This window comes from Bos taurus, chromosome 25 (assembly GCF_002263795.3).
Source record: "Bos taurus isolate L1 Dominette 01449 registration number 42190680 breed Hereford chromosome 25, ARS-UCD2.0, whole genome shotgun sequence".
NCBI lineage: Eukaryota > Metazoa > Chordata > Mammalia > Artiodactyla > Bovidae > Bos > Bos taurus.
The window spans coordinates 41,623,372-41,674,801 of NC_037352.1; the positions used below are offsets into that span (position 1 = coordinate 41,623,372).

Consider the following 51,430-nt stretch of genomic DNA (forward strand, 5'->3'; position numbering starts at 1 on the left):
CCGCTGACCCCGCGGCCCCCAGCCTGGCCCGGCCGGCCCGACGGGGCGGGGACGGGGTCGGCCTTGCAGATAAACACAGAAGGCGTCCTGCCCGGGCCGCGCTCCGCCCTCAGTGAACGGGACGGGACAGGACGGCCGCCTTGGCAAGGCCGGCGAGCAGCTGCCGCCGCGGGAACCGCGGGCCTGCCCGCCGGGCAGCTAATCCGCCGCAGGCCCCTTTGTCCCTCGCTGGACGTGAAGCTGGCAGAGAGAGCGGCTGGAGAGAGAGCAGGCCCGCCGCCTGGCGTGCCTGGTAAACAAAGAGAAGTGTTGCTGAGCGGGGCTGCCGTCCTCCGGTTCCGGTTCCCGGTCCTGCCCGGGGAAGGAGAGCAGGCCCCGCCGACCTGGCACAGGGACTCCTCCCGGTGCGGCTGCAGCACAACCCTGAGCCGCGGCCCGAGGCTACAGCAAATGGTCGCTCCCATCCACTGGGCCTTGTGGGGGTTGGGGGCGGGGGCTGCGTCCAGGAGGTGCTGCACAGAGCCAGGAGCTTTCTCTGGAATCTACGGGCTGCTCCTGGGCGGTGGCTGGGCTGTGCCGCCGGTGGATCCGCAGCTGTGGTCTCTCTTCACTCTTCTGGAGACCCCTGTCTGGCCCAGGGCTCCTTCTTTGACCAGTGAGGCAGGAGGAAGGTGGCGTGTGGCCCAAGGGCATCAGAAGGTCACCTTTTTCTGCAGCGGGTGTGGTGCCAGCAGGAGGTGGATGGGCCCAGGCAGAGCAGAGCTGTGGGAGGACGCCAATAAGCAGTGTGGTCTTGGCGACATCTCTGTAGTCCTGGAGACCCCACTTTTTACACCCAGATTCTGCCTGCTTTCATTTTCTATCCCGCAAGTGCCACTCCCTGGGCCTAGTGGTGGCCCTCTGCAAGCCAGTCCTCAAGACACCAATGTGTCCCCTGGAGACATCCCATGTCGAGGCTAGGAGAAGGAAGTTCCTGTTTCTAAGCCTGTCTAGACTACTAGTTTTTTTAATTCATTAAACATTTAAAATAAAGGGATGGCAAGAGAAAGAAGAGCGAACACGGTAGGGCTGCCCAAGGCACCTGCGGCGCCCCAGCAGGAACTTGCTGACGGGGCTGTCACTGTCCATGCCCCAGCCCCGGTGCTGGGGGACCCGAGGCCTGATTCTGGGCAGCTCTGCCGTCTCCCTGCTGACCTAATGACGGGTAACCATGAATCTTTTCAGAGGGTCCGGTCGTTGCCAAGAGTCCAGAAAGAAAAGGCCCCTTGTCTCCTTCCACCCCGTTGCCTGGATCCCACGGCGCACTCTGGTTTTCCTCCTACAGGGACTTTACACATCAGTGTCACGCTGCAGCACAAGTCCAGGCCCTCTATGCTTCAGGTGCAGCTCAGAATTCTGACCCCAGCTTGGTCCTCAAGCGCTCTGCACGTGACAACTTCTGCAAGTGTTTGGGCAGAAGCAAAGGCTGACGACAGAGTCCAGTACAGCCGGCAGGACTGGCAGAGTCACCTCCTGGGAGCCTGCCACCATAGCTGGAGACCAGAGGTCCAGAAGCTGGAGTCGGGCCAGCAACGAGCGGCACGGGTACTTCTTAAATAGCTTTATTGAGATGTCACTGCCACACCACCCAATGCACCCTTTTAGACTGTACAGTGCCACGTTTTCAGCACGTTCAAGAGCCGAGCAGCCATCGCCACTAATTCCAGAACACTGTCATCGCCCCCCAAAGAATCCCACACCCATTAGCAGTCACTCCCCATCTCCTGCCCCTCCCCCCTCAGCCCCTGGCAACCACTAATCCACTTTCGTCTCTATGGATTAGACAGGGATAATTTTGCAAAAAGAAATTCTACCAGTCTGGGAAGGACTGTATAAATGAGGAGTGTGGGGGTCAGGCCTGAAAACTCTGTGGATCAGCATGGCCACTTGTCCCCACCTGGGACATCTGTTTTAAACATCAGCACTGTTTGTTTGTTTTTTAATTTTGTTGAAGTATAGTCAATTTACAACGTTGTGTTCATTTCTACCGTACAGCAAAGTTACTGAGTTACACATATATACGTATGTTCTTTCCCATTATGGTCCCATTATTGTCTATCACAAGATACTGAGTAGAGTTCCCTGTGCTCTACAGGAGGACTTGGTTGTTAATCCATCCTATTTTACCAGTTCACATCTGCTAACCCCAAACTCCCAATACTTCCCTGGCAATACCCCCATCCCTGGCAACCTCACGACTGTGAGTTATCGACATGGTCTTAAGATCACTTCTGGCCCTCTCTGTTTTCTATCTGCTTCTGTGGGTGCCATCTGGCTCCAGCCTGGTGGAAACCACACCTTTCCGTCCCGTCAGTGAGATGCCAACACCAGCGGAGCAGTCTGGGCACCCAGAGTGGCCATGGGGAGGCTCCTCACAGCCATCCGTAACTCCATCCTCCCCAGCCCTGAGGCCAGTGTGATCCTCAATGTCCATGGAGCTTCGTCAACTATGATTTGGATCTCAAAGCAATTAAGATGTTGTTCACTTCAGAAAAGGCCATTTAGTTTTCCCTAAACAAAAACAAAGAAAAAATTTTTTAATGTAGCTCATTTTTAGCACCAAATCTTGTCATCATCCCATTCTTTATGAGCCCAAACTCCTAGCAATCACAGCACTGGGTTTCTAATGAGCATTTTCTTGATTTACAGCAGAAATGAGCAGTTATCTGCTAATAACCCCTGAGTCTGAAATTAAAAGGGCTGAGAAAATAAACCAAATTGCCAAGATCAACTCTCGTTAAATAAAGGCGTTGTGAAAAGACACAGCACAACATTTTCATGCATCGGATCGACAACACAATAGCTCCTCATTTGAGGTTGTAATTATTTAATACCACTTAGCAGCTGCAGAGCACTCACCCTACAAACGTTTAATGGACATTTGTTAATTAATTCTCAGCAGAGCCCATCCAGCGACTCGCACACGAGAAACTGAGGCAGGCACTGGAGGCGACAGAACGGAAGTCTGCAGGAGAGCATAGACTCAGGTGGCCGCCCCCCTCAGCCCCCCTGCCCACCTCAGTCTGAGCTCATTGCTGCCCAGAAGTTTCTGATTCATGGCAGCAGCCAGGGGGGGCGGGGAATGTCTAAATGGCTCTGAAGAAATTCATAAACAAAGGCAGAGTTTATGAGTCTCTGACTTGGCTAGAGAGTCAGACGTCAGTTTTATTCCACCCACCAGGAGAAAATGAACTATTTGACAGCCTGAATTAACTCGAAGTTAAAAGCTGCAGATACCCTGAGTTGCAAGCTGCCAGAGGAGAAATCCAGGCAGAGAGGCCGCGGGTCCACGAGAAGGAACCACATGCCCACTGGGGCACGGGCACCAGCTATGCCCACTGGGGCACGGGCACCAGCTAGGACTCAGCCCTGTCCCAGCGGATGGCAGCTGAGACGACAGAGAGACGCCCAGGTTTACAACTCAAGTCATCGTGGGCTTTCTGCTCCTGCCTTCCCACGTGGCCACCGTGCTTATCCCCAGGCTCCTGCGGGAACAAGAGGCTGCTCTCAGTGGCTTGCTGCTGTCCTCCTTAGAAGAAAGCCTTCCATCCCAGGGACACAGCGGTGGCAAGCAAAGAGAGAGCCTGGGAGACCTTGGGAAGAGGATTTTGGTCCCAGAAGCCGGTGGGGGTAGAGGCGCCCCTCCTCGGGCTCACTCAGGCCCTCATTATGCTTCCTGGCCCCGAGAATGACTGGCACACGCTCCCCTGCAGGCTACTCCGGGGCGGGGAGGCAGGAGGCCAAGTCCTGGACGCTTTACCTCGGCCAGTCTGATTCCAGGACACATGACTTGTTTGATTGTTGGACCTACGGACGAGGGCAAGCAGGGGAGGGGGGTCAGAACCAGTCACCCCTCCTCCTCTGACCAGTCAGATGGGCCCAAGGTCCAGGCTCAGGTGTCCAGTGTGTTCTGTGTAGCGGCTGAACCACGCCCACTCTCAAGGCGTCTTCATTACTAAAGAGCTCGCCTTTGCTTTCAAAAACTCGACCAAATTAAAGCTCGGGCCTGAGCGAGTTTGGGGGGGTAGGGAGTGTCCAGCTGACCCCCACCCCCCAGCCATGGGGAACTTCACATGGATTATGAAGCTTCCCCTCGAAGTCACTGAGAACGGCCTTGTGGGGCCGGGGAGGCTGTGTGTGACGGGTGACGAGCGACAGGCCTTGAGACGGAGATGATTGCGACCCGACACCTACAACAGACCAGACACAGAGGAGGAACCGGAAGTCCAGGGGCGCCCAACCGGAAGGGGCGGGGCCGCCGCCTGGAGACTTGGGAAGGCCTGTGGGTGCGCTTGGCCTAGGCTGGCGTGCGGGGCTCCAGGCAGTGACCTGTCCCAGCCGGCCTGCTCGTGGATGAGACCTCCAGGACCCAGCTTGCAGGTGGGGTGCAGAGCTCGTGGCAGGAGGGAGAGGGTGCGCCTGGGAGCCGAGGGGTGAGGGGTGGGAGGCCGGGCCCGAAAGTGGGCTGCGGGCCTCGAGGGGCTGAGGCCTGGCCCTGAGCCGGGGTTGTCGGCAGCAGGGTCCTCCTGTACCGGGGTGACCTGGTGAACCCTCAGAGTGGGAGGCGCCTCCGAGTGTCTTCGCCCGGAGAGGAGGCCTCTCCCCTGTGGTACCGTCTCGTCTGTGGTGGACGCGGTGAGGCGTGTCCCCCCCGTCGCTCCCCAGATGGTGGCTTTGTTGGGGCTGCTGCTCTGGGACAGCGCGGGGCTCCTGGGGGGCCGTCCTGGATGGTGGGGGCTTGTCTTCGTTGACTCTGCAGAGAAGAAAGCCCCCTGGACTCAGTGTCTCCCAATGTCAGTCACTGAAGTCTTGCTGTAGTGTGCCCACACACCACGGTGCATTTTCTGTTTCTCTTTAAATGTACTTCAAGCAGAATTGCTTTTTTAAAAAGTTAATTAAACTTTTTGGCTGCACCTTGAAGCTTGCAGGATCTCAGTTCCCCAACCAGGAATTGAACCCAGGTCCTAACCGTCGGACCACCAGGGAATAGCCCAGAATTGCTTTTTTAAAAAATATTTTTATTTGACTGCCCAGGCCTCGGTTGTGGCATGTGGGGTTTTCAGTCGTGGCGTATGAACTCTAGTTGCCACATGTAGAATCTAGTTCCCTCACCAGGCGTTGAGCCCGGGTCCCTCGCAGTAGAAGTGGTGAGTCCCAACAGCTAGACCGCAGGGGAGTTCCCCAGAATTGCTTTTTAATTCAGCCTCATCCTCAACCAAGTCTGTGAAATCCCAAGTTCAACGCGCCCGCTGCTTTCTCTCACACAGAGATAAGTGACGCTTGAGATAAGTGACGCTTATTGAAGACTGCCTGTTTGTGTGCCCCCTGTGGTCGTCTTGCAGGCCCCAGGAGCCCGCTGTCCGCGTGGGAAAGTCCTCGACCAGATGACCTAATGACGGATTCTGCAGAAGTGAAACCGTCCTTCGGTGGGAGGCGACAAGGGCCCTGGGACAGAGCCCACACAGGAGCCCTCCGCGTCCAGCCGCCGCTGTCTGAGCGATGCTGGAGGAGCCTCTGGGCCTCCCTGAGCCCCACGTGCCCGGCTCAGCTGCAGGGTAAGCTGGCTGTGAGGGCCGAGTGAATTTATACTGGGGGAGAGTTGGGGAATGTGTCATCATTGTTGTTAAGGAAAGGAAAGGCAGTGCAGCTTGAACTGAGGATTGTGTTTCTCTGGGATTCAGAATTTCTTGAGCCTAAAAAACAGTGGAGGGGTTGATAACGCTTGAGGACGTGATGCTCAGAGAGATCAGCCAGACACAGAAGGACAGGCACTGTGTGACCCCACTTCTGTGAGGTCCCCAGAGGAGTCAGGGTCATGGAGACAGGAAGTAGGAGGTGGGGACCAGGGGCTGGGGGAGTGGGGCTCAGTGTCAAACGGGACAGTCTCAGTTTGGGAAGATGAGAAAGTTCTGGAGATGATGGTAGTGATGGCTGCATGACAGCATGAGTATACTTAATGCTCCTGAACTGCACCCTGGAAAAATACTAAGATGGTAAATTTTATGCTGTGTATATTTTCCCTGCGATAGAGAAAAGAGGAGAGAGGAGAGAGGAGTGCACTTCTGGTGGGTACACGGGGATTCATGCTATTAAGTCTCTGCACTTGCGTTCATAGTTGAAATTTTCCATAATTTTAAAAAGATTTCTCAGGTTTTCTCCAGGAGGGCTGGCCCCCAGGCTTGGGGTCTCAGAGCTTTTGCAGGTACGGAAGCCCGTGGAGGCTTTTTTATGGCTTTCTCTGTTCCTCCAAATGTGCTTATTTCTAAAGGAGCCCCTCTGGTTCTCTGGCCCCCTCTCTGGGGAGGGAGTAAAGGTGGCCCAGGAGGGGCCCAGGGATCCCCTTTCAGCAATCCCTCTGCGGCAGAGGACAGTCCCACTCACCTTCCTGGAGGGTGCTGGGCGGGCCGGGGGCAGCCCTGCAGGTGTGGACGCTCCCTTGGGAGGCCTCGGTTGCTGCCCTCTGCCCCTTCGTGGGCCTTGAGGTGACACCACTCCTCTCAGTGTGCTCAGCACAGCGAACACCCCTATGTTTAATCATTTAAATTCACTTAAGTTCTGGTGCTGGCATTTAGCAAGGAAAAGCTGTCTCCATTAAAACCAACTGACAAAGGTTTTCCTCTTCCCTACAGCTTTCATTTCCACTCTTCCTCACCTTTTAAAACATTCCACCCCAGTAGAAACATTCCCGTTTGATTTTGCACCCAGAGGCCCCTGTCCCGGAAAACGAGGCCTGTTTTTGTTTCCCTGGGGTCAGTGGTTTCCCCCACCCTTAAGTTCCGGTCACAGTGCTGGAAAGAAAAAGCGGTCAAACACCCTTTCCTACCTCCTAGGAAACCACACAGAGACTTGGCCTCCCGGGCATTTAGAACCCAGTTTTCCCGATGTTCGTGGCTGAGAGTCTGGGTTTTCCTAAAGAACTCTCCCTGCCTACTTTCTCTGTGAATATATCACCACAGTGTGGACGCTCAGCTGCTAAAGTTGCCACCAAGCCTCTTTGGTATTGGGTAAACGTCTCTGAATAATTCAAAATAAGCCACCAAACAAGGCACATTCGTTAAACGTTGGGGAACATTTCCAATACGCAGCACGAAACGAGAGCTGCACGTGGAGGGCGCCCCTCAGCGCTCTGACTGGAGGGGCTGAGCAGAGGCTGCGTCCCATTATTTGAGCTTCGTGGTCCCGAGTCTCCGCTGTTTTATTAATTTTTTTATCTACAGTTCTAAACTACTATTTCATTTATTAGAACAATAGGGAAGCTTATTGAGGTGGTATTTTTATTAAAATTTCTATTAACTTTTGCTATCAGTACAGTTGTAGATTAATTAATTTTTACTACTTTTTAAAGCAAAAAATATTAGAGCTGATCCCAAGTTGCTTCAAATGTGAAACAAGCCAAGTCAGAAAAAGAGCAGTTGGGCGAGAGAGACGTCGCTGGTTCAGACCAGGAAGAAGTTTACGGTCGACAGGCAGCTTGCCAGGTAGGTTATCTTCATCTGGGGGGTTCAGGCAAAGTTCTGCTTTGTTCTGTCTGAGGTGATCTCACAGAGAGACACACAGATCTGCTCTTTCACATAGTGGGGGAATTGTTTTGTCTTTGGAGTAGATGCATAATTCTGTGAAGTGGTTTCTTTGATTTTTTTGGCCCTGATACTTGGCATGTGGGATCTTAGTTCCCCGACCAGGGATCAAACTCATGCACTCTGCATTGAAAGTTTGGAGTCTTAACCGCTGGCCACCAGGGAAGTCCCTGCAGTGGCTTTCTCAAGGTGAAATTTACATAATATGAAATTCACCATCTTACAGCGAACATGGTTAATACTGTCACAATGTCCTGCAACCACCACCTCTGCCCAGACCTCTTTCCTCGTCCCCAAGGAGCCCTGGGCCCATTAGTGGTCACTCTTGGTTGCCCTTCTCCCAGCCCCTGGCGGCCGCTGATCTTTCTGTCTCTGGATTGGCCTGTTCTGGGTGTTTCACATAACGGAATCGCTCACCATGCGGCCCTGTGTTTTTGATTTCTTTCACGGAGCATCGTGTTTTCAGGGCTCGTGGCCGTGTGTCAGGGCTGTGCTCCTTTTTCTGGCCGAGTCACCACCCAGTGTGTGTACGGCTAGCCCGTTTGTCCCTCACCTGCTGTGGACATTTCTTTGCACCTCTGACGGTTCTGTGCACAGCTGCTGTGAGCGTGTGGGTGTGTGTGTGTGTCTGTGGCCTGGTTTTCCGTTCTTTGGGTGCAGAGCTGGGAGTGGAGCTGCTGGGTCAGGTGGTCACTCTCTGTGTTTTCTGCTCTCTCGCTTGTACATAGTGAATTAGCTCCTCCCTGTCCCAGGTCAGGGCCGTGGGCGTGATGTGCCAGGGGGATGATGGGAACAGCAGCCGCCTGCCTTGGCGGGCTGCTCGCCTGTGGAGCTCCTTCAGGGAGGAGTTGGGAGACTCCTGTGGGCCAAGTGTGCCTCCACTCTCCTGACACGCACGTCCCGGGGGGCACCAGGCCCCTGCGGTGCTTTCTGGCAGAGTATGGACATTACTGTCAGCCACGTCCATTTTCCACCCTAAACTTGCTCATTTTAAACTGAAGTACATTAAAATCTTCCAACACTTCAACCAGAGAGAAAACCCCTGCAAGGGGACAGGCCCCGGGGACCCTGGAGGTGAGGACAGGCGAGGGGGTGTGCTGGACCTTGCTTTCCCAATGCCCTGGGTCCTGGAAAGCCTGGGTTGCTGTCTGTCATCCTCACAGATAGAGATGAGAGGACATGCCCAGCGCCAGCGAAGGCAAAATAGCAGGCACGAGCTCAGGCTGCCTTTCCTCCAAGCCTGTTACCCCAGGAGGGGGCAGCCAGGCACGGACCCCGCCAGGAGGAGGGCAGAACCTGCCCCGCTTGCACGGAGCCAACCGCTCCCTGAGCCAGAGCAGAGCTGCGGTGGCTTTCACATTCTGTGTCGCCCTGGCCTGGCAGCTCCAGCACAGCAGACACTACCGCGCACGCCTGGCTGTCCGGAAGTGGCCGTGGTCAGGGCGGCGTGGCCCACTGGTGGCTTCTCGCCTCACGTCTACGCGGCTGTGGCGCGGCCCACCTTCCTGGTAGATTCAGCAGCGCGTCTCCCTCCAGTGAAATTCCACAGAAACAGGAGGTGAGTCAGCACAACGAGCACCGAGCTCCGGTGTTGGGCGTCCAGGCTGAAGTCCGCCGTGGTCAGCAGGCGAGCCGGGAGCCGCAGCCTTGAGGTGGGAGAAAAGGGGGATGGCAGGAAGGTGCTGGCTTCCGGCGCCCGTCCTCAGCATCCCGGCCCAGCAGCTCAGCTCTGGGTGGAAAGTGCAGCCGCCGGTCAACAGTGGGCCTCAAGCCCAAGGCACATCTGGTGCCCAGGTGTTTGGGCTTCACTCTGGCATCCGGCCAGCCAGCAAGGATTCCCACTCCCCTCCCCTGACCTCCCCACCCTCAGCGTTATCCCAGGAACACTCTGGGGTCGTTTCCTTCGGAGGAGGAAGCCCAGGGACAAATGGACTTCTGTCTGCACCGAGGCTTGGTTCTCAGTCCTTGACCTGCCCTCCACTGGCCACCCTCTGTTCCGACTGGAATCTTCAGGACGAAGGGCTGGGAGGCTCAGAGCTGACGCTCCCAGTGCTTTGAAAGCCAGCGTGTTGCCTAATTAGACCATCTGGACGTGAGAGGTGTCCAGACTCATGGAAATCCAAACCCAGTGAAGGTGGGGGCTTCCTGGGAGTGCTATGTAGAGCAGCTTCTCCCAGCTCTGGGCGCGTTCCCACAGCTGGGACAGAAGCCCCCCTTTGGCCGCAGACAAAGCCACAGAGGAGGGGCCTGCCGGCTGGTGTGGAAGCTGGAAGCCGGGGTCCCACCCCGGACACATGCAGAGGCCGAGGACAGCCTGCCGTCCCGCTTAGAGGGGAGCATGGGGTTTAGGAAGGGTGTTCACACATTGCTCATGAAGATTTTTTCTCTGGAGGGAACCATCCTGAGAGGCTCAACTGCCAGAGAACTGATCGCAGAGAACAGACCCGAGCCCATGGGCAGCGAGGTCCACCTTCTCGCAGGAGGTGATGGACGCTGGTGACCACTAGGGAGCTGGGGTGATGACGACTCACCTGTCAGAGTGTGGGAGCGTTAGTGCACTTATCAAAATAAGCTCGTGTGTGTGGGACCGAAATAAACGAGGCCAGGCCTGGACGAGGTGGGGCTCCTGCCAGGAGAACACAGGACGTCTAAGAGAGAGTCTATAAACAGGACTGTGTTTGTTTTATGAGGTTCCCGGGGGAAACTTTTTTTTTCTTTCAGAATTCTGGGTGTTTGTTCCTGATGTTTCTGAAAACTCAGATCCCCAAGTGTTTACTGTGCCTCTGTGATGAGTGAGGTGTTCTGAGAGCAGCAAAGGAACAGAGGGAACTGGGAGTAGAAACGAAGTTCCAGTGATTTCTGTGCGTGGAGCCCAAATGGAGCCCGGGAGGGTGGCAGGAGGGCAGAGGGACCAGGAGGCTGGTGACAGGATTGCATGGAAAAGATAAAGAATGGAGGCCACCTAGGTGACCCCCACCCACCCGACAGGCCTCCCAGGAGAGGGTGGGGAGTGGAACAGAGGGAGCGCCTGTGGATTTCACAGAAGCGATGAAGGAAATACCTTCGTGTGTTCACAAGACTTACATCCCAAGTAGGATACTTAAAAAGAAGTCTGTATCCCAATCTCTGCTGCGAAATCACGGTTACCAAAGGCAGAGGGTCAATCTTACAGGGGGCGAGCAGGGGAAACCAGCTTTCCTGCAGACGAGTGGTGTAGACAGCAGACTTCTCAACTGCAGGATGGAGTCCAAGGTCCGACGGAACGACATCTTCAAAATGCTGGGAGAACGTGGCCCTCAGTGCGGGACTGTTCACTCCTCCTGAGCCATCGTAGGTGAAATAATGACAAAAAGACGTGTGCACGGAGCCTGGCTGAACGAGCTGCTGAGGAAGTGAGGAGGCTGGGGGGGAGAGCGGCGTGCAAGACGCCCCAGTGGGGTTTCTCTAAAAGGCAGACCGGAGCGAACCTCGGTAAACTGCCTCGACTGCGCAACATAAAATAACAAAGGGCTCGTCGGGTTTAAACACAAGATGAAAACCGGTTCTGGGTGCTGGTCACAGGTAGCACAGACACCGCATCTCAGGGCATGCAGTTTTGGGTCCTGGCTCAGTCAAAAGGAGGATGAAGATTCTGATTAATTTTACTTTGTTAACGCAAGTGTGTTAGAAATGGAGAACGCCGCAAAGCCTGAAGTGTAATTTTATAGTAGTGATTTGTCGTTCAGTCGCTGTCGTGTCTGACCCTGTGACCCCAAGGATTGCAGCATGCCAGGCTTCCCTGTCCTTCACTATCCCCCAGAGTTTGCTCAGATTCATGTCCATTGAGTCGCTGATTCTATCGAACTGTCTCATCCTCTGCTGCCCCTGTAGTAGTGATATCTCGTCTCAATTTAAATTAAGCTGAAAACATTGGTTTAGAGAAACATAAGACACTTAGAGTTGATAGCAGGACAGGTGAGCTGTGTCTAATGCTGTAAATGCTGCTGCTGCTGCTAAGTCACTTCAGTCGTGTCCAACTCTGTGCGACCCCAGAGCCGGCAGCCCACCAGGCTCCCCCGTCCCTGGGATTCTTCAGGCAAGGGCACTGGAGTGGGTTGCCATTTCCTTCTCCAATGCATGAAAGTGGAAAGTGAAAGTGAAGTCACTCAGTCGTGTCCGACTCTTCTCAACCCCATGGACTGCAGCCTACTAGGCTCCTCTGCCCATGGGATTTTCCAGGCAAGAGTACTGGAGTGGGGTGCCATTGCTGTAAATGCTACGAATACCCAAATACCCAAATTCTCTTCCAAGTACTCAAGTGATAGAGAAATCTCTGGGCACATGAAGTGAAGCGAAGTCGCTCAGTCGTGTCCGACTCTTTGTGACCCTATGGACTGCAGCCCACCAGGCTCCTCCGTCCATGGGATTTTCCAGGCAAGAGTACTGGAGTGGGGTGCCATTGCTGTAAATGCTATGAATACCCAAATACCCAAATTCTCTTCCAAGTACTCAAGTGATAGAGAAATCTCTGGGCACATGAAGCGAAGCAAAGTCGCTCAGTCGTGTCCGACTCTTTTGTGACCCCATGGACTGCAGCCCACTAGGCTCCTCCGTCCATGGGATTTTCCAGGCAAGAGTACTGGAGTGGGTTGCCATTTCCTTCTCCAGAGGATCTTCCCGACCCAGGGATCGAACCCGGGTCTCCCGCATTGCAGGCACATGTTTTACCGTCTGAGCCCCGAGGGAAGCCCCCAATTTTTTATTAGTCTTTATCGGAGTAGAGTTGCTGAACGCTGTGTTAGCTTCAGGTGTACAGCAGAGTGACCCGCCCTTTGGGACCGTCTCCCCGCGCGGGTCGTCACGGAGCGCTGACCGAGCTCCATGTGCGGTGTGGCAGCTCGTCAGTCGCCTGGTGTATGTGCTGTGTTCAGTAGCTTCGGTCTTTCCAGCTCCTTGCAACCCTGTGGACTGCAGCCCGCCAGGCTCCTCTGACCATGGGGTTTTCCTGGCAAGAATACTGGAGTGGGTTGTTACGCCCTATTCCATGGGGATCTTCCCGACCCAGGGATCAAATTCACATTTCCTGTGTCTCCTGCATCGGAGACAGATTCTATCAATAGTGTGTATACCTGAATCCCAATCTCCCCATTCGTCCCACCCCCTCTTTCCCCGCTTGTTGTCCATACATTTGTCTCTACCTCTGTGTGTGGGCATATTTAAAACAAAGTTACTGCCTTTCGGAGCAGAGACCGCCTTATCTCCTGAAATCAAAGTGCGTGGCTGAGTGCCTCTGCTTCCATGCTGTCCTCTAATTGATGCTGCAAATCATCTCTTCCAGTGAGCACAGGCCAGAGGGAGGGAGCCCCGGGGCTCCCACCCAGCCCAGCTGAGCCCGATGCCACCTCGGAGTTCATGACAGCCCTGGCTACATTTGAGCCTGTAGAAATAAATCCCGAGCTCATCACACCACCCAGAGAAACACCTTGCTCCCTGCCTGCAAGCAGCTTCTGTCTTTTTTTCGCAGCAGAGTTAGGAGGAGACTCATGGTCCTCTGACTTGCTCAGCCAGGATGTCATTCTCTCTGTCTGTCTCTCACACACACATGACCCAATGGCTGCCGGGTTGGGAGTGAAACTCCCATGTGTTGTCTCCAGACCATTTGTAGAGCCGTCCTGGCCACGAAGGCTGGGGTGAGAAGCAGGAACAGCAGAGCCCCTGCTCTGGGTGTGACTACTAACCACCCCTCGGCCTCTGGCCGGCCTGATGCCATTTACTTCAGTTTGGAAGTAAAGTGAAGTGTTACTGGGAAGTTCAGAGCAAGTTACTTGCCTAGTCCTGAACACTGAAGTCGAGGTGCCATCGTTCAGTGAGCCTAAATCGCTATTGAAGTTTCATCCTCTGCTCTCTCCCCTCCGCTCTGCACTGTCATGAAGAGTTGATATGCGTCGCTGAGGTCTGAACTTGGCAGCGTTTTCCGCGCATCTGCTCTTGTGCTGCTGTAACTCACATACTCAGGCCCCTCCACCCCCGTGACGGTGAAGAATATGCCTTCATACTCAGGGAGTGAATCGCTGCCCGCTTTAGGTTGGGTAGACTCTGGCTCCTTCCTGGGGTGTAACCCCTTCTGCACAGGTATGTCCAGTTCACATAGTAATTAACCATATGCAGGAGCTTATCAAGTCGACTGTCAGTAAACGGAGGCCATTTGACAAGTGATGATGTAAACTGTCCCCCGCCTCGTTCCACAAACTCACGCTTAGGAAGTTTGGTTCTTTTCCCATCAGGGCTGAGAGAAAGAAAACTAGGGATCCCTGTTCTGTTTTGCATGATTTTGGGGGACTCCCCTGCTGGCTCAGTGCTAGGAACCCGCCTGCCAATGCAGGAGACTCAGGTTCAATCCCTGGGTCGGGAAGATCTCTTGAAGAAGAGAATGGCTGCCCACTCCAGTGTTCTTACCTGGAGAATCCCATGGACAGAGAAGCCTGGCAGGTTGTAGTCCATGGGGTCGCAAAGAATCAGATGTGACTGATCACACACACATATCATTTTGGCAAAGGAGACCAGAACTTGTTACCTTCTGGGCCCAGAGCCCGCCTAGCAGCCACGCCTGCACACGTGTCCTGATGGTGGCCGTGGAGGTGGCGGCCACAGCATGTCAGCTGCTGTGAGTGCCCATGGAGTCCGCGTGCCACGCGGTGTCTCCTCCAGTGACACGTGGGCGGACAGGCCGAAGCACACGCCCTCACGACCTTCATGCCCCGAGGTCTCCCGTGCGTGGCCTTGGCGGCAGTGTGGACGTGCCCACGGCCCACGGCAGTTTCCAGACGGGAGGTGGCAAACGTAGCCTCTGCCGGCAGCAGCTGCAGATCTGCTTCATCTTCGCACAGAAACGCTCCTGTTTTTTGTTGGCTGATGTTGAAATCCAGCCTTGAAAAGTAACAATGCAGACTGACTCCGGAGAGCATGGGTGCCTCCCCGGGCGGGGAGCCTGGCAGCTCACAGCCCTGGGGGACTGGCCGCTCCGCAGCTCCGCTTTAATTGCTTCCACGTGCCATATGTACGGGAGCGCTGTGGAGACAACAACCCAAAACAACAGGAGGCGGGCCGGGCTCCTCACAGGGACTCCGGGCAGGCGGGCCAGCCGCCAGCCAGACGCCCGCCCGCCCGGGGCTGCAGGCCGAGGAGGAGCTGGGGTGGACACCCCACACCCTCCCCAGGACAGGGTGGGGGGACACTGGGGTGGTCTCTTAGCAGGAGACAGCAAGGGGTCAGAATCCGGGGGCGGGGAGCTGCTTCTGAGAACTTGGAGGCAAGCAGTTTCGGTAGATGAGGAATTTAGAAGGAAGTAAGCCCCTTGACCAAAACTTCACTTTAAAGCTGCAATTTCACTTTGTAAAAAAGCAGCACATTATTTGAGTTGACGCATGGAAATATCCAGACTGTGTTTCGGCCTCGGTGGCAGATGTCCTGTGCACGCCGCCTAAGAAGCTGCTGTTGCTCCATAAATATTTATGGGGACCGTAATCCTCCGCATCCCTAGGATTTCTGTGCTCATCTCACCACCCATTCCTGCTGGAGCTGGGCTTGCCGGCCGTTTTACCAGCGAGCATTTCCCACCCTCAGGAAGCCCACCCCAGACCGAGGAACGCAGAGCTGCCGAAGTGTCCTGCCCGCGGGTAGCCACGTGTCTGACTTAGGCCAGCGGGCAGCCTTTGCTGCTGAGGTTTGTATAAGAAAGTTCGGGGTTTCTAACTCCATCCGAGCTGGCTGCAGATCTGACTTGTCAGATGAAGCAAGCTGTTTGCCATATAGTGCTGCCACATCGTGAAAGGAGTCTCAGTGCATGGGAATTTTAGCCGTTTAAGTGTCTGCTCTTCTTTGCAAGACATGAGGGCTTCCCTGTGTTTTCCACCAGGGATCTGAGAGCAGCTCCTCTGATAGTTCATTGGACAGCTGCCTGTTGGCTTGAGGATTAGAACCGTATTTGATCACATGAAACTTAGCGTTTTAGGGAAGGGATCCCAGGACTTCCCCGGTGGTCCAGTGGTTAGGAATCCTTCTTCCTCAGGGAACGCACGGCAGCTTCAGTCCCTGGTCAGAGAGCTAAGGGTACCCCACGTTGCAGAGCAACTAAGCCCGAGACACACACACACACACCAGCCCAGGAGGGGCAGCCTCGGAGCAAGGTGGGCCACAGTTTGGTCACAAACACGAGGGACAGCCTGCAGAGGCGGGGTGGGGTGGCAGGCAGGGAAGCAGTTCCTTGTGGGGACGGGACCTCTGGGTCCACCAAGCCGTTGGAGGACCGGCGTCAGGGCTGCCCCTGCTCCGACCCCCAGGTGGGGTTCTGGACCGGACTCCTCAGGCGGGCGCTCTACCCCAGTGCCAACCAGTCAGACTGCTAGGGCTCGTGGAGACTGGTGGGGGTGAGGGGCTTGAAGCTCGGGAGAGGCAGTGAGTGACTTTAATAGAAGGGATAGTTACTACACGTGTGTCAACAGTTCCACAATCAAGATTTCATCCCAGAATGTAGTTTACAAAGACTGGGTACCCAGGCTGAACTCCTAAGTTCCAGAGTCAGGGTGCTCCGACCCTGTGTCTGCAGGGCTGGCAAGAGGTGTGGGGAGCTGGCCGTCCAGGTGGCAGGCCCGTGTGCCACCCGTCCTCCACAGGGAGCTGTGTCTGGAACCTCGTCTCACCCTTCCCAAGTTTCCAAAATCCACATCAGCAAAGACAGCCAGAGGATCTCCTGTCCAGCTCCTGGAAGAAGTCCCCCTTCTGTGGGCAGCCCACGACAGTGTGCGCTGTGTGAAAGCCTCTGCTGACCGCCCTGGGCAGAGCCACCCTTGGCAGAGGAGGGCTTGCATCCAGGCGGAGCAGAGCCGCCCAGGCCAATGGCTGGCGAGCAGTGCCACCCTATGGCCAGGCTTGGAAACACGCTGCCCAGCTCTAAGGAGCTGTCCCCAGAGCATCGCGGGCTGGGGTGTCCTCTGGAGAGGCGCCCCCCACCCCTGCTTCTGCACGGCCCTGAGACTGGGCCCACTGGGGACCCTCACCCACCCTACCAGGCAGCTGTCTGTATTAGGGTCCCCCTACTGACAGGGATGCAGAAGCAGTGTGGGCAGGGGCAGAGGCAGGACTTGAGTCCGAGCACGTCTGACATGGGAGGGCAGGCTCTGATGTGGAGGCTGCACTTGCCCCGGCAGAGGTCCCAGCGGGGGCGGCCACTGCCCAGGGAAAGGCCAGTGCTGCCACCCGCGCCTCCAGAATGGATGAGGGAGTCTGGAAGGGGGTGCCCAGTGGGAAGGCCGATTCCCTCCCTCATCCGTTCATCCCGTAGACCAGCATTTACCGAGTGCCAGTGCGCCGGGCACTGCTCCATGTCCCCAGGCTGATGTGGCCACAGCAGGGAGTTTGCACTGACCGCAGCGTCCCCCTGCCCCGGCCTCGTCCCTCTGGTGTAGAGCCGCGTGGATTCCAGTGATGTTAGCTGCATTGCCTCCAGGTTGCCTCACCTCTGTGCAGTCAACTCCCTACCTTAAATCCCCTGGTTATTCATACCTGAAGTTGGGTCTGTTTGCTTAGACCCGGACTGATGTAAAATCACTTGAAAGTTTTAAACAGGCAAGTGACATGCTCTCCTTTCTGGTTTACTAAGTACAGCAGGAGGTCCAGTTAGGTGGCTTGGGAGAGAGGATGGTGGCCTGGGCTAGGGTGTTACCATGGCAACAGAGATGGAGAGTGGCCAGCGGGTCTGGGATAGTGTCAGTAGGACATGCTGATGGATAGAATTGGAGGTTGGTGGGAAAAATTGAGGCATCGATGTCTCCAGGGTATTGGCCAGAGCAGGTGGGGGAATGGGCTGCCATTGACTAAGACAATTAAGAATGGGAAGGGGCAGCTTTCAGGAGGAAGATTGAGAATTCTAGCAGCTGGCTATTCAGTTACTGATGCCCAAGGGACGGGAGCACGGGAGGCAACCTTCCCAACTTTGTCTGGAACTAAATGGCAACCCACTCCAGTACTATTGCCTGGAAAATCCCATGGACAGAGGAGCCTGGTGGGCTACAGTCCATGGGGTAGCAAAGAGTCAGACACGACTGAGCGACTTCAGTCAATCAAGGTTGACCCCACCGTGAGATGCACTTCTGATGGTCATGGAAGAATCCGTCCTTCCCAGAAGGCTCACCCCCTGCATCGCTGGGCAGGCAGGCAGGGCAGGCAGCCACTGTGTCTGGTGAATATCAGAGCCTGTGGGAGTCCTGGTGATTTTGTTGAACACCAGTATGTTTTATTCCCTCTGGTACCTGGAACAGTTTTACAGGCAGAGAAACTCCTATCTTATATGCATATGGTTTTCTGTACTTAACGAAACCATGATTTAGCTGGACACAAAGTTCACAAGTCTGTGCTCAAGCTGACCTGCAGGCAGAGCCGTGGAACTTGGCAGAGACGGGCAGGGTCGACGTCTCAGGGTCTCACCCCCATGGGCAGCAGGATGGGGTGCAGCCACTCGGGAAAACTCATTTTGCACCTGTTCAACCTGCTGACTTCTCTTCCTGCCTCCGATTTGGAAGCAGGATGTTTGGTGTTCCTCCTGGCTCACAGAGAACAGCCAGCCAGCAGGCCGCTCCTCCCGTGGATGGGTGAGGGCTCAGAAGGCCAGTCCAGGCCCCCCAGGACCAGAAGCAGCTCTGGCAAACACTCTAACCCACTTCTTTTGCACAGAAGAGGAAGAAATAGGGGTCTTGCTACCCTTCTGTAAAGTAAGATTTATCCTGTGCCTTCCTAGACAGAACTGAAGGCATCTTCTCCCAGATGTTTACCCAAAGTAGCATATTCGTGAGGTAAAAATGGTCCCCCCTCAGCCACGATGTGCTTTGTGCGCGTCCTTGGGGTCCAGGTGGGAGAGTGTGGCTGGTGTGGCCCACCGCAAGGCCCACGGCCTCTCCTGACAGGTGGGAGCAGCACCTAGTCTTGGGCAGACTCTCAGGCGTTGGGTGAGACACGCATGCCGAGACAGTGAAGAACCACCTTTCCAAAGCAGATGCAGTTCAGACGCAAGGCCTTCCTCCCCCGCAGATCCCCAGCTTCACCGCACAAAACCGAGCCCAGCAGGAGGAGGGGTCCAGCTTACTCATGGCAAGTTCAGTCCTGTGCTTGGGAAGCAAGCAGATGCCTTGGGCGATTTTCCTGCCTAACCCTGTACCTCTTAGAAAAGGAAGTCTCTGAGCAGGACTCACTCTGGTGATGCCCCCAGGAGTGCTTAGTTCTGAAATCGAGGGGCAAAAACCCAGATGGCTGAGCGGTGGGGGTGGCTGGGTGCAGCCACATGCGTGACACCATCAATTACATACATTCTTCCTAGCTTGGGCACGAAGCAGTATTCATAACGTGACGATAACTGGGAAATGGGGGATCAACAGAATATGCAAGGACTTCACCGGTGGTCCAGTGGTTCAGAATCCGCTTTGCGATGCAGGAGATACGGCTTTGATCCCTGTTGGGCGACCTGTGATCCCAGGTGCCACGGAGCCACTAAGCCAGCCCGCCACAACCATGGAGTCCACGAGAGTCCGTGCATGCGCTGCAGCAGCAGGTCTGCATGGAGCAACAGATCCTGCATGCTGCAACGAAGACCCAGCGCAGCCAAACAAATGAAGTTTTAAAAATTGAATGTAAAAACCCGGAATGTTGCACTTAGCACACCCCCCACCGTGAAGAGCACCTGTTGTCTCCTGCCACACGAGGGGCAGCGGTGTCCTAGGGAGCCCCGCCACGTGCACCAGGAGTGGAGCCGGGGGTGCGTCCCATCCCCGTCTTACCTGGGACAGCTGACCCCACGGGGCCCAGGAGGGCTGCACGGAAGGAGGGTTCGGCATCGATGTGCTGTGGGCATGGGCCTCTTGCCCGGCTGTGTCCCCTCACGTGTTCCTGGCGTGTGCAGAGGTTCAGAGCCCTGGGCTTCACCCCGTGTGCTGGCCCCCGTGTCACCACCACAGTCAGCCCCACGGGGACTCCCTCTTACACGACGCCACCTCCCTCCCATCATGCCTCCTGCCTGGCAGCATGCATCTGTCCCCCATCGCCGTAATTTTCCATTTCAAGAATGCCCTGTAAATGGACTCAGGCGATGTATAGCCTTTGGGACCGGCTCTTCTCTCACTTGGTTTAATTCTCTGGAGACACAGCGGAGCTGCTGTGCCGCAATGTGTGCTGGTGTTTACTGCTGAATTCTGTGATGAGATTTGAAAGGAGTGTTAAAGGCTACTGACCGCCTCTCAGAGCTAGGATACTTGCCCAGCTGAAGTCTACTGCTGCTGCTGCTGCTAAGTCGCTTCAGTCGTGTCTGACTCTGTGCAACCCCAGAGACGGCAGCCCACGAGGCTCCCCCGTCCCTGGGATTCTCCAGGCAAGAGCACTGGAGTGGGTTGCCATTTCCTTCTCCAAAGCAAGAAAGTGAAAAGTGAAAGTGAAGTCGCTCAGTCGTGTCTGACTCTTGGCGACCCCATGGACTGCAGCCTACCAGGCTCTTCCATCCATGGGATTTTCCAGGCAAGAGTACTGGAGTGGGGTGCCATTGCCAGCTGAAGTTGGTGGCACTCAAATGAAGAGAAATTTTGTGTATCTCTCTGGAGGCTCAGATACTGAAGAATCCACCTGCAATGCAGGAGATAGGGGTTCAGTCCCTGGGTCAGGAAGATCCCCTGGAGGAGGAAATGGCAACCCACTCCAGTATTCTTGCCTGGAGAAGCCCATGGACAGAGGAGCCTGGTGGGCTGCAGTCCACGGGGTCGCAAAGAGTTGGATGTGGCTGAAGTGACTCATACTTTCACTTCCAGAATCTTAAATATCCTATAAAACAATACTCACCCTCCTCTCATCTCAGGAAACTCACATAATCCTGATCCTGCAAAACCTTAGCCAGACTTCCCACCTCTTATTTTATTGAAATTAAATAATGTTTCCCCAAATACATTAAAGTTACAGAAGTCATCTTTACTATTTCTCTTTAAAGTTATTTATGCACAGAATATAACTTACATCTTGTTTCTACTTCGTTTTCTTTTTCCCTTGGCTAAAACACTGTTCATCTGTCTCTTACAGTGGCTTGATTTTTACTGTGCTACTGCTCTAATATATGGTCTTTAGTTTATTAGTTTATGCCTTATATTAAATTATCTCCATATAAGATTTGCAAGAAAAATGGCTTTTCAGCTTACTCGGGAATTTGGGTGACTTAATTTGGGGAAGGTGATTCTAAAGAAGGAAATTACAGACTGAAACATAAAGTGTCAGAGGAAAAAGGAGGGTCTCTGAGGAGGCAACCAGACACAGCAGGAGCGCCGGCTGACCTCTGAAGGTCAGGGCACCTGACCACAGACAGGGTCGAGGCAGCGCCACAGCAGGCTGAAGGGACCGCAGGCCCACGGGAGCACCAGCGTCTCCCCGAGGACTTGGGGCCCCGCCCTGGGGTCTCTGATGGCCCCCCAAGCATCTGGTCCCTCCATCTTGTTCCTGCCCCACCTGACTGGCTCACCCACCCGCGACCCCAGCCCCGAGACCTGGACTGCCTCTGCCCCCGGCCCAGGGCTCCTGTGTATCTGCCGGGCCTGCTGCTGGTTCTGGGGCCTCCTGCCCAGCTGGCCGGCTGTGTGGGGCTGAGGACAGCAGGCAGAGTAAGCCCCCTGCCTGCAGGGCTGTGGGGGTTCCAGGCTGATAACACTGCCCTCGAGGGGTCACCTCGGCAAAAGGGCACCACGCCGGTGGGTGGCAGGAGGGAGCGGGAGATGAAGGTCGTGCTCCGAGGGCTCCTCACGACCTCGGCGGCGACTTCTGCAACTACAAGGAGAGTTCACATCTGCACGGACCTGCACCTGCTCCCCGCGAGTCCGCGATCGCGCGGCTCGGGGCACCCACCCATCATGCCCGCACAGGGGTGAGAGAACAGCCAAGAAGGGTGCGGCCAGAGCAGCACCTCACGACCCGGCCGGGGCTGCAGAGGGCTGGCACGGGGGACCCAGTACGGACGACAAGGCAGCCCCACCCGGTCTCGAAGACACAGTGTCTCTAGGAGGGGCCCCTCGGGTGTGCCCCCAAGTCCATTGTGCAAAGTGCAGAGCGGGTGGCAAGTCCCCCATCAGCCAACTGTGAAGAAGAGTCTGCGTGCAAAGTGGTCCCGGCCACCGACGGACCGGTAGACTCATGAGGCTCATCCACAGAGTGGAACGCGGCTCCTCCATGGAAAGGGGCGAAGCGCTGAGACAGCTGCGGGGCCTTCGAACCTCAGAAACACGGCGCTCGGTGAGAGAAGCCCGGCGGAGGGACACTCGGTGTGGGATTCCATCTCTGACAAACGTCCAGAACAGGCGAATCAAGAGGCAGAAGGAAGTGCCAGGGGCTGCGGGTGGGATGGGGGGGGGGTGCAATGGGGAGTGCCTGGAATGGTGGGGGTCTCCTTTTGGGGTGACGGAAATGTTTTGGAGCCGCCAGGTAAAAGTGGTGGGTGCGTACCATTGTGAGTGTGCTAAAAGCCCCGAATTGCTCTCCTTAAAATGTTGATTTTGGTATGTGCTGCTGCTGCTACTGCTAAGTCACTTCAGTCGTGTCCGACTCTGTGTGACCCCATAGACGGCAGCCCACCAGGCTCCCCTGTCCCTGGGATTCTCCAGGCAAGAACACTGGAGTGGGTTGCCATTTCCTTCTCCAATGCATGAAAGTGAAAAGTGAAAGTGAAGTCGCTCAGTCGTGTCTGACCCTCAGAGACCCCATGGACTGCAGCCCACCAGGCTCCTCCGTCCATGGGATTTTCCAGGCAAGAGTATTGGAGTGGGGTGCCATTGCCTTCTCCGTTGGTATGTGCATTTCATGCCAATTTAAAGAACAGCTTGATAAAGGCCTTTACTGTATTCAGCCACTCACTCGTCCATTCCCACCCTAGTGTATTCACACGTGCTGGGCAGGCAGGAGCAGGCACAACAGATGTGAGCCGGGGTTCCCGGTCAGCGCGATGGTCCTTACCCTGGGATTCTTAAAACACAATCGCAACCCGGGAGAGTCTTATTCTCCAGGCCGAAATGGGGCGCTGGCAGCTGTGATTGTGAACCGCAGGTGGGTGTGTCCGATGACTAGCCTGGTCTGTATGTGACCCAAGTGCGTAGAAAGCCCAGCTCTGGGCCTTGAGATACCCTCAGCGACAGGGGGTCGGCCACGCTCTGGCGAAGAGGCAAAGTCCTGTGCTTACCGCAGAACAGAGCCTGACCCGACTTGGCTTCTTGGGTCGGGTCCTGTTCAAATTGGTGTCATGCCTCCTTCTGACCACAAGGTGGCAGGAGTGAGACAGGCGCGACGTGCAGGGGTCCCCGGCGTCGTCCAGGAGCAAGTCAAGGGGAGCAGCATCCTTAGTAAACGGAAACGAGGGATGTGTGTCTAAGGGAATAAGGCGTTTAGTCCCTGTGGTTTATTGAGAGGGCGGGTCGCCAGCAGCCCGCCAGTGTCGGTGTCTGCAACAGCAACGTAGTCCTGCATGGGACCCCCGGATTTTGGCGCTTTTAAGTCTGAAAAGTACCCGGGGAGGTGAGAGTTGAGCCGAGCTGGGTAAAAGATGGCGTCCGGAACCACACGGCAACGTGCGGAAGAAGGAAAGTACGGGCAGGAGCTACGTGGGGGAACGTGGGCGACACGCCGCCTCATCAAAGAAGCCAAAGGGCTGCATGACCGCGCTGTGTGACTCCAGTTACCTGGACCATGGCTGCCCAGGGCTGGAGGATGTGGTCGGTCTTCCATGGGAGGGGGTTTCTTTTTGAAATAATAAGGTGTTATGGAATTAGTGGTGACAGTTGTCCAACCTTGTGAATATACTAAAAATCATTGAGTTACACATTTTAAATTACACACTTTAAACAGGTGGATTGCATGGCATGTGACGTATTTCAACTGAGCTGTTTTTAAATTTTTATTTTAAATTTTATTAGTTTATAGTTAAAGAAAAACGGACACGAGTGACGCGACTTGGCACGCGGCACACAGAAGTGTGTGTTTAGTATTTGGCGGCACAGCTCTTGGTGGTGGCCCTCGGGGTCTTGGATGTTCGTTGCAGCACACAGCATCTTTTTTTTTTTTTTTATCTGCAGCTTGCAGGATCTTAATTTCTGACCAAGGCTCAAACCCAGGAGCCAGCAATGAAGGCCCTGAGTCCTAACCACTGGGCCATGAGGGAAGTCCCATTCTTTTTCCTTTGTAAATAGTAACCATTCTGATAGGCGTGAGGTGTGAGCTCACTGTAGTTTCCGTTTGTGTCGCCCTAATGATGAGTGATTCGAGCATCTTTTCATGCACTATGGGCCACTCGTATATTTTCTTTAGAGAAATGTCTATTCAGGTCCTTTGCCCATTCTAAAATCAGGTCGTTTGTTTTTTTTTCTTGTTGAGTTTTAGTCCTCTATATATCTCAGATATTAATCCCTTATCAGATACGTGGTTTGCAAACATTTCTCCCGTTCTCTGAGTTGCCTTTTTAGTTTGCTGATACTGTCTTTTGGTGCACAAAATTTTGCTAATTTTTGTGAAGTCCAATTGGTCTGTTTTTTCCTTTTCTCTTTGCGCCTTTGATCACACCTCCCATTGCCCATCAGCGCCTCTGTCTGCTCAGGGGGCATTTACCAGCCATCTCGTCCTCAGGGAGAGGCCTCCCCAGGGGCTCTGGAGCTGGCTCCCTTCACGGGAAGAGACGCTTGCTCTTTCCAGTGAAGAGGAAGGGGAAGGGGGCCTCCCTGGTGGCTCAGTGGTAAAGAATGCGCCTGCCAATGCAGGAGACACGAGTTTGACCTCTGATCCGGGAAGATGCCACATGCCGCGGAGCAGCTAAGCCCATGCGCCACAGCTCCTGAGCCTGTGCCCCAGGGCCCGGGACCCACAAGTACTGAAGCCCATGCACCCGAGAGCCGGTTCTTCGCGACAAGAAAAGCCAACGCGATGAGAAGCCCAAGCGGTGCAGCCTCACCTGTAAACAGCCTCACCTGTAAACTAGTGAGTAGCCCCTGCTCGCCGCAACTCGAGAGAGCCCGTGCCAGCAATGAAGACTCAGCACAGCCAGTGATAAAAAATAAAAAAGGAAGGGGAAGGAGGCTGGTTTTAGCAACACGTAGGACTCATTCCTCACTGCTTAGACTTCCTGCTTAAACAGGTGTTGGTGACACGGAGGTCATCCGTCAGCCTGTGCACGTATTAATCCACGAGCAAGGCCCTGCTCCAGGCGAGGCTCTGTGCGCGGCGAGGGGGACAATGAACGAGTCGTCTCGACTTTGCCGCCAGTGAGGCAGGCGTGAGCGTCCGCATGAAGACGCTGGGTTCTGGAGACTCGATATTGCTTCTCGTGTCTTTTCCCACTTCTCACCTTCAGAATAAATCTTTAAACAGAGCATTACCAGATTCTTCACAGAGGCAGGCTGCACAAAGCAGCCTCATCTTCTGCTGTGAGTACAACATCTTTTAAAATCTCCATCACAACTGCGGGCGTGTCTCCTCCCATAAATCTAGGCTGCCTGTCTCAGATCAAATTCCGGCTCTCAAGCAATTTCACAGCTAAATCCTCCCAAGTCATACGTAACAGTTTCTTTACAAAGGACATGAAACTGGCTGTGAGCCTTTACTGACTTACAAAGCATTTACCATTTTCCTGTTTTTAGAATCCTTATTCCTCTCAAGTGGGATTCTAAAAATATCAGTTTAAGCCATCCACTAATTTCTAATCCTTGCTTCTATTTCTATTGACATATGGACAGTTCAACTCCTAGCCTTTGTCCTTACTTGATTAAGCAATTCTAATCTTTTCCTGACAGTTTGATTATTGACAGTACGATCAAGTCTAACTGAATGCCAGGCAAGAAGGTATCCTTGCAAACAGAGGTCCCGAGACCAGCTTAGCAGCAGAGAGCCCTTTGGGTAACTCTTCTGTATTTTCTCCTCCCTTTCACTTTCTCTCCTTGGGCCAGAAATCACAATTCCTACCCTAATTGCTAGGTTAATATTTTTAAGTAAAAATTACTTCTCAGTTCTCCACTGCTACACCCTTCACGGTGCAGGTAAGGGTGTTCACATTTTGTTACTGTCTTTAAAGTTCTTCTAACAGCAGGTGGTCTGGGCGAACCACACAGGCTCCAGCCTCACCTGTAAACCAGTGTCTGAGACTCTGAGTTCACAATGCAGGGGGCCTGGGTTCAACCCCTGGCCAGGTGACTAGATCGCAATTCCACATGCCACAACAAAGACCCACGCATGCTGTGTCGCTTCAGTCGTGTCCTGTCCAACTCTTCGTGACCCCTCGGACTGTAGCCCACCAGGCTCCTCTGTCCATGGGATTCTCCAGGCAGGAATATTGGAGTGGGTTGCCTTTCCCTTTTCCAAGGGATCTTGCCGACCCAGAGATCAAAACTGCATCTCCTATGTCCTCTGCATTGACAGATGGGTTCTTTACCACTAGCGCCACCTGGGAAGCCCAGCACAGCCAAATAAATAAAGATTTTAAAAAGAAAATGGTCCTTTGGAGCCAGATGACCTGCAGTGTGGGTGGTGATGAAGACCTTGCACTGAAAGTCGTGGGTTGAACTCTGAGCATCCCCGGCGTGTCCAGGGAGACAGCTGTTCCAGTTCTTAATGCTGTCTGCCTTCAAGACTCACTGCAAAGCTCCAGTAATCATGACAGGATGGCATTAGCAACATTAGACAAATAGGGCAATGGAGCAGAACAAGCACCCAAAACAGCCCCAGACAAGTATAGTCAGCTGGCCTTTGACAAAGGAGTGAAGGCAATTTAATGGTGGGAATGGTCTTCTCAACAAATGCAGCTGGAACAGTTGGATATCCACATTAAAAAAAAATAAGAATCTAGGCATAGGCTTTATGCCTTTCACAAAATGAGCAAAGTCAATCAGCACTTAAAAGCACGTAATTGTAAAATGCAACACTAGAAACTTCTAGAATAGAAGAGAAAAATCTAATGACTCTGGTGATGATGGAGTGTTACTGTATTTTAAGCAGAGTGGATTCACAATGCTGTGTTGCTTTCAGGCGCACAGCTCCAGACTCTCTTCCGTTGTTTTATTATCAGGCGCGGACTATGGCTGCCCGCGCTGCACAGCGAGTGCTCGCTGTCTGTCTGTCTGCGTATGGCCGCGTGTGTGTGTGTGCACGGTGAGTGCTCGCTGTCTGTCTGCATATGGCCGCACGTGTGTGTGTGCACGGCGAGTGCTCGCTGTCTGTCTGTCTGCGTATGCCCGAGTGTGTGTGTGTGACTCTCCCCCGGCCTCGTTGCGCCTCTGGGAGCCGTGTCTGTGTGCTGTGTCCGTGTGTCTGTGTCTGTTTTGTAAATAAAGTCATTTGTGGTGTTTGTTTTGGATTGCGCATATGAGCAATACCATACATTTGTCTTTCTCGTTCTGACTTAGTTCACATAGTGTGATAACCTCTAGGTCCTCTATGTTACTGCAAGGGGCATTATTTCATTCTTGTATGTGGCTGAGGAACGCATATGTGTGTACACCACGTCTTCTTTATCCTTTCACCTGTACTGACTGTGGACATTGAGGCTGCTTCCGCGTCTTGGCCGTTGTGAGTAAGGCTGCTATGAGCACGGGTGTGTGTGCCCTTTCCAGTTATGGCTTTTCTCCTGACACACGCCCAGGACAGGAGCTGCTGGATCATAGGGTGGCTCTAGTCTTAGCTTTTAGGGACACTTCTTACTGTTCTCCAGAGTGGCCGCAGCAGGTGCAGGCCCATCGGCGTGTAGGAGGCTCCCTTTTCTCTACACCCTCTCAGCGCCTGTTGTTTGTGGACTTTTCTTTCTTCTTCCTTTTTCGGCCATGTCGTGGTTTGGGAGATCTTAGTTCCGGACCAGGGATTGAACCCGAGCCTCGTGCAGTGGAAGGGCAGAGTCTCAGCTACGGGACCCCCAGGGCACCCCTGCTCTTGTTTCTTGTGCCCTGGGAGGCTGATCTGAGGAAACACTACTCTGGTTTCATGTCCACAGGTGTTTACCTGTATTCTCTTCCAGGAGTTTTGTGACGTCGTGTCTTATATTTAGATCTTTAAGCCATTTCGAGTTTATTTTTATGTGTGGAGAGAGGGTGTGTTCTAACTTCATTGATAATGTAGCTGTCAAGCTTTCCTAACACTGCTTGTTGAAGAGACTGTCTTTTCTCCATTGTATATTCTTGTCTCTTTTGTCGAAGATTAATTGCCCGTAGGTGAGTTATTTCTGGGCTCTCTATTCTGTTCTGTTTATCTATGTCTATTTTTGTTGGCGATGACGTTTAAATACAACACCAAAAACTTGACCTATGAATGAAAATATTGATACATTGGGCTTTATTAAAATTAAAAACACGTGCTCTGTAAAAAACGCAGAAGGCAATGGCACCCCACTCCAGTGTTCTTGCCTGGAGAATCCCAGGGACGGGGGAGCCTGGTGGGTTGCCGTCTATGGGGTCGCACACAGTCGTACACGACTGAAGTGACTTAGCAGCAGCAGCAGCAGCTCTGTAAAAAACATACTAAAGGGATGAAAAGACAAGTCACAGGCCGGGAGAAGATGTTCAGGAAGCAGTATCGTCTGATAAGGAATTTGCATGCAAAGGCTTCCCTGGTAGCTCAGTGGTAAAGAACCCACCTGCCAATGAAGGGGACGTGGGTTCAGCCCCCAGTCTGGGGGATCCCACATGCCTTGGAGCAACTAAGCCCGTGCACTACAGCCACTGAGCCCTGTGCCCTGGAGCCCGTGCTTCACAAGGGAGCAGCCCCGCACAGCCAGGAATAAATAGTAATGATGATAGAGAACTTGCACCCACGCAGAATTCCTAAAGAGCAACCGGAAGGCAGCAAGCCCAACTTAAAGCCAGGTGGAAGATCTGAGCGGACTTCACCACGCAGACACGCCTGCGGCAAGTGAGTGTGTGACGAGACGCTCACGGCACACGTTTAGGGAAGTGAAAGCTCAAACGACCACGAGATACCCCTGCACACCTCTCAGGAAGGCAGAGATCTACACGGGCAGCACCAGACGCTGGGGACAACAGGGAGCAGCAGGAGCGGCAGCCGTGCTGGGGGAAGGGGCGGGTGGTCTCCCCACAGAAGCAAATGTACACCCACCACTCGACCCACCGGAACGGACAACACCTGCCCACACGGACGCCTGCACGTGAGCATTCACAGCCGCTCTAGTCCTTACTGCAAAACCCAAAAGTAACCCAGGTGTCCTTCAGCAGGGGATGGAGAAGCAAACCGTGGTCCATGCAAACAGTGGAATGTCATTCAACACTGAGAAGTAATGAGCCGTCAGACTGGAGGAGCCCTGAATGCACGTCGCTGAGGGGAGAAGCCAGTCTGAAAAGGCTACAGACCATGTGACTCCAACTCCATGGCCCTCCGGAGAAGGCGGAGCCATGGAGACCCTGAAACAGTGCTTGGCAGGAAGGATGAACAGGTGAGCACAGGGCTTCTGGGCAGTGAAGCAGCTCGGAATGATAACGCACTGGTGGACACAAGAGGTTGTCCTCTTTGTTAAAACCCACAGAACCGAGCCACACAGGGAGAGAGCTTGAACATAAACTATGCGTCTTAGTGAATACTGGTGTATAGATATTGGATCATCAATTGTAGCAAATCCACCTTGCCAAGGCCAGATGGTAATAATCGGGGAAATTGTACCAGGGGAGGGGGAGCCTAAAACTGTGTTGGAAAATGAAATCTGTAATTTAAAAAGACAACCCCTGACAGTGGTAAGCTTTGGGGGACCATGGGTGGTCTGGAAAGGTGGGCAGAGCTCCCTGTGGCTGGAGCCTCAGACACCATAGCTGTCTTTGGGGTCGCCGTCATCCACGGGGTGAAGGACAGTGGCCCCGGGCAGAAGTCAGTGACGTGGCCGTGCTCTTAGGGGCCGGGAAGGAGACTGGAGGGTCAGGTCAAGATCTGTGCAGAGGCACATGGGCAGGCCGCGGGAGGAGGGCTCAGACGCAGGTCCCACATGGTCCCCCCAGGTGGCATCCACCTCTAGGAGCAGAGCGGCTTGGCGGCCGGGGGCTCGAGGTGGGGCACTTGGGGCTGCCGGCACGGGCTCCCTCCTGCCACTGAGCTGGAGGCATCCGCTCCCCACGGGGCCCCGACCCCATGCCTCCTCAGAGAGGCTGCCCGCTGACCTCCGGAAGGGGCTGCACACGTGTTCCTGGTGGGGTTCGCCTTTCCGGCAGCAGAGCCTCGGCACCACTGCCCGAGCCACTGACACAGGCCCCCCGTGGCGCCTCAGAGGAGGGTCCGTGGCAGCCATGGGGCCCGCGGGCCTGTCCGGAGGCCCATCGCCTGCCCTGACGATGGAGGAACGGCCTGGCAATTAACTGCTACGATCAGTGTGTGTTTACAGCTTCAGCTGCTGGCAGAGAAGCACAGGAGCTCTTTCCAAAGGAATGTCCGGGGTTTGCTGGTGCTTCTGGGGCTTGGGGCTGGCAGGGGCTGCTGCCCAGGGGGTCCGCACCTGCTTCCCCTCCGCCTCCCGAGCACACGCGCTCGCCCGAGCCTCATGGCTTCTCCCCCCTCTGGCAGAACTCCCAACCGCGTCACAGCGTCATGAAACGGCCACATCGACGCAATTCGGCTCGGTGCGGGCTTGGCCGTCAGCAATAGGCAGGACGATCCCTGATCTCGAAGGACAAAGTCTGCGAGTGTAAGTGGCACGGGGTTTGAACCTGAGTCCATCTGGGGAAGACCTTGAGGGCTGGGACCTTCCTTCAGATCCCAGACCATGAAAGCTTCCCCTCACGCCCTGTGACACCGGGGCAGACGGACCCGCAGGCAGCGGCCACTGACCGCTGGCGTGGCTGAGCTCTGCCGCAGGAGTGTTGCCTGAGAGGAGGGGCTCCCTGGAAGGGTCCCCCACTCTCCCGCCGCCCACGTGCATCCGCAGCAGTGACCCCCGCCTTCCCTGCACCTTCATCAGCGTCCTGCGGCCCTCTCCAAGGCCCGCCCCGGCTCCCATGGCAGCTCCTGGGACGGCTCCAGCCAGGGACGTGCTCCCCTGGAGGATTCCCAGCCAGGTCACTGGCTTTGTGTCGTTTACTCTCTGCCCAGGCGCGGCTCTGGGTTGGACTCCTTTAAAACAAATTATGTTTTCACTTTTGGCTGTGCTGGGTCTTCTCTGCTGCACGGGCTTCTCTTGTCGCAGAGCAGGGGCTCTGGGGCACACCAGCCTCAGAAGTTGTGGTTCCCGGGCTCCAGAGCACAGGCTCACGGGCTTAGCTGCTCTGCGGTTTGTGGGATCTTCCCGGATCAGGGATCGAACCCGTGTCTCCTGCATTGCCAGGCGGCTTCTTCACCACTGGGCCACCAGGGAAGCCCTCTTTCTATGGTTTAGTGTGCACGTTTTCACTCTCCCTGAAGCTTACAAACTCAAATCATATGCTCCCCCCACAACAGCACCCAGCAAAGCATGCTGTTTGACCGAGTCTTCATCAGACCCCTGGCTGGGTGGCCTGAACACCCCCTAGACTAAAGGGTGAGGCACAGACCTCCCTGAGGCATGGCAACCAGAACAAAGGAGAACCCTCCTTTTCCTCTAGGCTGCAGTGGGAAACGGTCCCTCTCAATTTCAGGCTAATGTTTGTGGATTAAAGAAACAGTGTTGCAGTCCCAGCCAATATGCATGGATTCAAATAATGAACAAGCGGAGCAGCCAGCCGCCACACACACTCCACCCCATCTTCAGAACGGAGCTGCCAGGGTACAGGCAGCTTGAATATTTCAGGCGGCGATTTGGGGCCAGCCGAGGGGCTAGCCTGGGAAGGAATGCTGCGTCATGGGAAGCCAGGCTGGTCGCCAGTGACTCAGAACCCCCTCAGGAACCAACACGGGGGAGACGAAAGGGTGGCTTTGCCTCGTTGCTGCTGTTGGCCCTGGACTGTGCCCTGAGTTCTTGTGGATTTCAGGCCAGGGATCCCGAGGCTGGAGGGACTGGAGGCGGCTCAGATCAGAGCAACAGTTAAAAACCAAGAACACTGTTGATACAGGAATGCTATCAACTGTCAGTGATAAATTAATCAATAGGTTTTAAACAAATATTTAATTATTTGGCCACACTGGGTCTGAGTTGTGGCAACTGGGATCCTCACTGTGGCATGTGGGATCTAGTTTTCTGACCGGGGATCAAACCCGGGCCCTTGCACTGGGAGCATGGAGTCATAGCTACTGAACCACCAGGGAAGCCCCAGTAGTGATTTAAGAAATGGAAAATTGGGGGAATCCTGGTCAGAGAAGTAAAATTAAAAAAAAATTTTAAACTGATCACTTTATGTTTTCTACTGAAAGATTAATGACAGAAAGGGTAAATTAGTGAAGTCACTGTTGTGTAATAACAATAGAAATGAACATTTTCTCGGCCCCTTCGGCCCCCCGCCCTCTAGAGTGTGTGCTGTGCATCGCCTGACCAGCCTCCTAGGAGACAGCATTCGGCTCTTGTTTGGCTGCGCCTCGAGGCCTGTGGGATCTTGGTGCCCCGACCAGGGGCTGAACCTGGGCCATGGCAGTGAACGCGTGAGTCTTAACCCCTGGACTGCCAGGAAACTCCCCCGATTTCCTGTTTCTTAAATGAACTGTTGGGACTTCCCTAGCAGTCCAGTAGCTGAGACTGTGCTCCCAGGGCAGGGGCCGGGGTTCAGTCTCTGGCCCGGGGACTAGATCTCCCAGCAGCGGAGACCTGGTGCACCCAAGAAAATGAGCAAGAAATATTTAGAAAGAAAACGTGTCAACTCTACTTACAAAGGTACAACTTACCAAATTGCCTTAAGTCACAATTATCTTGAGGGGAAGGGTTTTCTTACAGCTGGGAAACATAGATTAAAACCCAGTAAATATTTCACACAAACATCCAAAGGTTATGACCATATTAATCACTTCAGTCCTATGTGACTAATTCTTGATTTTAATCTTCTGGTAACAGTTTTATGAAGCCATCAGGTTTTCCATTAGAATTCTTTAATTTCTTACCCAGTTCAGCGATATGATCTGAAAGTTATCGGAAATTTGTACTTGTCAAAAGGGTTTCCCAAGTGTCAATAGTGGTAAAAAACCCACCTGCCAATGCAGGAGATACAAGAGACGCAGGTTTGATCCCTGGGTTGGGAAGATCCCCCGGATAAGGAAATGGCTAACCCACTCTAGTATTCCTGCCTGGAGAATCTCATGGATGGAGGAGCCTGGTGGCCTACAGTCCACAGGGTTGCAAAAAGTCAGACTCAACTGAAGCGACTTAGCATGCACGCCCATACTTATAAGTCCTTTCTATGAATCTTTTTGAAGTGTTTTTTTTTTTTTGCAGAAGCATCAGAGAACAAAAGTGCTCGTCTAGATTTGCGATCAAGATGTTTTGGCTGCAGTTACAAAGGTTGCAGCACGGTGGAGCTTCGGGTTAGTGCAGTTCACAAGGTGCTTTCCTGTCCCCCCAGAAGTCATGAGGGAAAAGTTTCACTTCCCACCCAGCAGAGAGGGCGGCTGCCCCTCCTGTTCTGCTCAGGATACAGCAATTGGGTGCCTTTTCAACAGGCAGGCTTGCAAAAAGAGCAGAAGCTTTGTTATCTGCAGACAGACACAGCTTCATTTTCACCTTTTCGCACTGAAATCATTTCAGATCCCGGGAATGTTGTGCAGACAGCTCAGAGGACCCCGAGCCCCCCACGGCTTCCCCAGACCCGCATGTCTGGAAACCAGGGGAGGAGGGTTGGTAACGCCGCTAAAGGAACTGCAGGTCCGTCTGGGTTCCAGGTGTCCTTCCAGGTGTGCTGGGGGCTCCCCTGCCTGTCTTCCATGGGCAGTGAGTGAGGAGACACACACAGCCCACGGCAGGGTCTGCGGGGAGCGGGACTGGGCCAAAGACTTGCCTCGCTGGGAGGAGGAGCATTTTGATCTACTCCCATCATGTGAGCGACCACAGACCCCAGAGGATGGGACCCCTAGGGTGAAGGGGGATCACGCACAGCCTTGGCCGCTCAGTCAGTGGAGGACTGACTCTGAAAGGAGGCTTAAAATGTCCTCACAAAAAGAAAAGGAAAAGAGGGACTTCCCTGCTGGTCCCGTGGTTTGGAATCCACCTTGCAAACCTTGCAGTGCAGGGGACGCAGGTTCTATCCCTGGTCAGAGAACTGAGGTGCCCTGTGCTGCAGAGCAACTAAGGCCCAGAGCCGCAACCACCGAGCCCCCGCGCTCTGGAGCCGGCACGCCCCTGCAGGGTCCATGCGTCACAAGTACTGAGTCCACGCGCTCCGGAGCCGGCGCGCCCCTGCAGGGTCCGTGCACCACAACCACCCAGCCGGCGCGCCCCTGCAGGGTCCGTGCGTCACAAGTACTGAGTCCACGCGCTCCGGAGCCGGCGCGCCCCTAGAGGGTCCGTGCGTCACAACCGAAGACCCTGCAGGACACAAGGAAGACGTTGTGTGCAGGAACTAAGACCCGACGGTCAAATAAATAATTGAAAAGAAATACCTCACGTCTTTTTTAAAGGCTTATAATTATAGATATTTATAACCATTGTTTGTGTTTACATGTTTAGAAAAGAAAAAAATTTAAATGTGGAAAAGGAAAAGTCCTTATATGGGTGTTTTCAGCCCACTCTCACTGCATCACCTCTTCTAACGTTGCATGTGCACCTCCAGGCCTCCAGGCACAGACAGAACTTTACATGCACAGTTACCACCCAGCAGCCACTCAGCCGGGACTTGCCGGGCAGTGAACAAAGCACTCTGCCAGGGGGTCCTTCTGACAATACACGGAGGATATTGGAACCGAAGCGCTTGCTCGGGCTTATTGTCAGACGCTGGAGCAGGCAGGAGTCACGTGACCCAGATTCCAGGATCAGAGGGGTCTCCTAAGTGAGATGACATCGCATCTCAAAATTACGGGATGGGAGGAGAAGATGTGAGGTCATCTCTGCTGCATGCAGCTGCTTCCCGCTTGCTGTGGAGTAGGACAGGCTCCTGCTGGCAGAGTGGCCTCCCTCGGGTTACGGTCGTCCCCATCTCTTGCCCAAGGGTGTGATAGGCAGATGCACATGTGCATTCCGGACTGAGAGAGCCCTGCCTTTCTGGGGAGGGCCTCTTCCCACTGTGTGTGAGCCTGGGGGGGTGTCTGCCGCGGTGGGAGCAGCCCCACACGTACATGACTAGGGTGACCTTGTCTCCCGCTTTTGCTGACGGAGTCCCTGCATGTGCCTGCTGTCCCAACAGAATTACCAGGAGCAGCCCGTTTTCACTCTCAGAAGCGTCTCAGCATCACATTCGTCACCTCGAGTGTCACCCATGAGAGCACGTCAGCATGCCCCCACCTCTGTCTCAGACGCTGGGGGGCTGGCGCTCCTTCCCCTAGCAGCCCCACCCACCTCACAAAGCAGACGGCCCATCTGAGTTCCTGGACCCCGGCACATCTCCAAGCAGGAGCCAAGACGCTCTCCTTTGGGGAGCCCCCGTTTTGAGGGGGTTCCTGTCGCCCACAGTCATGAGTCCTGCTGACACAGCCTTGGTGTGGGCAGCCCTCCCTGCCCCCAGCCCGCTGCCCGCCTTCAGGTCCTGCGGGAGCCTGCCCTCCCCGCGGGCCCCACCTCCCCCGTGAGGCTTTCCTAGACACCCGGCCGCACTTCCCCAGGCTGGCTCTGGGAGAGTGTCCTCTGAACCCCAGTGATTATAGCCTCTGGCCTGCACGCTCACAAGCACAGTGTCTACACTTGATGCCCCGTTGTCTCGGGGTGGAGTGGGGGAGCTTTTTTCCTCCAAGATCCTGACTCTAAGCCCCTGGGAAGGGACAGGGACCCAGGTGAATCTTTTATTTTCTTGAGGCCAAACAGGATGCTGTGCACACAGCAGGCATCCCATCGATATTTGCTGAGGATATGAATTATAAACGTCAGGATCACGTTGAATGCGTGCCCGGCCAAGGAGATCGTGTCCTGAGGGAAACGGGCGGCCCAGAGTTGCCCGTGTGAGCAGCTGGACGGGCAGGCGGGCGGGGCAGCAGGTCTTGCCGCCTCCTCAGGCACAAAGGCTTCTCCGGCCTGTGCCCCGAGGCCTCCTCCCGATGCCATGCATGCCCCTGCCCTTCGCCCCCCGCCCCGTCCTCTGAGGGCAGCAGGGGCGGTGTGTCACAGCGCGTGAGAGGCCTGCACCCACGGGCCCTCCCGGACCCTCCCCCTCCCTGGCTCCTCCCTCTCGCTCCCTCTCAGCCTGGCCTGTGTCTCCCTCCAGTCTGTAGACACTGGGCGCCTGGCCCTCTCCTCCACGTGTGTCCTTTCCTGAGGCAGCCCGCACTTGTGGGTTTAATGGCCATCTTTACACTGATGATTTCCAGCCTTCTTTTTCCAGGCCGACGTCTTCTCGGGGTTCCAGACTCACATACCCACGTGCTTATGTGCCAACTTTTCTCTCTTGCCCACAGCATAGTGGATATATTCTAGACTGATTGCATGTGTCAGAACGCTTTGGCTCAAAAAAAAAAAAAAAAAAAAAAAGCGAGCAGCACCTTGCAGAATGAGGATGTACACTGTTGTCCTGAGGCCAGGAAACTGACCGTCGGCTCAACAACGTAACCATCGACCCGGGCTCTCCACCTTTTGCTAGGCCGCCCCCAGTGCTTGGCTCGGTGCTTAAGCTTTGCCCTACAAATTAGTGAGAAGGCTACTTTCAAGCACCACAAAATCATCTTCTAGCAGCGGGCTATGTCCTGATGAGTATCTCTTTCAATAGGGAGGAATCTTTTCCAGGAGCCCCTCCCCTGGACCACACGCTCACGCCCTGCCTACGAGGGGAGTGGCGGAGGCGGGTAAAGCCCTGCGTTTCCAAGGCGTCCGTGGTCACTGTCACCTCAGTCCCCTGGGCCTCAGCCACAGCCTCGTAGCTGCCCTCCAGCTTCTGCTGCAGCCTCTCCTCCACCAGTCTGTCTTCCACAAACTGCGGCCGCACGCGCGCTTCCAAGTGCAAGGCGCACGGCACGCACGGCGCCAGGGTTTCCTCTCCTCCCTCACCGAGACGCCTTCCACTGTCATTTGGGGTGACAGTCACGCTCCATGAAAGCATCTGTCTAGCCACGAGAAGCCGCTACTCAAACGAAGACCCGACACGGCCAAAAATAAAAACACAAAATATGTTTTTTAAAGTTGTTCAGATTTAAGTTTTAACCTAATCTTTTAAGAGCTCGTAGCAAGCCACAGTCTTAACAGAGAGGCTTTCAAGCAGAGGAAAGGGAATCATGAAGCCAAGGTTGTGAGATTCACCTGTAGAGCAAGAAAGCAAAGGCAATGACGCGAGAGAAACGCCCGCGGCGCAAGGAGAGCGCGACTGCCAGGGCTGGGGAGGCTTGGTGAGCTTTCCTTTCTCTTTGCAGCCTGTCTTGGCTGCACTGGGTCTTTGTTCCGGGCCGCCGGGCTCAGCAGCTGCGGTGCACAGAGGATCCTCTTGTGGCGGCTTCTCTCGTTGGGGGCACAGGCTCCGGGCCCGCGGGCTCAGCAGCCGAGGCGCACAGAGGATCCTCTCGTGGTGGCTCCTCTTGCTGTGGGGCACAGGCTCCGGGCCCACGGGCTCAGTAGCCGAGGCGCACAGAGGATCCCCTCGTGACGGCTCCTCTTGCTGTGGGGCACAGGCTCCGGGCCCGCGGGCTCAGTAGCCGAGGCGCACAGAGGATCCTCTCGTGACGGCTCCTCTTGCTGTGGGGCACAGGCTCCGGGCCCATGGGCTCAGTAGCCGAGGCGCACAGAGGATCCTCTCGTGGCGGCTCCTCTTGCTGTGGGGCACAGGCTCCGGGCCCGCGGGCTCAGCAGCTGAGGCGCACAGAGGATCCTCTCGTGGCGGCTCCTCTTGCTGTGGGGCACAGGCTCCGGGCCCGCGGGCTCAGCAGCCGAGGCGCACACAGGATCCTCTCGTGACGGCTCCTCTTGCTGTGGGGCACAGGCTCCGGGCCCATGGGCTCAGTAGCCGAGGCGCACAGAGGATCCTCTCGTGGCGGCTCCTCTTGCTGTGGGGCACAGGCTCCGGGCCCGCGGGCTCAGCAGCTGAGGCGCACAGAGGATCCTCTCGTGGCGGCTCCTCTTGCTGTGGGGCACAGGCTCCGGGCCCGCGGGCTCAGTAGCTGAGGCGCACAGAGGATCCTCTCGTGGCGGCTCCTCTTGCTGTGGGGCACAGGCTCCGGGCCCACGGGCTCAGCAGCCGAGGCGCACACAGGATCCTCTCGTGACGGCTCCTCTTGCTGTGGGGCACAGGCTCCGGGCCCACGGGCTCAGTAGCCGAGGCGCACACAGGATCCTTTCGTGGCGGCTCCTCTTGCTGTGGGGCACAGGCTCCGGGCCCGCGGGCTCAGCAGCCGAGGCGCACACAGGATCCTCTCGTGACGGCTCCTCTTGCTGTGGGGCACAGGCTCCGGGCCCGCGGGCTCAGCAGCTGAGGCGCACACAGGATCCTCTCGTGACGGCTCCTCTTGCTGTGGGGCACAGGCTCCGGGCCCACGGGCTTAGCAGCCACGGCACACAGACTTGGTTGCCCTGCGGCATGTGGGATCCTCCCAGACCAGGGATCGAATCCCACGTCCCTGCATTGGCAGGCGGGTTCCCAACCACTGGACCACCTGAGAAGTCCCTTGGAGCTTCAACAGGGAGGACACAGAACCTGTGCTGCTGCCTGGATCCCTGAGAACCAATCCCCTGCACAAACTGCAGCCCTCAGACGGTACACGGCTGGCGAGGAGGGGGATAACCTGAAGGCAAACGGGCTCCACGCTTGCTCTCCCACCCGACCTCTGTGCTGGTGCAGGGAGAGCGCGGTGCAGGACGCCTGGGGTGTGGCCAGGCAGGACAGGGCCTCAACTGGTGCCCTAGAGCCACGCCCCCCCTACCCCGCACATAAGCTACAGGCGCTCCCCAGCCCCACACACCCCAGTGTGGAGGGCAGAGAGGGTCACTGAACCCGAAACCCGGGGTCAGGACAGGCTGACGTGAACTCCTGATCAGAGGTCACGACGGAAGTCCTGATGCCAGCAGGGGGCGCTCGCACGTGACCAGAGGCTGTGGCCAGGCTTCCCCTCCCTGCACTGCCATGGGGTCAGCCATGCTTCCCCGAACCCCGGTGCCACTGAAGGAGACAAGAACGAGGGGTTACAGGAAGAAGCCTTGAAATGACGGAGGTCATGAGAGGAACTGGATCTCAACAGACTGGACACTCAGTGATGGGAAAGGACACGTGTCTGCCTGGGGCAGGCGTCTGGGGCTCCAAAAAAAAGTGGAGTTCAATTTTAGAAAATCAAGCAAGTTGAAATTATTTTTCATTCAGTTGCATAAAATATATATTTTATAAGTGTTCCCTGCCCACCCCTCAAGGTCTTGTTTAAAAGTTTTCAGCACTACCTCTCTGTACTCAAAAGTCTGAAATCTTTTCATGGCCCTCGGGGTCCTGATGACCTGGCTCCCAGCCGCCCCTCCATCCTCACCCCCAGCTGGTGCAGGCAGCACAAGGGGGTCAGGAATGTGGACTCCGAGGTGAGTCTGAATCCTGGCTCCTCCTGAGTGTGTCCCTTGTCAGCTCTGCACCTGTCTCTGCGGGTAAAACGGGCCACAACAGAGAGCTGGCGGCAAAGGATGCTGCTCCCTTGATAGACAGCAGTGTGTCTAGACATGCACTCGAACTTCTGGAGGGCTGCTGACTCGGGCTCTGAGGTCTGCCTCCCCTCCCATCCGCCGTTGTCACAGCACTCAAGGCCCTTTGTCCCCAGCTGACTCTCAGAGGACACCTCAGGAAGCCCTTAATTGTGATGTGTGACTAACTCAGGTGTACAGTGGTCACCTAACTACACTTGGTGGCATCTGTATTTAAAAAAAAAAAACAACTTTATTTTTGGCTGCACTGGGTCTTCATTGCAGTGCCTGGCCTGCTCCAGCTGCAGTGACCGGGGCTGCTCTCCACTGTGGAGTGCAGGCCTCTCATCGCAGCGGCTTCTCTTATTGCGAGCACAGGCTCTAGGGCGTGTGGGCTCCAGTCGCTGTGGCACATGGGCTCAGTAAAGCCCAGGCTCAATCGTTGTGGCACACGGGCTTAGTGGCTCCGCGCAGTGAGATCTTCCCGGACCACGGATGGAACCCACGTCTCCTCCATCGGCAGGTGGATTCTTCCCCACTGAGCCACCAGGGAAGCCCAGCATCTCTTTTTAGCAATGCAGGTATTCAGTTAATGACCAAACAGCTGCATCTGAAACCTGACTTGATGGCCTTGTTTTCAGGATAGTGTGGTGTGGTCTTGGCCAGATAAGGGCCAGGAAGGGCTGAGGTGGGCCAGACGCTCACCTGTTACACCCTCAGGTGTCCACTCACGTCTTCTCCAGACCTTCCCTGAAGTTGAGGTGAATTCTGATTCTTCCTTAAAAACTAAATGGACAAGGGAAATTGTTCACAAATGAAAAAGTGGAGAAACTTGGCAAACGTGAGGCCTGGGTAGTCAAAATGAACATCTCCCGGGGTAGGATGGGGTGCGATCCTGCGCTGGTGATGAGCGCAGCACCATCCTGTGGTCACCACCAAGGAAACGGGACCTGCCAGTCCTGAGAGTCACGTTATACTAACGAGAGTCTGTGACTTTTAATAAAACCCGCTGGGGACAGGACGAGACTGACAGTGTAACAGCAGATGAGCTCCTGGAGCAGAGACGAAACAGACACGACAAAAAGCCAAGCGGGGTGTGCGCGTGGGACCTTAACGTGGGGTCGCCACCGATTCCGCGCCTGAGTGGCCGGAGCGGTCACGGAGGGAAAACAAGCGGGCGACAGGAGTGGGGTGACGGGGCGCCACGGCGACAGGTGCAGGCTCTCCAGTGGCCCAGAGCAAGGCTGGGGAGACGGCGCACACGGAGAAACGCGCGGGCAGGCCACCCTGTGGTCTCCCCTTCTGTGAACTTGCCTTCTTGCTCAGGTTCACCTCTGACTCCAAAATCAGCGCCTAGCTGCTCTCGCCGCCGCCCGTACGGACAGCTCTGCGGCTCGGGCGCCCCGCGCGGGGAAACGCCCCGCCGCGCCCAGTGCGCCCCCGCGGACTCGCCTGGCCGTGACTCGGCAGGTCCGAGAAGCCGCGCGACCGTTCGAGAAGAGGCGAGGTGTGGGCGGGCATCAGAGGGCGCGATTGGTCGGCCCGCGGTGACGTGTCGGCGCGCGCCGGGAACGCCTCGCTGCGGCAGGGCGCGATTGGCCCGGCAGGCGTGACGTATCGGGGGCGCGCCGGGAACGCCCGGACGGCGGGAGCGCTCGGGCCGGGCGGCTGCGGATAAATGGCCCGGAGGCCGGGCGCCGCGATGCTGCTCCTCGGTGGGTTCGGGCGGGCCGCGGTCGTCGCTCGGGTTCTGGTCTCCGCGTCCCTTGGCCTCGTTCGCCGCGGCCGACGGCGGACGGGAGGCTCAAGCTCTCGGCCTCCGCCGCCTTCCACTCTCCTCGGCGGCTGCCTGGGCGTCTTGCAGGGGCCGGCCGGGGGTCCGGCCGCAGACCTCGGACGGCAGGGCGCCCGTGTCCCAGCACACCGGGGCTCTTGCTCCACGGACGCAGCGCCAACAGCGCGACCACGGCGGGACTGAGGTGGGTCTCTGGTCGGTCCTCGATGGAGCGGTTCCCGCACACCCGCTCGGTGTCGCTGACCCCTGGAGCCCAGAGGCGCGTGCGAAGCTGCAGGGGGAAGCCGAGCGAGCGGGTCCTGGGGAAGGAACTCCAGAAGAGGAAACGAGGGGCGGGCGGGGTGAGGCGGGTGTTAGTGACGCTCTAACCCGAGGCCTGAGGGCAGGAGCGGGCGTGAGCCGTGGCCAGAGTGTCCCAGGCACCGCGGACACCCCCGGGAGCGGAGAGAGCTGCCGGGCGAGCCCGGAGAAGGCCCTGGGGACGTGGACTCTGGGAGGGACCAGAGTCCGAGAGTGGGTGCCTGATGGGAGGGGAGCCTGTGAGGCGTCCCGGGGACTGACTTCAGCTTTCTCTCAAGTGCAGTGGCCTCGCCGTTTCTACACCTGTTTTCCACTGGTGAGTTAACTTCTTGCCCTTCCCCCGGTCAGCTCCAGGTTGGTGGTCATTAAGGAGTAAATTCTAAGTAAGACTCAATGCATCAGGGAGTTAGAGAGCAAGAGGGGACTGAGTCGAATCTCTCCGGGTTAGTGCAGTTAATTAATGTGATTTAGCACCTGGTAACGGAGTTTAGTTTATGTCAACAAGTATATTCAGTAGATGAAATTGGGATTTAAAGTTCACCAAGGCTGTAACTTTCTTTGGCAACTGTGCAAATTGAATATGAGATGTGCTTATCAATATGAATCAAAATATGAATTAATGAAAACCTAAATTCGGGTTGAGCTTCATAAACTAGAAATTAGAAGGACTGAAAAACACCCTGTCTTTTAATGGGGTTAATTCTGAAGGAGCTGGTACTTATCCGAAGACGCCTATTTTCTTTTTGCTACAAGACAAGAGTTGGGAGGCTTTAGTCCCCTGTGGGAGCCCAGCTGACTTGGGCGTCTACAGTGTGTGTTTACTTTGATCAGCGGTACGGTATAAATCCTGGTGACTGAAATTCAGGCCGTCGTTGCTTTTCTCCTGAGTTTTTCTAATTCTCTCAGGTCACGTTTCGCTCTGCCGTCTGTGTTTTGGACACGTTCTCACAATGGAGTTCCCTGATTTGGGGAAGCACTGTTCAGAAAAAACATGCAAGCAGCTAGGTAAGCACTTTTAAGGGAACCTCAGCAGAAATTGGGCGTTTTGTCATCTGCTTGCCGGGAGAACTGGCCGTTGTCTTCGTTGGCTGATGTTCTTTGGGTCTTGGCCTTTGTGGCTCTTCAGTGATGAGATGCTGGCCTGAGGTTGAGGTTCTGTAGAGCCAGGTAGGAGGCTGGCTGCCCTCGCTGGGTAGACGGAAGAGCGCTGCTTAAACACTCAGGTGCCACCTGAGCTGGGATCTCTCTGGAAAGGGCAGCTGTACCGGTTCTGCAGTGCTGCTGGCATTGTGGAGGTCACGGATCCCGATTATTTTATTCTCTTGTGACACCTCGAGGATGTTTGGTAGGCGTTATATGAACTCAGGGAAGGTAAATAGTTGTTTAATAACGATGTATGATTCTTTCTAGTCTTTAAAGCACTCTACTGTTTTTTGTTTTTTGTTTTAGATTTCCTTCCGTTAAAATGTGATGCGTGTAAACAAGATTTCTGTAAAGATCATTTCACCTATGCTGCACATAAGTGTCCCCTTGGATTCACCAAGGTAATCGATCATACTTCTTCCTGAAGATTCTGATCCTCCCTCTCCAAAGCCGCGCTGCCCGAGGTAGTGGACGCGAGCCACACGTAGCGGAAGCTCAGCTGGAGTGAAAGGAGCCGTGAAGGCCTATTGCTCAGTCACACCAGCCTCGTTTCCGGCCCTCGGTGACCGTGTGCGGACAGGGCAGGGAGGAGCGTCCACCGTCCCAGGAAGCTCGGGCTGCGCAGCTCGAAAACCACAGATTATTCTCGGGGGTTCCTGGAATCAGTCGTTGTAGCCAGACCTTCAAAGCTTACTTAACATGTTAGAACATTTAGTTCCTTAACACACCAAGGGAAAACTGTTCTGTCTTCCTGGGCCCTTCCCAGTGCAGGGCTTGACGGGGGATCCATTTGGGGGGAACTGTGCACACTCTATTTCGGAGTCACTTCGCAGCCTTGGCCTCCTGCCTCAGTGATTCAGACGGGACCTGGTGGAAACTGGACTGTGACTGAGGGAAGCAGACCTGCCTAAGCCCAGAGGTGTGAGACCTGGTTGTTGACGTTTCAGGAGGTCCCAGCCTGAGCTCACTTGTTTTGGGTGCTTCCGAGAGCGGTTTTCTGAGGTCTTTGGCCAGCACTCTACTGGCTCCCCATGGCGGCAGTTCAGAGGTGCAGATGATGCATTTCAGGCTTTGCCCAGTGTCCGCTGTGGTCTGGGCCCTCACTGATTCATGGGGGCGGGGGAGGGTGACTCATGTTCGCCCAGCACCAAGGATCAGGCAAAGCTGTGGTTTTGTTGACTTGACCTTCCTGTTGCCCTGGATGGGGTGAGTCTGCCTAGAGATGACTCAGCGTTGCTTGCTTCTTAACTTGCCCACGGGCCAGCTGCGGGAGCGCCCCTGGGTGGCGTTCCAGCTCCACTCCCAGGCACTCGGGGGTTACCTGTCACCCGCCCACGTCAGCGTCACCTCAGAGCGCTCCTGCGTGAAGCCAGCTCAGCCTGCCCTGAGGGATGCTAACGGTGCTAGGCGCTCCGCTGGGCGCCTGCTGCATCCTTCCAGAGCCCCCATCCTGGGCTTGGTGGGTGACCACGCCTGCCCGTGTGGGCAGGGCGGAAGCCCCTGCTGCATCCTTCCAGAGCCCCCGTCCTGGGCTTGGCGGGTGACCACGCCTGCCCGTGTGGGCAGGGCGGAAGCCCCGTGAGCATCAGGAGGGCCGCTGGCAGGCGTGGCCGGGGCTCCTCTCCACCGGCATTTGCTCCCGGCAGCCCCGCCCGCCTTGCAGGCATCAGGGCAGCTTCTCCGCTCGCTCCTGGTGCTGGACAGATGGCCCTGCCATCCCAAGACTGGCTATCCAGACTGCCCGCCCGCTTCCCTCCTGGGTGGCCTCACCGGCTCTCCTTGGGTCGTCTCTGCGGGCGGGTGATAGTCCGTGGTGCGTTGGCTCCCCTGGGGTCCTCCTGTGAGGGCGACCCCGTGTGGCGGTGCCGCGGGCCTTTCGTTGTGTGCCTGAGCTTTGGTTCCTGATCAGCCCTGTCATCTTACGTTTGTTGCTTTAGGATGTCCGGGTCCCGGTGTGCCCACTCTGTAACAGCCCCGTCCCAGTGAAACGGGGGGAGATCCCCGATGTGGTGGTCGGTGCGCACATGGATGGAGACTGTCGGCGTCCCCCCGGGCAGGAGACGGCGAAGGTGAGGCAGGGCTGCGGGTGCCGCTTCCTCCTCCAGGGAGACGTTAAACCCTAACGATTGTTGAAGGACAGGGAGGCCTGGCGTGCTGTGGTCCACGGGTCGCAAGGAGTTGGACACGACTGAGCGACTGAACAATTGTTTTTCCTGGATTGTGAGCGGCGTGGGTTTCCACAGTTCTGCAAGCGTATTTTCTCAATATCAGGGTCTACATTAGGATTTGCTCTCGTTTACAAGAGTCTTACTGTTTCTCCGAAGGTGGAAAGTTAGTGCGGTTTCTAGGAATCCCTGCCCTTGTGCGCTTTTTCCCTGAGCTCCCCAGGAGACAGCGTAGCATGTACTGATGACATGCAGACCCCAGTGTGCGTCTGTCCGTCCGTAGCGGGCACGGGGCCGCCTGCCTTCCCCGCAGGCTGAGCGCAGCCTGTGTGCCGCGGGCGCCTGTCCCGTGGGGCTGCTGCGGGGCCCTGGCGCCCTTGCTCCAGCGGTGCTCCTGGCGCTCGTGGGCGCTGGCGGTTTTCCCGCTTCTGCTGCTGCTCGGGGGCGCCCGTGAGCAACCGCCCTCCTTGTCCCGTGTGGCAGCCTCACGCTGGCTGAGCCTCACAGACTGGGAGCCCTGGGCCCGCACCCACTCTGGACCGCACTCCTCCTTGCTGGCCCTGCTGGGCTGGCCTGTTCTCCCCTAAGTTCCCTTCTCTGTGTCCCCCGTGTGGGTGCTCGGTCCTGGGTCCTGGTCAGTCTCAGGCTCACGGCGGTCAGGGCAGCTCTGCTGTGGGGAGGGGGTCTCCCGGAGGCACAGCTGCCTCCTGGCCACCCGCCCCCCCCCAAGCCTCCACACTGGCTCGCAGGGTTTCACGTCTGCTGAGTGCGTCCTGCATGTCCGTGAGCTTTCCCTAAAGTCGGGGCTGTTCCCGTTCATCTTTTGCAGTTTTGCGTTAATCCTTTTTCAGAACATCTCTTGGCGGTCACTGTAGAACTTCAGGCGGAGTCTGAGCCGCCACCGGTGATCACCTCCATGTCTGAGGAGCCCCGGGCTGGCCGAGGCCCTCAGCAGACAGTGCGTGGCAGCCTGTCCTGCCCTCAGAGGGGAGGCTCTCTGGCCTCCTGCACGTCCCCGAGCTGCGTGCTCCCCGGGCCAACCCAGGTGGTTCTCTGGGATGCGGGCCGTGTGGCCCCCTCTCTCGGCCTCCAGCACGACTCCAGGCCCCACTCCTGTGAGGCTGAGTCACCATCTGCAGCCGCGGGTTCTGGTTTCTGACCTCAGCCGTCTCCAGCCGCGGGTTCTGGTCTCCGGTCCTCGGCCGTCTGCAGCTGCGGGTTCTGGTTTCCGGTCCTCGGCCGACTGGAGCCGCGGGTTCTGGTCTCCGGTCCTCGGCCGACTGGAGCCGCGGGTTCTGGTTTCTGGTCCGTGTCCATCTCCATGTGCTCCAGCCGCTCCCTGCTTCCTGCGCTCAGTGCAGGACAAAATCGATTGACAGCCTGGAACAGGAGAAGGTGAAGCCTGCCCTGAGCCTCCGCCCCAGGCCCTCTGATCGGGCCTCCCCTCCGCCCCGTGCCCCCCCAGCCCCCACATCCGCGGCCCCTGCTCGGTCCCCGCCGGCTGCTCCTTGCTGCCCCCTGTGCTCAGCCACTGCTTGCCTCGGCGGAGGGCCGCCCCCGGCTGCTGGCCCTGCCTCCTCCGTTGCACCTGTACAGTTGGGAGTGCCTGGCAGCTTACGTCACCCAGAGGCCCCCTGATGGAGCACAGCCCCTGCTGGCCCCGGGGCCCTGCTGGCTCCCCTCGCGCTGCGTGGCCTCTCCCCGTGACCCGTCTGCCCCACCCCCATCTCATCTCTCACTGGGAGCATCCCCAGGCATCCCACGAGTCCCCAACACGAAGTCCTGGCTTTGTATTTGTCGTCTGTTAAAAGTTTCCTGCGTGCTTAGTTAGTATTGTTTACCTGACAAATCTCAGTGAAAGCTTGGCGCCTGCATACTGTTGAGCTAAGAACTGTTTCTGGTTTGAGGGTTAAGGGTCTTATTCGGGGCTTGCTGAGTGATCGCTCAGCGAGGCGGTTGGGACACTGAAGTGACTTGTGCTTCCGCAGGTGTTTACGTTCCGCTGCTCCAGGGAGGGCTGCAGGAGGAGAGAGATGCTGCGGGTGGCGTGTGAGGAGTGCCGCGGCAGCTTCTGCCTCCAGCACAGACACCCTCTGGACCACGGCTGCACCCGCAGGGGCCCCCCCGGCAGCTTAGCCGGGTGAGGACGGCCTCACTCACCCTACGCGTTGGGACCACCTGGACCTGGAATTGAGTCCCACGCTCGGCTGTGGGGCTGGAATATTCACTGTGGGGTTTGGATGAATATGATCTAAATTAAAAGTGGACTCAGAATTGAAGCTGGAATCTAGTCGTCTGCTGGGACCCTAGTTCTGAAGCTAGAAGCTGTGCTCATGGTGCGGGGGGCGGGTGCGGGCTCCTTTTCGGGGCCACGGGGAGGGTCTGCCCGGGCGCCCGCTTCGTGGAGGGTGATCCCCGTCTCCCTGGGGCCCCCGGCCTGCGGACACATCACCCTGATCTCTGCCTCCCGTGGCGTTCTCTCTGTGCGGTGGTCTCCAAGTGTTCCCTTGGCAGCCCAGCAGTCTGTGCGGCCAGACAGTGACCCCCTCCCTGCACTGTGAGCTCAGCTTCACACACCACCAGACGCCCGCCCTCCCCATGGGCCTGGGTTGCCACACTCCGGCCGCCTCCTGATGGCAGCCCAGCCCCTCTGCTGGCTGGCAGCCAGGAAGAGCCCCCTCGGGAACGTGGACCATCCGCCCCACCTGCTGCAGGAGGAGTGGGAGTCCCCTGCCGCCTCCTGTGACCGTCTCTTGTGGCGTCTGCCTGAACCAGGCGGAGGGTCCCCTCATCCCTGTGCATGTGGCCTCCGTGCTAGAGATGAGGAGCTGGTGGAACGCTGACCTGAGCCTTCCCCACAGGTGCTTGGAACCCAGGCCGTCGGGGGCTTCCCGCGAGGGGCTGGGCAGCTGGCTGGCCCGGCACTTCAGGTATGGCCCGGGAGAGGTCGGGGGGACGGCCACGCTGAGCGCTCACGGTGCGGCTCCTGCCTGGCCTCTGGGACTCTGCGCCCGGTCCCGGCCAGACGGGGGAGGGGGTGTGCGTCAGCCTGCAGGCTCCTCAGCCCCGGGCGACCCCGAGAGACGCTTCACCGCTGGGGTCTGCAGCCCTGTGGGTGGTGGATGTTTTGTACGTGACCACCCACTTCCAGTTAATCCAGACAGACTTAAAAACGAGCTGTTTTCTTCTCTTTCAGGTTCAAAGTAAAGTGATGGTGTGACTGATCCTGCCCAGACTGGCCTGTTCTCTTGCGCTACCTGCACTTTATGCTCTAGCAGGCCCCTGCTTCCCACGCGAGCAGCTCTGGCCTGGGTGTCAGTCACGGGGCTTCCGTCACTCAAACCACCCACAGCGGGTCACACGACGTCTTCCCATGTGGCTCCTGTGGTTGGTCCTCCGAGCCCAGTGGAGGGGCGCCACCTCCCGTTGGGGTCCTTGTCCAGGTGGCCCCTGCTCCCCGCTCCTGCTCCACTGAAAGGACAGCCGTGACCCTCTGACTGCAGGCGTTGAGGTGACGCCAGGAGAGTCCTCGTCTCCTGGGATCTCGGGCGCCAGGAAACTGGAGGAAGAGAAATGCTGTCCGGTTGGGTCCCCAGTGTAACCCACAGGGCACGCTCCCACATGGTTACCCTTTGTGTGCTGGGTTCAGAGCCTCGGTACGCTGGAGGGCGGTGTGCTGGGTGCCCGTCTGCAGGCGGGTGATGCTGCTGTTTGTGGCCCTCCTCTGGTTAGCAGTGGCAGGTTTAGGCTGCTGGCTCTCCAGGTGTGCCAGGATGGCCCGGGGGCCTGTGAGGAGCGCAGCCCCCCGCCCTGCCCGAGTCCTGATGCCGTGGGGCTCGGGGCCACGTGCGAGGAGCACTTCCTGGGCTCCGGCTCTACTCCGTGGTCACTAGCGGGACGGGGGAGCCTGGTGGGCTGCCGTCTATGGGGTCGCACGGAGTCGGACATGACTGAAGCGACTGAGCAGCAGCAGCAGCCGGTGTGAGGAAGAAGCGTTGATGTCGGGAGCTTGAGTGTGTTATCTTCTCAGCTGCAAGTTTTATGACATCTATACACAGATCACGTCTTTCTCAGGAGAGGTTAATGTCCAAACTGAGGCTCTGTAGAGCTGGGTTTTGAAGTTAATACCAAAAAAGAAAAAAATCTCGTTACAAATATTTACAGGTTGAAATAGTGTTTTGGATATAATGGGTTAAATAAAGTGTTAAAGTGAATTTTACTTGGTTTTGTTCTGTGTTTTAATTGTGGCTACTGGGAATTTTAAAGGTAGGTGAGGCTTGCGTCATGCTTCCGTTAGCACTGTTCTTGATCATCCAAACTAAAGGACAAAAATGTGCTGCACTATCAGTGATCACCAACTCACATGAGTGCACTTGTGTTTCTCAGCTTAAACGTGGAATGTTTACGTGTATTTAAGACCTTTCTGAGAAGTTAGCGTTTTCTTGAAGGCCCTGTGTGAAGAGACGTTGCGATGGTGCAGAGGTCGAAGGTCAGGACGGCAGTCGTCGCCGGGCAGTCCCTGCCGCTGTTGACGGAGGTCAACGTCCCCTGGGACCTGGGCATGTCGCTGCCCTCATGCTTTGCTCCTTAGGGAGCGTTGCTGTGCTGGGGGGCGTGTTTCAGAGATGGGTGAGAGGTCCCAGGTTGGCATCCAGGAAGTCACACCAATTTCCTCCCCATCGGTTTCCCTACACCGCCATCAGCTGTTTCATGGGCTCAGTGTTCTCCTAATGTGGTGAAAACGTGGTGTCGTCAGCGGGTCTGCCTTGATGAGCAGAGTTGAGCATTAGTTCTGAGAATTCCTTGTGGACACGACCACGTCCCACAGGATGGGAAAGCCACAAGTGCATTTTAAGTTTTTGTAGGAAGCACTGATGTCGAGAGTTCTATGACCGCGTCCCAAAGGATGGGGACGCCATAGGAGCATTTTAAGTTTTGTAGGAAGCGCTGATGTCGAGAGGTCTGAGTGCCGCTTTCTAAGTGTCGCAGGTCTACGTGCGTCTTTGAGAGAAGGCTGTGCTCACTGCCTCAGCTGCTCAGAGTGGCCTCGAGCGCGCTGTGATCTTGGCCGTGGTTCCCTCACCTGTGAGTGGCAGCCATCTGGGATGGGGCAAGGCTGGTGCTCAGCCTCAGAGGTGCCCGAGGCACAGGGCTCGCCAGGTGTGCAGGCTCTACCTGGACCTCCGTGCCCGGTACTGGGCACACCACCGCCCGGCTGCAGGAGGAGGGTCAGGCTGGCCTCAGCAACTCCATGTGTCTCTCGAGAGGGTCTGGCCCATGTGGGGGAAGGGAGAGCCTTGGGGCAGCTGAGTGTGTTCTCCCGCTGCCTGGGGTCTTCAGCACGTGCAGCCACACCCTTCCTGCCGCTGTTGTCCTGCCTCTGTGTTACGAGCAGCACGCAGGGCCAGGCTGCCTGCCCAGTGCTCCGTGTCCAGTGACCAGTCCTGGCGGCCAAGCTGGTGCAAGGCTGCAGTATCAGACGTGCCCACAAGGTGTCACCAGAGGGTCTCTGAGAACCAGGGAGCCGGTGACTAGACCTCTTTCCTGCGGGCAGCCGCGTCGGGCGACAGGAGGGGCACGACCAGTCCACCAGCCCCAAGTCAGTCTTGCAGGTCGTCCGTGTTCAGGGGGATTGGGGTTTTGTAAGTGTATTTTTAAACTAATTCCTGTTGGCTTTACCTGCTTTACAGTGTTGTGTTTCTACTGCACAGCAAAGTGGGCGGCTGTGTGCACACATACAGCCTCTGTTTTGGATTCCTTCCCAGGTGGCTTACCACGGCGCCCTCAGTAGCACTTCCCGCGCTGCCCAGGAGGTTGCCATCAGTCACGGGTGTCGTGCGTCATGTTGATGGTGCCTGCACGTCAGTCCCCATCTCCCAGTCCTTGCCCACCCCTTACCCCTCAGTATCCATGTTTGTTCTTGATCAGGCTTCCACATTCATTGTTTATTCAATGCCACGGCCTAGTCTGGAAGGTGTGTTCTGAAGAGTTTCTGAAGCGGTCTCCGTTTTCCAGGTTTGAAGCTGCACAGCGAGGACTGTGGACGTGGGCCCAGCCCTGCAGCTGTCCTGAGACGGGGGTGTCGCAAAGGCGGCGGGAGGGAGATGAGTCTGACCTTCCCACTTGGTTGAGTGTGAACGTCTGAGGGTAAGTGCTGACTTACTGCTTTATTTCACTGCAAGGCTGCAGTCAGCCACCGCGGTGTGCTGCGCAAGGGGAGCGGGTGCTGTGGAAGAGCGGAGGGGAGCGGGGAGGGGCTGTGAGGGGACCGGGGGCCGCGGTGGGGGTGCGTGCAGGCGGTTGGTCTTCAGTCCTCCCAGCGGCCAGGTGAGTGAGCTTGGAAGTGACCGTGCCCCAGCGAGCCTTCCTGTGAGACTCCAGCCCTGGTGCCACCTCGGCCCGGCCTGTGGGAGCCCCTGAGGCCAAGCACGGAGCTAAGTCACACCCATGTGCCCACCGTGCAGATACTGTGAGATCATAAATGTGTGCAGTTTTCAGCTGCAGAATTGTGTTGAAACAGTGCTGTTGAAAACTGCACAGAAACGGTGCTGTGCAGAAACAGCCCACCACCGGAGGGGCCACGATGGAGCCGCTTTGCTGCTGTCGCTCGGTCCCCTTGCGCTGGGAGGCGGCGTGGGCCACGTTTAACATGGCCGTCACTCATTTACAGGGTGACGTGGAAGTCGCTGGTTTTGAGTGGGGCCCAAAGGAAGAGGTCAATTTGTAGCACAGATGGTCCTGCACTTGGGTCATGAAACTCGGAAGACCTGAGGATCACACGCCCGGCTGAGCA

At 56.2% G+C, this 51,430-nt stretch overlaps 2 protein-coding genes across 7 annotated transcripts; both read left to right on the forward strand.

Moving 5' to 3' along the window:
- Positions 1-4,253: 4,253 nt before the first annotated feature.
- On the forward strand, positions 4,254-34,393 carry LOC112444286 (uncharacterized). Of its 4 annotated transcripts, none has more exons than XM_059881657.1 (5): positions 4,254-4,419; positions 5,382-5,594; positions 7,385-7,517; positions 30,186-32,168; positions 32,953-34,393. In XM_059881657.1, exon 5 carries the CDS (start codon positions 33,085-33,087, stop codon positions 34,009-34,011), a length of 927 nt encoding a protein of 308 aa, XP_059737640.1. In that variant the 5' UTR covers positions 4,254-4,419; positions 5,382-5,594; positions 7,385-7,517; positions 30,186-32,168; positions 32,953-33,084; the 3' UTR covers positions 34,012-34,393. The 4 variants fall into 4 exon arrangements, with proteins under 4 accessions (XP_059737640.1, XP_059737639.1, XP_059737637.1 ...); XM_059881656.1 differs by having other exon boundaries at positions 30,186-30,306; XM_059881654.1 differs by having other exon boundaries at positions 30,186-34,393.
- Positions 34,394-40,935: 6,542 nt separating this feature from the next.
- On the forward strand, positions 40,936-48,856 carry ZFAND2A (zinc finger AN1-type containing 2A). Of its 3 annotated transcripts, none has more exons than XM_059881417.1 (8): positions 40,936-41,213; positions 41,608-41,645; positions 42,236-42,334; positions 42,779-42,873; positions 44,410-44,541; positions 46,626-46,777; positions 47,499-47,567; positions 47,834-48,856. In XM_059881417.1, exons 3-8 carry the CDS (start codon positions 42,280-42,282, stop codon positions 47,847-47,849), a joined length of 519 nt encoding a protein of 172 aa, XP_059737400.1. In that variant the 5' UTR covers positions 40,936-41,213; positions 41,608-41,645; positions 42,236-42,279; the 3' UTR covers positions 47,850-48,856. The 3 variants fall into 3 exon arrangements, with proteins under 3 accessions (XP_059737400.1, XP_024840790.1, NP_001077231.1); NM_001083762.1 differs by having other exon boundaries at positions 41,049-41,213; positions 41,613-41,645; XM_024985022.2 differs by lacking the exon at positions 41,608-41,645.
- The last annotated feature ends 2,574 nt before the right edge of the window (positions 48,857-51,430 follow it).

What these genes read in the sequence shown, in the direction of transcription:
- ZFAND2A (XM_059881417.1), top strand. Translation starts at nt 42,280, where the DNA reads ATGGAGTTCCCTGATTTGGGGAAGCACTGTTCAGAAAAAACATGCAAG. An exon ending in AAAAACATGCAAGCAGCTAG is followed by an intron (nt 42,335 to 42,778) that starts GTAAGCACTTTT and finishes TTTTTGTTTTAG; the next exon opens with ATTTCCTTCCGTTAAAATGT. An exon ending in CCCCCCGGCAGCTTAGCCGG is followed by an intron (nt 46,778 to 47,498) that starts GTGAGGACGGCC and finishes CCTTCCCCACAG; the next exon opens with GTGCTTGGAACCCAGGCCGT.
- LOC112444286 (XM_059881654.1), top strand. Translation starts at nt 33,085, where the DNA reads ATGAGGGAAAAGTTTCACTTCCCACCCAGCAGAGAGGGCGGCTGCCCC.